Source organism: Archocentrus centrarchus, chromosome 17 (genome assembly GCF_007364275.1).
Source record: "Archocentrus centrarchus isolate MPI-CPG fArcCen1 chromosome 17, fArcCen1, whole genome shotgun sequence".
Lineage (NCBI taxonomy): Eukaryota > Metazoa > Chordata > Actinopteri > Cichliformes > Cichlidae > Archocentrus > Archocentrus centrarchus.
In genome coordinates this window covers 35,418,226-35,490,314 of record NC_044362.1, presented here as the reverse complement: position 1 = coordinate 35,490,314, position 72,089 = coordinate 35,418,226, and the positions used below count along the sequence as shown (strand labels likewise).

The 72,089-nt window shown below is 41.8% G+C and overlaps 2 protein-coding genes and 1 pseudogene across 2 annotated transcripts; all 3 read right to left on the bottom strand.

Annotated features, from left to right (window-relative positions):
- Nucleotides 1-11,477: 11,477 nt before the first annotated feature.
- Nucleotides 11,478-25,925, bottom strand: LOC115796440 (zinc finger protein 227-like). The gene is made up of 3 exons (XM_030752856.1): nucleotides 25,629-25,925; nucleotides 16,489-16,836; nucleotides 11,478-13,070 (listed from the first exon to the last, which is right to left on the bottom strand). The coding sequence occupies exons 1-3, from the start codon at nucleotides 25,798-25,800 to the stop codon at nucleotides 12,214-12,216; spliced, it is 1,377 nt and encodes a 458-aa protein (XP_030608716.1). The 5' UTR covers nucleotides 25,801-25,925; the 3' UTR covers nucleotides 11,478-12,213.
- Nucleotides 25,926-31,778: 5,853 nt separating this feature from the next.
- On the bottom strand, nucleotides 31,779-48,535 carry LOC115796441 (zinc finger and SCAN domain-containing protein 2-like). Its single transcript, XM_030752857.1, has 2 exons — nucleotides 48,308-48,535; nucleotides 31,779-34,444 (listed from the first exon to the last, which is right to left on the bottom strand). The coding sequence occupies exons 1-2, from the start codon at nucleotides 48,477-48,479 to the stop codon at nucleotides 33,459-33,461; spliced, it is 1,158 nt and encodes a 385-aa protein (XP_030608717.1). The 5' UTR covers nucleotides 48,480-48,535; the 3' UTR covers nucleotides 31,779-33,458.
- A 5,858-nt stretch (nucleotides 48,536-54,393) lies between these two features.
- Nucleotides 54,394-68,056, bottom strand: LOC115796442 (zinc finger protein 248-like; annotated as a pseudogene).
- Between the last annotated feature and the right edge of the window lie 4,033 nt (nucleotides 68,057-72,089).

The following is a 72,089-nucleotide window of genomic DNA, read 5'->3' as shown; positions in this document are numbered from 1 at the left end:
TAAACGTTCGCTCACTGCTCCCACCGATTGCCACAGGAAAAAGGGGGAAGGTGAGTGCAAAACTGCTCCTTATAAAGGAGTTGTCCCAGAAAAACAAACATAGGGGTACAGAAAACAATAACAAATGAAAGGTTCCGCACACCATCTAGAGTCATACAACCACATCAGGTAAGTGAAATAAACAAATAATTTTTGTGAAATTCTATATAAATAAACATGAACACTATTAACAAAGAATTGGCATTGTTACATAGAGAACAAATAAAAGTGGAGAAAGGACACATCCCTGAGAGGAACCAGTGGGGGATAAAAGCAAATCTGATAAAATACTGTTGACTCACACTCTCTGTGGTCTATCCGTTAAAAAATCCATGAGCCAAGATACCAGACCAGAATCAAGATTGCATGTCCTAATAAGACGTCTTGCAAAGATATGGGGCTGAATGCAATTTAAAGCAGATGAAAAATCTATAAAAAGAAAGCGGGAAAAATTACGTGCACCATGCAGATGCTCCTGAACCTTGTGAAGCAAAGTGCACACAGCATCCTCCACACCGCTTGTCATGGTCCTGGGCTGGTGGCCCACTGTTTTGTGTTCTTTTGGTTCTATTTCATTTATTTCTCTGATTATGTTTATTAGTTCTCTTTTGTATTCCTGTTTATTTTTAGTCCCTTGTGTTTCCCTGTGTCAAGTCTACGTGTACCTTGTCTAGTCACTTCCTGTTTTATTTTGACACTCTTGTGTTCCCCGTGCTTTGTGTTTAGTTTTGCTTCCTCTATTATTAGTTTCATTTGCTTCACCTGATGTGCCCTGGTGTTTCCTCTTCCCCTGATTACCTAATGTGTATTTAAGCCCCCAGTTTTCTTCTGTTCTTTGTCATGTCGTCGTCTATGTATCTGCTATGTGTGTTCTCCGTCCCTTGTATCCCGTAGTTTTAGTTCTGGCTTCAGCCCAGCCCAGCCCAGTTTATTTGTTATATGGTCATCTTTTCAATAAAACTACATTAAGTTCATTTTTCATTACTTCTGAGTCCTGCATTTTGGGGTCTTCCTGCTCCTGCCACACACCGACATGACAGAACAACACGACCATCACACGGACCTCGCGGACTCAGGCCAGTGGGGACGACAGCATGCTGTGTGTGTTTTCCTTCAGGAAATGGAGAAGTGGCACAATCCAGAGTCTGAATAACGCTTCCTGGGCTCTCGTCTCGCCCGAGGAGGACCCGGCTGGGGAAAGAGACCTCAGCTTCAGCACTCGCCACTCTTTCCACCTCTGCAACCGCAGCCTCGCTTGACGGCAGTCGCCCCGCCTCCGCCCGTGCCTCTGGGGATAAGGCCGGGTGGTTTCTCCGTGACACCAGGCTTGCCATCTCCTGCTGCGTCGCTTCCTAGCACCGCTCCGCTTACACATCCTGCAGTGGGGGCGGGGCTCTCAGCGTTGGAGTAAAAAGACGCAGTCAGCAAGCCATGACATGATTCCTGCGTCAGCTATGGACAATGTAATCTTGAAGTCAGTTACAGATGCTTCACATAACACGAACTCCTCTTCTGAATCTGTCCCTCCATACATCGGCTCTTCAAACACCTCTCTTATAGTGACTCACACTGTTTTACCCACCATGGAAACCAGGTCGGACATTTGTGATTTGGTGTCCAAGCTCTGTATCCTGTGGTTCCGGCTACCCTGTGTGGAGCTGGACAAGACCATCGCCCACAGGATTCATGATATGTTAACAGAACACCCCTGGCTTATGGACTCCTTGCCCACTCTAACCCAGTGTTATGCCGAGGAAATTCTTTGTTCAGCATCCCTCACTTTTCCTTCTGAGTCTCCCAAGGTGACTGTTTCTAACAAACCGGCCAAGTAAACGACTGTGTGTTTTGAGATTGTGAAAACCCCAGACTGTGTGTTTCGCACCTGGGCTCAACCCCAGTAGGTTTGCTGCTCCATCTTCTGTGCCTCATGCTCCTGCACCCGTTCCTTTTCTGCTGGTGGGGGCAGCCACAGATGAGCCTGCTCCGGCACCCGTTTCTGTTCCGCGGGTGGGAGCACCAAAGCCTCAGCAGTCCACGCTGCCTGCAGCAGCGCTGCAGTCGTCCACACCGCCTGCAGCAGCCCCCAGCCTCAGCCTCCACCTCCTGCAGCAGCCACCCCTCAGCTGTCAGAGCCCCAGCAGCCTAAGCCAGATCCCCCAGTGTCAGCATTACCTGTTTTTCATCAGTCAGTTAGCTCCTGTAGTTCTCTCCCAGTCACAGTCAGCTCCTGTAGCTGTCCCTCAGTCTGCTGTGTCAGCCCCCTCTCAGTCCCCAGTGTCACCACCCTTGCTTTAGCATCAGGTCCCCCAGTGTCAGTTTCACTTCCCTTGGTCCCCGTAGTCAGCGCTTCTGCTTTACCCCCCTCAGAAGGTTTTTTTTTATTGCCAAATGGGTGAACAGGTTCACAGCATTAGGAAATTGCTGCGGTACTTCGTGCTTACAGAAAAAACAAATAAGTATAAAAACTACAAGACAATATACAAGTATACAAATTGCAAATATACAGAGATATTAGAACTATAACTATAACACAATATTACAAAATTACAAAATATACAGTGCCGAGTAATATGTACATCAGTGCAATCAGACAGGTGCATAAACATTGGGTCATCAGCGTTTGTGGAGGGTGGTGGTAACAGTCTTAGGGTTATTGTTCATGAGTCCAACAGCAGAGGGGAAGAAACTGTTCTTATGGTGGGAGGTTCTGGTCCGTATGGACCGTAGCCTCCTGCCTGAGGGGAGAGGGTCAAAAAGTCTGTGCCCAGGGTGACAGTGGTCGGCTGTGATCCGACCTGCACGCCTCAGTGTCCTGGAGGTGTACAGGTCCTGGAGAGATGGGATGTTACAGCCAATCACCTTCTCAGCAGAGTGCACAACGCGCTGTAGTCTCTGTTTGTCCCTAGTGGTGGCTCCAGCGTACCACACAGTGATGGAGGAGGTGAGGATGGACTCAATGATGGCAGTATAGAACTGCACCATGGTCCTTGCTGGAAAGTTGAATTTCTTCAACTGCCGCAGGAAGTACATCCTCTGCTGGGCCTTTTTGACGACAGAGGTGATGGTGGGCTCCCACTTGAGGTCCTGGGTGATGGTAGTTCCCAGGAAGCGAAATTAGTCCACTGTGGTGATGGGGGTGTCAGTCAGGATGATGGAGGGTAGAGGGGCTGTGTGCTTCCTAAAGTCCACTATAATCTCCACTGTCTTCTGGGCGTTCAGTACCAGGTTATTGTGGCTGCACCAGGACACCAGACGTTTGACCTCCATCCTGTAGGCCGACTTGTCCCCGTCTGAGATGAGTCCGATGAGTGTCGTGTCATCTGCAAACTTAATAAGCTTGACAGACTGGTGGTCAGAGGTGCAGCAGTTGGTATACAGGGAGAAGAGCAGAGGAGAGAGGACACAGCCCTGAGGAGTGCCAGTGCTGATGGTCCGGGAGTCCGAGACATTCTTCCCCAGCCTCACGTGCTGCTTCCTGTTCGTCAGGAAGTCAATGATCCACCTGCAGATGGGATCAGGCACGTTCATCTGGGACAGCTTGTCTTGGAGGAGATCAGGGATGATGGTGTTGAAGGCAGAGTTGAAGTCCACAAACAGGATCCTGGCGTAGGTTCCCTGGGAGTCCAGATGCTGTAGGATGAAGTGCAGAGTCAGGTTGATGGCGTCGTCCACAGACCTGTTGGCTCTGTAGGCAAACTGCAGGGGGTCCAGAAGGGGGGCTGTGAGGGACTTGAGGTGGGACAGCACCAGACGCTCAAATGACTTCATGACCACAGAAGTCAGTGCCACAGGTCTGTAGTCATTTAGTCCAGTGATCCTTGGCTTCTTGGGGACAGGAACAATGGTAGCGGTTTTAAAGCAGACAGGCACGTGGCAAGCCTCCAGTGAGGAGTTGAAGATGTTCGTGAACAATGGGGCAAGCTCGTTAGCACAGTGTCTCAGTGTGGCAGGTGAGACACCATGTGGACCTGGAGCTTTGCGAGCTTTGACACTCCTGAACTGCTTTAGCACCTGGTCCTCCTGAATACAAAAGACTGTGGGGGTGGGGGAGGAGGGGGACTCTGGGGTGGGACTCCTTGATGATGTGGGCTTCTCTGAGGTGTGGGGAGTGGGGGAGGTTGGGGGGTGAATATTTGTGCTGGCTGTATTGTAGTTGGGACTGGTGGAGGTGTGAAGGCTGCTGAACTGACCATCAAAACGACAATAGAACTCGTTCAGTCTATTTGCAGTTTGTAGGTCGTCTGTGGAGTGGGGGGTTTTAGGCTTGTAGTTGGTAATCTGCCTAAAACCTTTCCATACAGAGGCCGCGTCGTTCTCTGAGATCTGCTGCTGTATATTCTCAGAGTGATGTGATCTAGCAGTGGCCACTTCCTTGCTAAACCTGTACTTGGCCTCTTTGTAGCAGTCTTTGTCCCCACTTTTAAAAGCCTCCCTCTTCTCTATCCACAGCTGCTTCGGTTTGGGAGTAAACCAGGGTTTGTCACTGTTATAACTCACCCTGGTGCGTGATGGCACAATGCTGTCCTCGCAGAAGTGGATATACGAGGTTACAGTGTCCGTGTAGTCATCCAGACTGTCACAGGCAGCCCTCATTGAGTCCCAGTCTGTAGTTTCGAAGCATGTGCGGAGCTCCTCCACAGCCTCACGGGTCCACTGCTTTGTTGTCCTCACCACAGGTTTTGAGAGCTTCAGCCTCTGTCTGTACGCGGGGATCAGGTGGATCATGTCGTGGTCAGAGAGGCCGAGTGCAGCGCGGGGCACTGCGTGATAAGCCCCGCTTATCGTGCTGTAGCAGTGGTCTAGTGTCTTCTCCTCTCTGGTCGGACATGTGATATATTTATATTTGGGAAGTTCCTGTCTCAGGCTGGCTTTATTAAAGTCCCCAAGTACGATGATAAGAGAGTCCGGGTGTGTCCGCTCCATGCACAGAATATGCTCTGTGAGTGCGCACTGGGCCTCGTGCACAACTACCCTCTGAAGCCTGACCCTGTCTGCCTCAGTGCAGCTGCCGTACCATACTGTGATACAGTACGTCAGCAGGCTCACAATGGATGAGCGGTAGAAGGTCAGCAGCAGGTTTGAGTCCAAGTTGTTCTTCCTGAGGACCCTCAGGAAGTGAAGTCGCTGCTGAGCCTTCTTGATAACAGCTGTGATGTTATCTGACCAAGAGAGATCAGCAGAGATGAGGACACCAAGAAACCTGAAGGTGTGGACCCTCTCCACATGCTCGCCGTTGATGTAGAGGGGAGCTGGGTCAGTCCTGTGCTTCCTGAAGTCGATGATGATCTCTTTGGTTTTCATGGTGTTCAGTACCGGTTGTTCTCTGAACACCAGGCTGTCAACTTCAGGACCTCCTCTCTGTAAGCTGCCTCATCTCCCTTCGAGATGAGTCCGACCAATGTGGTGTCGTCAGCAAATTTGACGATGAGGTTGTTATTGTGGGCCGGACTGCAGTCATGGGTGTAGAGGCAGTACAGGAGGGGGCTCAGCACAGCCCTGTGGGGAGCCAGTGCTCAGTGTGTGGTTGGAGGAGAGATGGGGGCCAAGTCTCACAGTCTGGGGCTGGTTGGTTAAGAAGTCCTTGATCCAGGAACATGTGAGAGGGGGGAGGCCCAGGGTGTGCAGTTTGGTGGTGAGAATGTCCGGGATGATTGTGTTGAACGCTGAGCTGTAATCCACAAAGAGCATGCGAGCGTAGCTCTGCTGCTGCTCCAAGTAGCTCAACACAGAGTGGAGAGCTACAGCGATGGCGTCCTCTGTGGATCTGTTTGCACGATATGCAAACTGATGGGTGTCAAAAGTGGGGGGCAGATGGTCTTTGATGTGCTGGAGAACCAGCCTCTCAAAGCACTTCATGATTACCGGTGTGAGGGCCACAGGGCGGTAATCATTTAGGCTGGTGACAGATGACCTTTTGGGGACGGGGATGATTGTGGCTGTTTTTAGGCAGGGGGGGATGACTGCTTGGGCCAGGGAGAGGTTGAAAATCCTGGTGAGAATCAGGGTGAGCTGGTGGGCACATGCTCTGATCACCTTGCCAGGTACTCCGTCTGGTCCGGCAGCCTTCCTGGGGTTCACTGCCAGGAGCACGCGCCGTACCTCATGCTCCTGGACAGTGAGTGGGGTGCAGCCTGGTGGGGGGGGGCAGGACCGGAGCAGATGGGTGGTCCTGAGGTGTCTCAAAGCGAGCAAAGAAACAGTTAAGTTCCTCTGCTAGTGACACACTCAGGTCTCCTGCAGTCACATCACAGCCTCTGAAGTTTGTGATGTTCTGATGCCCTGCCACACCTCCCGTGTGTTATTGCTGGACAGATGGGACTCTATTCTCCTCCTGTAGTCCGTTTTGGCTTTTTTAATTCCTCTTTTCAGGTCAGCTCGAGCAGCACTGTACAGAGCTCTGTCGCCTGACCTGAAGGCAGCATCACGGGTTTTGAGGAGTGAACGGACCTGGCTGTTCATCCAGGGTTTCTGGTTAGGGAAAACCCGGATGTTTTTGCTGACAGTCACATTTCCGATACAGAACTTAATGTAGTCCAGTACCGTCCCTGTGAATGTTTCTAGGTCCTCGTGTTCGAATAAGTCCCAGTCTGTGTATGCAAAGCAGTCCTGTAGGTCGGAGAGTGCGTTTTCAGGCCAGGTTGTAATGGTTTTTACAGTAGGCCTGGCTCTCCGTCTGAGGGGGGTGTATGCTGGGGTGAGCAGCAGGGAAAGATGGTCGGACTGGCCGAGGTGGGGGAGGGGTTTGGCTCTGTAAGCGTGCTTAATGTTGGAGTAAACATGGTCAAGAGTGTTCTCCCCTCTTGTGGAACATTTGACATGTTGGTGGAATTTCGGGAGTACAGTCTTTAAGTTGGCCTTGTTAAAGTCTCCCGCGATAATAAGAACACCGTCGGGGTGGAGCCGCTGCTGTTCGTTAATGGCGTTCAGCAGGAGAGAGAGCGCCATGCTAACGTTAGCATCGGGAGCTATATACACAGCTGTGACGATCACTACTGTTAGCTCTCTGGGTAGAAAAAAAGTAACTATAATATATATATATATATATATATATATATATATATATATATATATATATATATATATATATAGAGAGAGAGAGAGAGAGAGAGAGATATAGATATAGATATAGATATATATAGATATATATAGATATAGTCCATCTAAATTCATCCATTTAAAAAGAACTTCACACCTGACCATCAGTGGTTTGCTTGAAAAAATTCCAGGGGAAAGATCCCTTTACAGGCCTGGTCACTAACATCTGTCATTCCATGAGTCCATGTTCATGGAGCTATGGTGGCAGAAATTTACACTGAAACATCTGAAGGACTGAGCTCAATTGGCTTTATAATGACAGCATTCAGGTGGTAAGAGCCAGATGGGAGGACATGGATTGTGTAACATTTTTCAACAAAGTGCACCAAAATTAAAGTGTAGTATTTATTAGCACTCTAAATCAAACTCAAAAGGCTGCTGACACCACAGACAAGTAAAGTGGCAAAAAAACAATCCTTTTCTCAAACAAAAATTTGTGCAGTTTACTGTTTATTTCATTGTTGGAGAGTGTTACTCTGGCATCCCAGTAAAGCAGCCCAGTTCAGCCTTCACATTGAGGTGGTGTCACTAACTTGCCTCACCACACAACGGTGCAAGACTGTAATCAAGTTACAAAAAAGCTGAATCACAGGAGGTCCATCCAGCTGCTAACTGTCTTCTTTTCAAATCCTCTCCTGCTGCTCTCTCATGAGCACAACAACAGGCCAAAGCCAAAGTACCAGTGACGACACTGGTTCACAACAGCTAATGCTGACTTGTTCTTAAACCCCAATTAAATCCAATCCAATCCAATCCAACTTTATTTATAGAGCGATTTAAAAGACAACAAAGTTGAACAAAGCACTTCCCAGATAAAAGACAGCAATACAATACAGCACAAAAAATAAACACATAAAAAAAAAATAATAATTTAAAAGGATAAACCATAAAAGGAGTACTAAATAAAAATATATGTCCTGGAGTGGTGGCCTAGGGGAGAAGAAGAGGGTTCGTCACTGAGAGGACCCTGGTTCAAATCCTCGGGCTGGCATCACTGTGGGTCCCTGAGCAAGCCCACCCCCCCAGGTTGCTGCCCCCTGCTCCATGCTGTGCTGTGTGAACTACATACTCCATGTGTGTGATGGGTTAAATGCAGAGAATGAATTTCACTGCATGTAAATGTATGTGACAAATAAAGCTCTTTCTTCTTTCTTTCTATAAAAACAGTTCCCAAAATGACTCAAACTAACTAGAGACTGATATTTTGAAATGCCTTAGAGAAAAGTGGACTACCATCCACTTGTCATCAGTGGTGCTGAGGTGGAAAGAGTGGACACTTTCAAATACCTGGGAGTGACCATCTCACAGGACCTGTCCTGGACTCATCACATAAACATCACTGTGAAGAAGGCCAGACAGCGTCTCTACCTCCTCAGGCGGCTGAGAGACTTCAAGCTCCCACTCAAGGTGCTCAGGAACTTTTACACCTGCACCATCGAGAGCATCATGCGTGGGAGCATCACCACCTGGATGGGAAACTGCACCAAGCAGGACTTCATGGCCCTAAAAAGGGTGGTTCGTTCAGCTGAACGGACCATCAGAACCACCCTCCCCAACCTGCAGGACATTTACACCAAGCAGTGCAGGCTGAGGGCCATGAAGATCCTAAAACAGCCCAGCCACCCCGGACACTCTCTCTTCTCCCTGCTCCCATCAGGCCGGCGTTACCGCTGCCTGAGGGCTAAGACTGAAAGGTTGAAGAAGAGTTTTTACCCACAAGCCATCAGTCTGCTCAACTCTGAGCCCTAACTGGACCATTATTGCACAAAGTAAATATTATAATTTATAAAAGTGTGTATAGTGTATAGTATATAGAGTATAGTGTATAGTGTGAATTACTTTTTTTATTTTTATTCTTCTTATTTATATGTGTGTGTATATATGGTTGCAGGTACAAAATACATTTCACTGTGCATTGTACTGTGTATAACTGTGCATGTGACAAATAAACACTATCTTAATCTTAATCTTAATCTAAAAGGTGTGTTTTTAAACGAGATTTAAAGACCTCTAGTGTTGGGGCCAGCCTAACATAGAGAGGTAACCCATTCCATAGTTTAGGCGCCACCACAGAAAAAGCTCGGTCACCCTGGTGTTTCAGTCTCGACTTGGGGACAGCAAGAAGAAGCTGATCAGCCGACCTGAGGGACCTTTGTGGGGTGTATGTGTGTAAGAGATCTGTTAGGTATGTGGGGGCCATGCCACTTAAAACTTTAAAAGCAAACAATAAAATTTTAAAATTAATTCTAAAATAGACAGGCAGCCAGTGTAGAGAAGCAAGAACAGGGGTGATGTGCTCACATTTACGTGTTCCTGTCAATAGACAAGCAGCAGCATTTTGGACCATTTACAGTAAATATTTACTGCTAAAGATGTTAGTTAACAACCAATTAGAAGCTTTGACAAAGGACTTTGTTTTTAAAGTCTGTCCTGTCTGGCAGCTTTTGCAATCAGATTTATGATCTGGATGCACTGTTGGGCCAAACATTTTTGCTTTTCCAAGATAAGCTCTATTAACTTTCTATAGCTCCTCTTGTTAGTGCTTTAGAGTTAGTCTTTTCCTTTTTCTTTATTTATTAATTTGTGTTATTGTTCACATAAGTGTATACGTATTGTTAAGAGCCAGGAAAAAAGCAAGAAAGAAAAAAGAAAAAGGGTTGAAAAGGGAAAAAAGAACTCAAGGACAGAGCATAAGTCAGGGGTATTCAACTACATTTTTCTATGGGCCAAACTGTCATGAGGCTATTTGCCAGTGTGCCCCATATTTCTCGGGACACTTACTCATGTGCATACTTATTGGTCCAGTTGTCATTAAATTTTCTATTTTCGCTGTCCACCTTACGTCTCTTCTCTTTTGAATGCGACATGTTTTCATCAGAAACTGCTGTCTGGCCTCCCGCCAACTCCTCAGCAAGTAGCTATTGGATATCCTAAAAGTCGCTATATGACATCACCTAATTTGCATAATTGGTTATTTGCATGTAGTTGCAATCGAGGCTGTAGGAGAGAGGAATAACATCTTTGGAGAGACAAAAAGTGAAGAAAAAATATCTTTAGAACTACTAGGGCTGGGGAATATGGACCAAAATAATATCTCGATATTTTTTACCTGAATGGTGATATACGAAATATATCGATATTTTTTTCTTCCCAAAGGTATAAACAAAAATGCACCTCTGAGTCAAAGTTACATGTCCCAAATGTCACACAGACACTTTTATTAACATTCAGCTGTAGATGTACATGAGAAATTGCTCAAAAATAAACCACTGGCATATTTAAATAATAATGCTTCCCAAATAAATTAATGCTTTTTTTCTCCATAACAAAAGATTCGCAGCTGTGCTATTAAAATGTAAACATAAAAGATACAGAGCGAAAATAGCAAAAGGCTGACTTATTCTTATAAAAGCCAGTCTGCAGTGAAGTAGACTTCACCACAGTGTTTCCTCCTGTGTAAGATAACAAACATGTAAACAGACTGAATGAACAAACTTCCATCCTTCAGTCAGCAGGATTTGTAAATCCAGACATATATGCTGATGTAACACAGCAACGCTCTCACCCGTTCAATGCGGCGTCTATCCGCCGGCTGCATCACGAGGACACGAACAGACTCAGTTCCGCTATTAAGGTCACGTGACTTACGGCACATACCAACAGTTCGGTACTCTTGGGGGTCCAGGCGATGCCAAAGCGTCTGAATGGATGCAGTACAAAGGCTGTATGTATACAAAACACGGCGATAGCGGAGGATTTCAGGTTAACAAAAACTTCTCAAAAAGTCGCCAACCTTAGCGAGAAACCTCGCTAAATTTGTCACTAGTTGTTTTTAGGAAAAAACTCGCTAGGGGGGGTCTGAAAAGCCGCTAGCTCTAGTGACAAAGCCGCTAAGTTGGCAACACTGATAAAATTCCATTCTTCTTCTTCTTTTTCTTCTTGAGTTTAATGGCGGTTGGTAATCTATGGTGCGTTACTGCCACCACCTGTAAGGAGTGTGAACTACATGCTGTGCTTACAGTTTAGTCACAGCTTCTTTTAAAATTTTTATTTAATAGAAGTAAATGGGCAGTGGGCTGGTCCAAAATGACTGATGGGCAGGTTCTGGCCCTTGGGCCGCCAGATGAATACCCCTGGCATAAGTAGAAAAAAACAATTATTCACCAACTGCTGAAACATACAGAAAACAAACAGTACCTGAAACAATATACACATATATGAAAAGAATTGAATTTGACACACAATCTGTATTTTTACATCACTGAGGAGAGGCAACTGATATTTTAAAGAAACAAGAGTTCAAGAGAGTACAGGAGAGTTTACTTTAATTACAGATTCAGTCCTTTATTTAATGTATGCAGAAACTGACAACGATAAAACCTATTCAAAAATTATAAATGCAACCAGACAAAAATCAATTAAGAATTAATTTCCTCTAACCATTTTATCCCACACTTCTCATAACACCCTTTGATCTTGTGAAGTGTGACCGGGTGAGGGAACCTGAAGGATAAAAATCATCACCTCAAAGCTTTCCACTTTATAACTGTCAAAGCAATTATTATTGATTAGTAGACATTTATTGTCTTTAGCTCTTCAAAATCGCCATTAAATTTAACTTTCCACCACTCTTACTGGTGTAGTTCTGGTGAAGCTTCTCTGTTATCCTAAAACTACTGTTTCTGTTATTTCCTTCATCTGGCCGTTGTCCTTTTTAAACAAGGATTTTACAGAGTCTGTACAAACTTGGTAACTACCAATGTAAAAAAGCCTAAACAAATAAACATGTCAACAAAACTTCAACATTTTCTTTGAATTAAAAAACAAATAGCTTCTATAAATTGTTTAATATCACTAGACACTAATTCCAGTTCAACAGTAGCTGTCCGTTATTCACTTATGCTCAGCAAATACAAAACTTAATATTTAACTCCATGTATTTCAACAAGCCCCACCCCAATAAATAAATAAATAGAACCAAAACTAAAACACACTTCTTAAGAGTCATCATATTTTCACTGAAGAATTTGATAGCCTGAACACATGAATGGATGTTGTTCTCTCTAGAACAGTTCAAGACTACAACTTCTCACCCGTGTGAGTTTTCATGTGACGGCACAAATGGCTGTTATATGTGAACATTTTCCCACACATCTCACAATGATAGGGTTTCTCACCTGTATGAGTTCTTATGTGCCCAAACAACTGACTTCTGTATGTGAACATTTTACCACATGTTTTACAACAGTAGGGTTTCTCACCTGTGTGAGTTCTGACGTGCACTGACAAATGACTACTACATGTGAATATTTTCCTGCATGTTTTACAATGATACGGCCTCTCACCTGTATGTGTTCTCATGTGTATAGTCAAACTACCTCTCTGTGTAAAACCTTTTCCACATGTTTTGCAAGAATATGGTTTCTCACCAGTATGGGTGGCCTTATGACTTTTAAGTGATGATGAGACATAAAAACTTTTCCCACACGTTTCACAAGAAAATGGCTTCTCACCTGTGTGGATTCTGTGATGTTGATTCATGTTGTACTTATTCTTAAAAGCTTTTCCACAAAAATTGCATGTTAAAGACTTTTCACTTGTCTCTGATTTACACTGACTCTCTGAGTTACCATTTGATCCTGAATCTACATTCTTGCTTCCTTCATGATCTTGACTCTCAGCTACAACAGAGCTGTGAAAGAGGAGCTGCTCCCTGTTTGGTTCTGGTTCACTGAGGTCACTTTCCTTACAAGAAGCAGTCACCATAAACGTATCAGTCTTCTCCTTCAGTACAAGCTGCTCTCCCTCATGACCGGTGCAGAGTTCCTCCTCTTCCTCTTTAATCTGTGGACGGTCTGGTCCTTCCTGGTCCAGACCAGAGCTCCCCTCCTGGTTATAGAGCTGTTGCTCCTTACAGCCGTGTTGCTCTGGGATGTCTGGACAAAAGGTAATAAGCAAAAGTAATGTGATAATAGAAACATACACATGAGTAAACCGATTGTAAAAGCCTTATCTTGACAGATAGTTTTCAGGTGAAAAAGTCTAATTGAAATTACTATATGAAGAAAAGCTGTCACTGGGTGTTGGCTCTCACTGTGGCATCGTATCACTTCCTGTTCCTGTTTCTCAGCACAGTGGTGTTTTGCTGTATCTGTTAGCTATTTAATCTGTGTAGCTCGATTAATATAGATAATGACATATTTCAGTGTAATCTTCATGTGCTTTATCCAAAAGCACACTCTCTGCTGAATCACCTGTAAATTATATTCACATTACTCACTTAGTGTGTTTTTAGGAATTTGCTAGCTTAGCATAGCTATTGAGTTAGCTCTTAGCTGACTCACTAGCAGCATGGCTGCTTCTCCTGTCCCTCCTGCACTTTCCTGCTCTGTGTGTTAGATGTTTACAGGTGCTAGTCATTAAATTAAAATATCATGAAAAAGTTGATTTATTTCAGTAATTCCATTCAAAAAGGTAAAACTTGTATATTATATTCATTTATTACACACAGACTGATATATTTCAAATGTTTATTTCTTTTAATTTTGATGATTATAACTGACAACTAATGAAAACCCCAAATTCAGTATCTCAGAAAATTAGAATATTGTGAAAAGGTTCAATATTGAAGACACCTGGTACCACACTCTAGTTAGCTAAAGCCTTTAGTCTAGTTCTGTAGGCTACACAATCATGGGGAAGACTGCTGACTTGACGGTTGTCCAAAAGACAATCATTGACACCTTGCACAAGGCGGGCAAGACACAAAAGGTCATTGCTAAAGAGGCTGGCTGTTCACAGAGCTGTGTGTACAAGCACATTAATAGAGAGGCGAAGGGAAGGAAAAGATGTGGTAGACAAAAGTATACAAGCAATAGAGATAACCACACCCTGGAGAGGATCGTGAAACAAAAGCCATTCAAAAATGTGGTGGAGATTCACAAAGAGTGGACTGCAGCTTGAGTCAGTGCTTCAAGAACCACCACACACAGTATGCAAGACATGGGTTTCATCTGTCGCATTCCTTGTGTCAAGCCACTCTTGAACAAGAGACAGCGTCAGAGGCGTCTCGCCTTGGCTAAAGACAACAAGGACTGCTGCTGCTGAGTGCTCCAAAGTTATGTTCTCTGATCAAAGTCAATTTAGCATTTTCTTTGGAAATCAAGGTCCCAGAGTCTGGAGGAAGAGAGGAGAGGCACAGAATCCATGTTGCTTGAGGTCCAGTGTAAAGTTTCCACAGTCAGTGATGGTTTGGGGTGCCGTGTCATCTGCTGGTGTTGGTCCACTGTGTTTTCTGATGTCCAAGGTCAACGCAGCCGTCTACCAGGAAGTTTTAGAGCACTTCATGCTTCCTGCTGCTGACCAACTTTATGGAAGAAATCAGGTGCCAACTGGACTTGGCACCTGCACACAGTGCCAAAGCTACCAGTACCTGGCTAAGGACCATGGTATCCCTGTTCTTAATTGGCCAGCAAACTCGCCTGACCTTAACATATAAAATCTATGGGGTATTGTGAAGAGGAAGATGCAATACGCCAGACCCAGCAATTCAGAAGAGCTGAAGGCCACTATCAGCGCAACCTGGGCTCTCATAACACCTGAGCAGTACCACAGACTGATCGACTCCATGCCACGACGCATTGCTGGAGTAATCCAGGCAAAAGGAGCCCCAACTAAGTACTGAGTGCTGTACATGCTCATAATTTTCATGTTCATACTTTTCAGTTGACCAACATTTCTAAAAATCCTTTTTTTGTATTGGCTTTAAGTAATATTGTAATTTTCTGAAATACTGAATTTTGGGTTTTCATTAGTTGTCAGTTAAAATCATCAAAATTAAAAGAAAACATCTGAAATATATCAGTCTGTGTGTAATGAATGAATATACAAGTTTCACTTTTTGAATGCAATTACTGAAATAAATCAACTTTTTCATGATATTCTAATTTTATGACCAGCACCTGTAGTTACTCTGCCTTTTTTTTTTTTTTTTTAAAGCAGGAACGGTACTTGTAATAAATGTAGCCTGTTTGGCGCTTTGGAGGCTGTGCTCTATGAATTGGAGACTTGGCTCCGCACCCTGGAAAATCCGGTAGCTAGCCAGGCCCCTGTAGTTGATGCAGACCAAGGTAGCTTAGCTGCTGTTAGCTCTCCCCCAGCAGATCCAGAGCAGCAGGGAAAGCAAGCCGGCTGGGTGACTGTGAGGAGAAAGTGCATTCCTCAACAGAAGCCCCCAGTACACCACCAACCTATTTATGTTTCAAATTGTTTTTCCCCCACTCAGCAACACGCCAAGGAACAAACTCTGGTTATTGGTGACTCTGGTTTTAGAAATGTGAAGCTAGCAACACCAGCAACCCTAACCCTAGCTGAATGTCTTCCAGGGGCCAGAGCAGGCAACATTCAAGGAAATTTTAAACTCCTGGCTAAGGCTAAACATAAAATTGGTAAGATAATAATTCAGGTTGGCAGGTAAGCCAATCTGAGGTCACTAAAGTTAATATTGAATCAGTGTGTAACTTAGCAAAAACTCAGATTCTGTAGTTTTTTCTGGACCCCTCCCCAATTAAACAGGAGCGACATGTCAAGCCACCTGTTCTCCTTAAATTGCTGGCTGTCTGAATGGTGTCCAAAAAATGATTTGGACTTTATAGGTAATTGGGAAAGTTTCTGGGGAAAACCTGGTCTTGTTAGGAGAGATGGCATCTATAACTTTGGATAGAGCAGCTCTCATTGAGACCAGGAAGCAGAGTTGCAGTCTTACACGCCTTTCTGCAGCTTCTCTCCTCTTGCCATCCCCCCAAAACCCCATCCCTGTAGAGACAATGCCTGCTCGCAGACCACCAAAAAAACAAACCAAAAACCATCAAAAAACTGTTTAAGAATAAAAATTCCAGAACAAAAAAAACAATATAGCATCCTCAACTGCACCAAAGAGTAAAACAGTTAAATGTGGATTATTAAACATTAGGTCTCTCTCTTCCAAGTCCCTGTTAGTAAATGATTTAATAATTGATCAACATGTTGATTTATTCTGCCTTACAGAAACCTGGTTAATGCAGGATGAATATGTTAGTTTAAATGAATCAACATCCCCGAATCACACTGTCAGAATGCTCGAAGCACAGGTTGAGGAGGAGTAGTAGTAGTAGCAGCAATCTTCTGCTACAGCTTATTAATCAACCATATATGCAGACAGGTTAATTGCTGTGTGGATGGATGAATAGAGCCCAGCACAGCCCTGTCCTCCATCTGCTCTTTGTTTGCTCACAGCTTCCAAATAAACCTGCAGATCTCTGATCAGGATCCTCTGGGAGTCCCATTCATGTGTGAGTTCATTCAGATTTTCCATACCTGTGATGTGGAGCTGTATTTTGGGTTTCCCAGTGATATACATGAGTCTGTGCTGATGGTCGATCTCCTCTTCATATTGGATAGAATTATTAATAACTTCAAATATTTCTTTGGATTTGGACTGAATAAACATAAATGTATCAGAGCTGTGAGGGGGGAGCTGGTCAGTGTTTAGTTCTGGTTCACTGTGCTCACTTCCTTCAGTAGTAGTCACTATAAAAGTATCAGTCTCCTCCTTTAGTACAAGCTCCTCTTCCTCCTGACTGCTGCAGAGTTCCTCCTCTTCCTCTTTAATCTGTGGAGGCTTTCTGAGATTCTCCTCCTTACACACATGTTGCTGTGGGACATCTGAAGGAACAAAGGGACACACAAATAAAGAAAAGTGATGATGATAGATTCTGGACTCAGCTTGCTTTTCAGAATCCTAGAAGGCTATGATTAGAGCAGGTCCAGTTTTGAATAAAATTAATGGCAGATTTATTTTTGTATCACTGCATTTATAACTGTTGAAGCATTGTGGCTGAGCCAGGTCCTTAGTCGAAGTTCATGTTGGCTGCACTAGAACTAGTGCTGCAACAATTCGTCAACATAATCGATGACGTCAACTGCAAAAATTAGTCGAGGTGGAATTTGAATGTTGACATCTTATTCTAAACCCATGTACATGGTTTTGTAACTGCAATACACTACAGGAAGATATGGGGGCTGTATTGCCTCAATTGTCTGTCCTTAACAACAATACTAACGAAGAAGAAAGTAAAGTGAACAACATAACAATGGTGGAACAGAGAGGAGGGTGGATAAAATGAAAGAAAATGGAGACAGACTGTCAAAGGTGTGGGAGCATTTGACAAAAAATAAAGCTGAATACAGACTGTGCAAAGCAGAGCTTTCCCTCCACGGCAGTATCACTGCAATGCTCAGCATTTAAAACGCCGGCACGCTGGAGCTGTGACATCAGCTCCGGATGGGTATGTTAGTGCATCGTTGATACCTGTTAATGTTTGTACAGTAATGATTCTGTTAGTTTACCTGTCCGAAACGAGCTCTCATGGATTACGTTTGCTAAGCTCCACCATTTCAGATACTTTAGCTAATGGGTGAAGGACAATAGGAGCAGCTATGTTGGCTACTTTTTTTTTCTCGCATTAATATTAGCATTCATTCTGAATGGTAAACCTAGGGCTGTTTGATTATGGAACAAAAACATCACAATTATTTTGGTCAATTCTGAAATAATGATTATTTAACACGATTACTCATGTAAAAATGACAACTTTGTAAACACTGTATTTTTTGCTCTTAAAGAACAGTCAATACCTTGAACTCTAGTGCACTTCTACAATTTCTTGAATATAAACACTAACTTGAAAATGAAATACTGAATATATAAATAATATATTAAAAAATATCTAAATAAATTGATTGTAAATTAAACAAATAATTAATAAATAAATAAATAGATAGAATGGTAGTGCTAGTTATCATGCCTAATAATACCAGGAAGAAATAGTACCAAGTCATTTAGACCAAATAAATTTGCTCACATTTTAGTGACTGCCACAACATACTGACACATCTCGCACATGTATTCAAAAGGTTTTGTATTAACATTGGTAGCAACATGAGTCAAATTGGTCTCCGGGGTATTTGGTGACAAATCGAAGTCCGGTGCTGTGATAAGTACATCCCCAAAGCAAATACTGGTATGATCATCTCCCTGCTGTCCCTTGCCGTCATGTCCCGTGATTGGTAGGGACATAACGGACGTTATTTAATATTGGTAGGGAGGTGTCTCTACTGTCTCTAAAAAATTCTATGCCCTTAATTCCAGTCAGACTGGCCCAATACAGTCCAGAGCAAACAGAAAACATGTTCAGGTTCAGACTAAATCAGAATTATTCAAGCCAACAGAGCAGATACTGGTTATACTAGCAGCAAATACTGGTTATGCTAGCTATACTGGCAAGGCTGTGGTGTTTGTGTTGTGGATGGTGCAGATCCCACCACACGGAAAATCGCTGTTAATTATGGTTCAGACAGAAACACACAAAATACCTAGACTCTTTTCCCTTCTTCTTTGTTCATTCCCTCAGGGTAATTCAGATAGTTTCAGCAATCTCCCTTCAGGAATTTGCTGGCATATGCAAGTCCTTATATTGATGCTATTATTATTATTGCATATACTGAGATGATTAATGTTACTCTGTCACTGATCACTAGTCAGAAGTGTCAGGCTATGCCGTAGGTTACTGTGTCAAATTCAGGGGGGTTTCCGGTTACAGCGTGAGCCCCGCAAAGACCCAATGAAGAAGCATAATTCTTGCCTACTAAGAGTATACTTACAGAGTGTAATGTGATATCATTTTAATAATAGCTCAATAAAGATTTTTAAGTGTATGTAGGCACAATAACCCAGAGTCACAAAGAGACTTGTAAAATAGGTGATTTCTTTATTTTATATATAACTCCATGAATCCTGTTGAGTACAGTCTGTTTACCAATATAAGCAAATGTATTACACATAAAATAATACACAGAAACATCAAAAAGCACTTTTTAGCACAACACTGCCAACAGTGGAAGTATGCCAGGGCATAACGACCCCTTTTCGCTGACTCAGATTTAATCTGCAGTAACGATCATAAGTCCATATGGAGACGACTCAGAAGAAAATAATAATAATAATAATAATAATAATAATAATAATAATAATAATAATAATAATGAAATTTGCTGCAGATGTCCAGATGCACAACAAAATCCTCTTGGAGCCATGCCCTACACCGAACAGAAAGTCCACCATTTTCAATTAACTTTCTCTAATAACTCACAGGTTTTAATTATTATCAACTTCATATTTGTTTTGTCTAATCTACACACCAGGGGGAATCTAAATTTTAAAAAATGGTGAGTTTTTTGCAGGGGGCATGGCCGTGATGCCACACTGAATTCCGATCATTTGCCAGGAAATTTTGACTGGCTCTTATTCATCCTTTGTCACGGCTGGCCGCTGCGCAGGCAGGAAGGAGGACCCCAAAATGCAGACTCAGGACGGTGTGATTCTCTCACACGTTTATTTACACAATTGTACAAAAGATAACTATGAGCTCTCCCCGGAAATACACCAGATGGAGGAGAGACACGAAACTGACAAGACTTAACTCACTAGAACTAACACGACTGAACATGGAAGACGGACAGCGGACAACAACCAATGATGCGACAAGCATGGAAAACACAAGACGTAAATACACAGAAGGTAATGAACGAATGGAAAACAGCTGGGAGGGAAGTACAGGAAATAAACTAAACCAAAGCACACAGACCAAGAACCTACCAAAATAAAACAGGAAGTAACTTGACACCTGACATAGTACACCCAGACTAAACACCCAAGGACAGCACATCAGCACAGGAAGACAGAAACCATAATAAAACAGAACTATATAACAAGAACATAGAATACTGGGCCACCAGCCCAGGACCATGACATCCTTACATATTCCAATCTGGATCAAACTTCTTCAGTAGGGTGGGGATCCACCCCTGAATACATACTTTCAATAAATATTAAAATATGTAACAGTGCCACCTAGTGATGAGAGTGTGAAACTGAAGCTTCAATACGTGCTTCGAACCCTGGGCTTACAACTCCAGAGAACCACTGTTTTGAAGCTTGCTTCAGAGCGAAAAAAAACGTGACATATGACGTCTGAAGCAGCAACTGCTTCGTTCTCGGAATGAATTACCTGACTGGTTCAGGTGATTCGCTGGTTACAAGTGAAGGAGCGAGAGCGAGACAGTCAGCCAGGTTCATACTCGCACATTTTCAGTGTTGTTATGGCCAACAGTTACTGCTGAGTTATGAATTAAAGACAATCTTTGCTGGCAATCTCTTGCTCGTCTTTTCAACGTGATGACGGACGCTGTCGTCAGTGGCGGTTTCTGATATGGGCGACATGGGCAGCCGCCCAGGGCGGCATTTCATCTAGGGCGGCATGACCGCCCCCCTCCCCCCAACGCATTGCGATCGCCACAGCAACGCCTACCGCACTGCTCCACTTGTGGGATAATGGGCGCCCTCTGCTTGCTGTGTATTGCATGTAGCTTTCTGCCATGGTCAGACAGGTTGTAACAGAAGAAAAAGGGCAGGCGGGGGATTCTCTCTCTGTCTCGCTGTCACTGCTTCACTCGATCGTCACACACACAGCGCTGCCCCGCCCCCTTCTCCTCTCAGCCTGGGGTGCGAGTCGAGTGAAGCAGTGATGGCGTGAGAGTGAGACTGTCAGCCGGGTTCATCCATTCATGCCTGTACAGTTTGGGCCTGGTTACAGCCAACAGTAACCGCTGAATTATAAATAAAGGCGACTTTTGCTGGCAGTCTCTCGCCAAACCTTTCATCCTCACGGACACTGCCATATCAAGATTAACGCGAAGTGTATGTCCTAATATTGAAAAGTTTTGCGAGATCTCGCAAAAGTAACTCAGGATCTCGCAAAACTTTTGCGAGATATGCAAAACTGACTCTTTTTTTTTTTTTTTTCCTCCCATGTTCCACAGAATGAATCTGTGCGTCTAATAAAATTAGATGCACACAACTGATAGAACACAAAGCCAATTTCATTTATAATACTGTAAATATGGTCATTAAATCACAGTATTTGTGTGAACCCGAATCCTGATAAAAAAAATAACACAAATACGAATCTAGACAGTTTGGACAAATGTTGGTGGATGGCGCAGTGTTGCCAGATTGGGCAGCTTGTGAACACATTGGGGTGGAATATTATATAGATATTTCTATATAATTATAAAATTATATAGATATATAATTTTACAATAAAAACTTCCTAAAAACCTACCAAATATGGTGAAAAGCAGCCAAAATTTTAACAAGTTACCCAAAGCTTGTATATTTAAATATATATCACACCTGGTGCTATTAACATGAGTTTCAGTGGAGGTTTTGTTGTGTTGGGCTGGCAACTGTCAGTCAGATCTGACAACCCTGGGGATGGGCGGTGGTGGTGGCGAATTGTGGCAGATGGAAAGGAAAAGGTCAAAGCCATCAGGTGCACAGTTTAGGAAAAAGAGAAAAGAAGAAGAGGAGAAACAAGCAAAGATAAAGGTAAGCAGAAGCTGTGTAATATTTCAGTTTCTTCCATGTTTTTTCAAATAAAAATTTAAAAGAAATTCTGAGTGTGCCTGTGATGGTGGGGGGACCTTCTGTTAAAGCCTGTCTGTCAGACCATGGCAGAAAGCTACATACACCACACAGCAGGCGCTCATTACCCCCCCAAGTGTAGTAGTGCGGCGATCGCTATTGTGTGTGTGTGTGGGGGGGGGGGGGCGCCGGCGGGGATGCTCGCCCAGGGCGCCAAACAGGCTAGGACCGCCACTGGCTGTCGTATCAAGATTAACGCAAAAGCAGTAGTTACACAAGCACACCCAGTTAATGCCATATTTTCTAAGCACTCTGCTCAATAACACAACACACATTCATCCATAGTTCTTAAATTATACTGCACCTTACTTCCTTTTCTTAGATTTGTATTTGTATATAGTATAGCATTTGTGTTGAATTATATGCGACTGTATACTGCTAGAGAGACACCATCAACCGGAACCAAATTCCTTGTGTGTGTAAATATACTTGGCCAAAATAAATCTGCTTCTGATTCTGATCTTTATTTGTAAACAGAACCTGATATCATGATATTTGGTCATAACGTGTGCCTCAAACAATGCAAAGATGCTTCAGATCATTGAGGTATGTGAGCGTGTGCATGCATGTGTGTAACTGAAAACATCGCACTTTTCCAGGAGTGGGCACTATAATTGAAGCTTTGAGTTTTCGGCTGGAAAGCCTTAAGGAGTTGGTCTTACACGGTTTTCAAAACTGTGACTTTTCGCCAAAGGGCATGACCCTGGAGGAATGTCAAATTTCGATTTTTCACCATGAAGACAAAAAGGGCTGTAACTCAAAGCCACATTGCCCAATCTGCCTCAAACCTCAGTGGTTTGATAAGTCTCCTGCCCTGAACACATGGATATGCATAAAGTCCCTAAACATTACAGCACCACCTAGTGGGACCTGGAAATATCATGTAATCCCATGTTTTATGCATAGCCCCGGAGCTACATTTTATCTACATATCTGAAATTACGCAGGCTCATCTAACATCCTAAGACGTGCAAAAAAGTCTCTTGGATCCATACCCGAAACCCTACAGGAAGTCAGCCATCTTCAATTTAAGGTGTCAATTTTTGCCATTTTCATGCCTGCTATCTGAATCATCTCCTCCTAGGGCATTTGACCCAGTGAGACCAAAATGGCTCCAGATCATCACCCATCAAAAGTTATTCAAGGTTTTATAGAATCTCAAATGGTGTTGATGTAGCAACCCTCTGAATATGGGATTTCAATCATATACCACAAGACACCAAATTGTCACATCTCAAAAATACATTGGCCAATCTATCCCAAACTGCACATACTTCATGACAGGATGAATGAGTCTGGACACACCCATCTACCAGCTTTGTATCGCACTCATACCGCCACCTAGTGGGGACAGGAAATCAGTAGTACACTGATAATCATCATGCTATGATCATTACAATTTCATTGATGGTGCAGGGATTACATAAAGCATCTGTATCAGCTTTCCTATGCTGATACTCGGCATTAACTTGAGCTGATTCTGACGCATGCTCCACAGCGATGTACTCACACACTGATGATTTCACTATCTTTGTCTTCACTTTCTTTTATTATTTGTGACCAGCAACATGTAGTTCTCGTCGCTTTTGTTGAACAGTATATGCAGCCTAACTGAACATTGTAAATGCTGGCATACCTGACACAAATTGCACGTTAAAAAACTGTTTTGGCCCCACCATTAATGCCCCCCAAAATGAAAGAACCCCTTCCAATATAAATACAATAACTCATAAACTAAGTCCCCCCTAGTGTCCAAACACACAATACAAAGAAAGAAAAGAAAATGGCTCTTACAGCATCATAACACTTTAATTGGCTCAACACACGGGGAGCAACAAACGACAGCGACAAATGGCCCGCATCACCACTGGGGTGAAACCTAACACGAACACAGTGATGGCAGCTTTGTGACTCGCCCTCTCACGTCACTTGTCTCCAAGAAATTTGATTATTTATGAAATAGGACAGATTTTGACATTTTCAAAGCAGTCCGTGTCAGACAAGGCAATAAAGATGAGGAGTCAGGAGATTTTACTGGAACTGACAGAAATTTTGCTGTTAAGTCTTCTCTACAAAAGAAAAAGACAACCTTGGGTTCATCGTTATCGTATCACAAAAGTCCTCTCTATCCTTCTATTTAAGGTCAACAAGTTTCCATATGTCTGCCTTTTATGTGTAACTCATAATCACTGCTTGAAGTGTCATAATATAGGAAAGTCAAACACGGCTAAAATGATGCTTTCCTTCATGCTGAAAGTGGTTGCAGACTGCAGCATGTAACATACTCTCCGCTCATTGGTCTGTCAATGAAACCCTCGCTGATTGGTTAAGTGCCACGCACAGCAACAAAAGTAGAATGTTGGTCGCGTGTGCACGTCTACGTGTACGAGCTCGAAATTTCACATGCACGAATGTCGCCGGCCGCTTCGCTGGAGGAGGGCAAGCGATTGTCCCCTCATCGCACAAGCTCTATGGGAAATGAATGGAGAGCGAGCGACCTCACTCCCCGTGTATCGAGCCCCTAAATAGTGGGCGCTCGCCGTCGCCACCTAGTGGATACGGTGGCCCAGAGGTGTCAGGTCAAATACAAAAGCCGCAACACAAATACAAAAGCCGCAACACAAATACAAAAGCCACAACGGAAATAGAAAACCACAACGGAAGTGACGCAACCTGCAACATAAGTAACTGCCTGTTGAATGAAACAACATGAAGAGAAGCTCCCCCCCCCGCAAAAAAAAAAAGGCCAAATGAAAAGTGGAGAATGGATCTTTCAAAACAGGAGCAATGCAAAGGACCTGATTGCTAACATCGGAGGTAAACCGTGTGTTTCTTTTCCTCGCCTGCTATGTTCGATATGGGAGAAGAAGCAGAGGGAGACCTGCACAGGTGAGCTGACAGTGCATCACTGCGTCACACAGCAGACAGAACGTGTCATAAGCACCGCAACACAGACAGTGAACTTTATAAGTGGCAAAGATTTAAATCACCGGCAGTTTCGGATGAAATAGTTTATGAATTTGGTGACGTTCTTTATCACACAGGTGCCATGAGCTACTTGAGGACATCTGTCAAGTTCATGAAAAGTATAGATTGAAGTCCCAGCAGGGCTTCGGGATGAAAAGTGGCTGTGGGAGTCGGCTTCTCACTGCGACACAATGAAGCAATTTCAGATAACTTGCGCTGCTTAGCGACAGTACGGTCCAAAAAACGGAGACTTGATCGCTCAGAAACTCCCGAATTGGAAGCTATAACTTCAACTATATTCTATTAAATCGTCTCCACAGACTCCTTGAGTTGTTCATTACAATTACCGTCTTTATTGAAAGTTCTGAAAAAACAAAACAAAAAAGAACTTATGCTGCGTCACTTCCGTTGTGGTTTTCTATATCCCTTGCAGCATTTGTATTTGTGTTGCGGCTTTTGTATTTGACCTGTCACCTCTGGGCCACCGTAAGTGGACGCGGGAGATGTTCAGCGGCCGAACGACACAAAGAACGAGTAGCCTGCAAGGTTGACAGCATCCAGGTGAGCCCGCGACAACCTCCGAGCGCGGCACGGCCCGATCATCGCCGCTCGAGGCTTTAACTTTATTTATTTTTTTTTTGTGCACCCGGATGATACACCGATAGGCAGACGACAGCACCGGCTGAAAATGAAAAACTTGCGGATGCCGACACCTGCAACACGGAGAGTGGAAACAAACCACATGAAACCAGCCAGTTAACCTGGAACACCATAGCGCAGAGTGGGAACTGGGAGCTCGTTAAACCGGATTAGAGAGAGATACATTCAGATTATTGAGACCTGAAAAATCCCGGCAGCTTTAAAATAAACGCAGCAGAGCTCTGATCAGGATCCCCCAGGAGTCCCATTTCCATGTGAGTTTATGGAGCACCTCAGAGTGACTCACCTGTCCTGCGCAGCTTTATTTCGGGTTTCCAGGTGATATCCAGCAGTCTGCGCTGTCGGTCGATCTCTTCCTCGTACTGGACGATCGTTTTTTCAAACTCTGAAAATATTTCTTCAGCAACAGCAGTTAGTCGCTCGTTGATAAACTCTCTCAGATACTGAACCGAAGGCATTGCTACAATAGCTCAGATATTCAGCTCACACACCGCAACACAACCCACTTCCTGCTTACTCGCATACCTTCACAGCTAACGCTAATAGCACCTTTCCTTTGTTTACTTCCGCCTGGTGCCACACGGTGAAGTTCCGGTAGATGACATTAAACAGTTATTGGCGGCTGGAAAACTGGGAGGTGGTGCATTACCACCATCTACTGGTATGGATCCTTCTATCAAACAAATGAGTCTGTCTTAGTGGAAAATGACCTGATGACTTCCAATCCTTTGTATGTTATTATCAGAGGCAAATTGCTGTGCAACAAGGAATGGCTAGATAAAGGTATTTGGTCACCAGTTCACTTAACAGACAATTTTGGATGCACTTTATCCTATAATTATTTTTGCCTTAAATATTGTAATCTCTGTAATGCTAAGACATATAGAACTATAACCAAAGCAATTCTTGATTCTGTTTGGAGTTTGATTAGAGGATTGTTAACAGCCTCCACTCTCTCTCGCCTCAGTTTCCATTAATACTAATTGGAAAATGTGACTTTACTGAAATTTCAATCCCAAACAAAATACTTATTCTGCTACACCTTATATCCTACTCAGTCCTATAAGAACTCACTTTCTCAAATATTTCCCAAAAACTCAATTCATACTTTAAGAACTAAATATTTAAAATTCCCTGTGGCTCCAAAGGCAAAAGAAATTCATTTTAAGATTTTGAATGGATTCAATCCATCTAATGACTTTTTGCACCAGTGACTGGGCTTTGAAGTGAACTGTTGTATATTCTGTGACTGATTGAATCTATTGATCATTTGTTTTTTCATTGTATGTTTTCTGAAGCTTTGTAGCCTGACATTTACGATTGGCTGTTTCCTAAAGTACCTCAGCTACAAAAGTTCTGTCAAAAGGACATAATTTATGGTCTTATTATGGACAATGAAAAAGATGACTTTTTAGTAAGCAGCATTTTGGTTCTAGGAAAAGCATACTTACATAACTTCAAGTTTATGAAAATTTCCTCTAATTTCTATGCTTTTTTTCAATGGTTTTCTATCACATATAAAAGCTTTTAAAAAGATTTTTAAAAATACAAGAGTAAAAATGCTATTTGATATTGTTGAAGAATATAACTTCCACTCCTTTGGTTCTTTTATATCATTAAGATCCAGTTTATCTTTAATTTTAATGAGGTTTTAGATCAATTGCCGTCCCTGTAAAAAAGTGAGTAGTGGACTGAGAACGCAGCCTTGGGGGGTGCCGGTGTTGAAGAGAATGTTAGATGAGTAGAGGTCTCCAAGTCTCATGTGCTGTGGTCTGTTGGAGATGAAATCCTTAATCCAGCTACAGAGGTGGTAGTCCAGGCCCAGTGTCAGCAACTTGTCAACCAGCTTGCCCAAGTGGACAGCGTTAAAGGCCGAGCTGAAGTTGACAAACAGTATCCTCACTTAAGTGCTGGGGTTCTCCAAGTGTGTCACTGCAGTATGGAGCTGGATCTGTTGGTTTTATAGGCAAAGTGGTACTGGTCCAGGTCAGGAGGGACAGAGGACTTGATGCGATTCATTATCATGCATTTCATGACTATTGGTGTTAATGCAACTGGCCAATATTCATTTAAGCATGTGTTACGTCCCACGGGCCTAGAGGACAAGGGAGCAACACACGATCAGGAAAGGAACCAAAAAGAACAGAATTGTTTGTAAAAATAAATAATGTTTATTTGAAGGAAATGCCACAAAATGAGCCACAACACAAAACAATCCCCAAACAGGAGACAAAAAACCTCTAAAGGGGAAAAACACAAAACAATCTCCCAAACGGGAGACGCCACTCTTCCTGTTAGGGGACAAAAGAAAAAAAAACACGTCAAGCACACTGGCACTGGCAGCCAAAGCAACCACACCCAGAACTAGAACCCCAGAGCACATCAGTGGTCAACCCACAGACAAATGATTCTCCACACTACAGCTGCTCAAACCGCCAACACCACAGACTGCTTCACCACCACTATCTCCTCTCTCCGGTGCCACCTCCTATACCGCCTCCTTTTATCCTGCAGCCCTGATTGGGAGGAGATGCCCCTGTAAGAGAGAGAGAGAGACAAAATGGCACGCAACTGTAACACATGTGACTGCTGGGCGCTTTGGGACTGGGATGATGGTTGCTGTCTTCTAGCAGGTGGGAGCTGTGGCCTCCTTCAGTGACCTGTTGAATATGTCAGTGAAGACACAAGCCTTTAGTGCATGTCCTGGGACCCCGTCTGGATCAGTTGTCTTCCTGCTATTAATGTTAAGCAAAGCCTGCTTAACCTGGTACTGATGCAATACCATTGGATGCCCCTCTTCCTGAAGGGGGTTGAAGGTGTGTGAGGGGTGCTGTTATCAAAATTAGAGAAGAAAGTGTTCAATTGACCAGGGACGGAGGGGTTGACTGTGATCGGCAGGGGTTTTGTTTATAGTTGGTAATTATTCTTCCTGAGCTACTGCCACCTTGTGTGGCAGTAGCGTAGGAGGTAGTGCAAGTCACCCACTAATTGGAAGGCTGGTGGTTTGATTCCTCCAGTCTTCATGCCAAAGTATCCTTGGGCAAGATAAAAAACACCAAGTTGCTCTCCAATGCAGCTGTCGGAGTATAAATGTATGTGAATATTGGATAGAAAGCACATAACCCCCAGACATAAAAAGAAAAAAAGAGAAAGCACATAACCCTTTAAAGAACTGCTTGTATGAATATGGGTGAATGAATGTTGTATAAAGAACTTTGAGAGCTCAAACTAGAGTAGAAAAGTGCTATATAAAAAACAAAAATGCGGACACATTTTTAGTTGCTGACCCCCCCCCCCCCCCCCCCCCCCCCCCGCCCCAATTAAAAAAAAAATGTGCACACACACACACACACACACCCGTCACACATTACAGCTTTTCCTACACTTCTATTTAATATTAGACCAACCTGTTGCCTTCCCCTGTCTGTCCTGATCCTTCCTCTCTCTTCCTCTCCATCCTCACAGCTGAATGACATGAATTTTGTGTTCAGTATGTTTAAAAAATACAGCAGTCAAACCACATATAAAAACCATGAAATTTTACTTTTAAATGATATCCTTTTGGATAACCGTTACTTACAGGATGCTGCATCTGATCAGACTTATCAGATACATCACAACAGCACTGTAGTGTTATATTGAGTGAAGACATTTAAACTCAAGTGTATCATTGCCAAGTTATATAATTTATCTGTTTTATGATTCACCATCTAGTTAAACAAATTATTACAAGTTCCTTTATTTTTCTTGTTATGACCTGTTATTCAATTCAATTCAATTCAATTTTATTTATATAGCGCCAAATCACAACAAACTGTCGCCTCAAGGCGCTTTGTATTGTGGGTAAAGACCCTACAATAATACAGAGAAAACCCAACAGTCAAAACGACCCCCTATGAGCAAGCACTTGGCGACAGTGGAAAGGAAAAACTCCCTTTTAACAGGAAGAAACCTCCAGCAGAACCAGGCTCAGGGAGGGGCGGTCATCTGCCGCGACCGGTTGGGCTGAGGGGAGAGAAAGACATGCTGTGGAAGAGAGCCAGAGATTAATATCAATTAATGATTAAATGCAGAGTGGAGTATAAACAAAGTAAATAAGGTGGACGAGAAACAGTGCATTATGTGAACCCCCCAGCAGACTAGGCCTATAGCAGCATAACTAAGGGATGGTTCAGGGTCACCTGATCCAGCCCTAACTATAAGCTTTATCATAAAGGAAAGTTTTAAGCCTAATCTTAAAAATAGAGAGGGTGTCTGTCTCCCGAATCCAAGCTGGAAGCTGGTTCCACAGAAGAGGCGCCTGAAAGCTGAAGGCTCTGCCTCCCATTCTACTCTTAAGTATCCTAGGAACCACAAGTAAGCCAGCAGTCTGAGAGCGAAGTGCTCTGTTGGGGTGATATGGTACTATGAGGTCTTTGAGATAAGATGGTGCCTGATTATTCAAGACCTTGTATGTGAGGAGAAGAATTTTAAATTCTATTCTAGATTTAACAGGGAGCCAATGAAGAGAAGCCAATATGGGAGAAATCTGCTCTCTCTTTCTAGTCCCTGTCAGTACTCTAGCTGCAGCATTTTGGATCAGCTGAAGGCTTTTCAGAAAGCTTTTAGGACAGCCTGATAATAATGAATTACAATAATCCAGCCTAGAAGTAATAAATGCATGAATGAGCTTTTCAGCATCACTCTGAGAAAGGATGTTTCTAATTTTAGAAATATTGCGCAAATGCAAAAAAGCGGTCCTACATATTTGTTTAATATGTGCATTGAAGGACATATCCTGGTCAAAAATGACTCCAAGATTTCTCACAGTGTTACTGGAGGCCAAAGTAATGCCATCCAGAGTAAGTATCTGGTTAGACACCATGTTTCTAAGATTAAATAACAAAACACCATTTGGATTCAGATCAGGCAGGAAGTTCCTCCCAATCACGCCCCTCCAGGTCTCACTGTCATTGCCAAAGTGAGCATTTAAGTCTCCCAATAGGATGATGGAGTCACCAGAATGAGCACCCTTCAGCACCCCGCCCAGTGACTCCAAGAAGGGTGGGTACCCTGAACTGTCATTCAGTGCATAAGTGCAAACAGTCACGATCTGTTCCTTGGCCTGAAGGCGCAGGGAAGCAACTTTCTCATCCACCAGTGAAAACTCCAACGTACAGGCAGCAAGCCGAGGGGATACAAGAATACCCACCCCAACTCTTTGTCTCTCTCACCAAGGGCAACTCCAGACTGGAACAGAGTCCAGCCCTTCTCCAGGAGACTGGTTCCAGAGCCCAGGCCATGTGTTGAGGTGAGCCCGACTATATCCAGCTGGTATCTCTCAACCTCACGCACTAACTCAGGCTCCTTCCCCACCAGAGAGGTGATAGTCCATGTCCCAACAGCCGGGGATTGATCCGCCAGGGCCTCCGCCCTTGGCCACCGCCCAACACACATTGCACCCAACCCCTACAGTGCCTCCTATGGGTGCTGGGCCTACAGGAGGGCGGGCCCATGTCTTCTCTTTGGGCTGCGCCTGGCCAGGCACCAGACACTCTCCCTTGAGCTCCCTGCCTGCGCCTGGCTCCATGGTGGGGCCCCGGCAACCCTATCCTGGAAAGGGTAAACAGTTTCCTTGGTGACTATTCCATAGGGCTCTTTGGAATTGCTCTTTGTCTGGCCCCTCACCCAGGACCAATTTGCCACAGGACACTCTAACAGGGGGACAAGCCCCCAGACAACATGCTCCTGGGATCACTGGGACACATAAACCCCTCCGCCACAATAAGGTGGGGATTCAAGGAGACGTCCAATAATCATTCATTTTACTAAATGTATATAAACATTTAGAGGTTTTTGTTGTAGAGTATTCTAGTATTTTTCTTTCACATTTTATATACTATTTTTGTTTTTGTACTGAGTGTTCTACTGCTTGAAACACTGTAAATTTCCCATAATGTGTGACAAATAAAGTATTATCTTACCTTATCTGAACCCTCTTCAGCCAACCTCAACGGGGCAAACCCTCACATTCCAGCTGCATTGTTCTGCGTCAGTTGCATTTTTTTCAAATGAAGAATTTCACGTTTTTAATTTAAACTTCAACCTGAATCATCTGAGGACAATCACTGTTGGAATTATGGTATATTATGGTTTATTATGAATTATCATATCTTCTGTTTGTATATTTTCTATAAGTTGTTTTATGTACATATCATACTGTTGTTTTTATGTTTGAAATGGAAACACGTGGTGACATTTCTTACAAAGGAAGTTGTAGTTCTCTGCAGGCTGTTTTCAGCCTGCAGAGAACAAACATAGGACACGTGTCTCATACGCCATGTTACATGCACATTCCACAGGATACCTACTACCATATATGGTAAGGAAAAAGCCAAGAATGTTGTTTATTACATGCTGTAAACTGCGTTTGGTGTAACCCAAGTGATCTTATTGTGAGAGTCCGAATAAAAGCGCTGCGCAGGAAGCCGTCCTTTGGGACAGGTAACTTCCGCTCAGCCGCGAGCTGAGTTCAAGGAACGGATCTCTCCTTGCGCAAGTTTGAAAAGAGTTGTTTTGTTCTCTGAGTTATTAAAATGATCTGAACCTATCAATCACAATATACTCGGAGTACATGGAGTAAATGTACAGTTACTGTCCACCCTATAAATATGAAGGTAAATATGAAACATTTACAGTGATCAAACTACTAAAATCACATCAGACTTTAGCCTGCAGCAGGTGGGCTGCAACAGTAAAGCACCTCTTACATGTTAGAACTGAGCTCTTCTTCCCTTCACAGTTTTCACTTTTCTATCTGCAGCATCTGGAGTTATCTGCAGACTTCATTGTGAATCTGTCACTTTTGTATTATCACTTTACAAAACTTTACTGTTAGAATAAATACATGAAATAAGAAAATGAACAGGCACTAATCACTGGTTACTACCACTGATAATGCTCCGAGTTACAAAAACCACTTAATTCAACTGTTTGAAAAAACACCTAACTCTGACAACATTCAACATCAAAACGGGCTGTATTTATACAGAGCCTTTTACCAAAACATGCCGGACACCTTCTATATTTCATCTGTGTCACATGTAAAGGCTGGAGAGAAAAAAATTAAAAAACATACATGCTCATAATAAAAGGCTGGCAATACAATAATTTATCGCTTTCAACAGCAGAAAATAAAAAATTATTTTGACAATACATTCTGACATTAAATGTTTTGTACATTTGATTTTTAAATAAACTTTAAGTTCACACACAAGCCAAAACCTCACAGAGCTGCTTTTTAAAATTTAAGAGAGATGCAGATGAACAAACTGATGAACTGAAAGAAAACTTATTCTTTGGTCAGGCTTTCCAATCATCAAACTACAACCGAACAACAACAACAACAACAACAACAAACACACAAATGGCTAATATTCTGTGATAAATATTTTTGTCGGTTAATAAATAGCTAAAAAAAAAAAGTCTGACTAACTGTAGATTCTTTAAAAACTTAAAAAAAAACAAAAACAAAAACCGAAATAAACAATGAATTATAAAATATAACCCAATCAGACTAAACATACACATAAGTCATCTTAATTTTCCAAATGATAAACTAAGTCAACACTTCAGTTACTGAATCAAAAGACACTAATGGTAATTCAGTGAGTCAGTCAGTCATTCATTTCATCTAATAATACACAGCAAAAAACAAAATTTGAAGTTCAATTCCACAGTTTTCAATGTGACATTTTACCAAAAGAAAGTGTAAAGTGTAATATACTCCTAGATATTCATCATGTTTTCATATGGAGAATTTTGAAGCCTGTGTCGTCTGACACAGATGGGAAATATATGTTAGTAAACTGACCTTACAGGTTTTGATGTACAGTACTTCCAAGGCCACTCCTGGGAAACTGTTCCAAGTTTTCTCCATGTGTGGATAATAGCTCTCACTGTGGTTCACTGGAGTCCCGAAGCCTTAGAAATGGTGTGCAACCCTTTCCGGGCTGATGGATGCCAGTGACTTCTCAGCTTTTTCTTAAAACTCCAGCATGATGTGCTGCTTTTTTAAGATCTTTCAGACTGCTTCGCTGTGTAAGACAAGTTCTATTTACATGATTTCTTGATTCAGCTATAACTTCTCACCTGTGTGAGTTTTCATGTGGCGCAACAAAACACTATTACGTGTAAACATTTTCCCACACATTTTACAATGATATGGCTTCTCGCCTGTGTGAGTTCTTATGTGCACCAACAAATGACTACTAAATGTGAACTTTTTCCCGCATGTGTTACAAGGATATGGCTTCTCACCCGTGTGAGTTTTCATGTGCTCCAACAAATTACTACTTCGTGTGAACATTTTACCACATCTTTTACAATGAAATGGTTTCTCACCTGTGTGAGTTCTTATGTGCTCCAACAGATTACTACTTCGTGTGAACTTTTTACCACATGTTTTACAAGGATATGGTTTCTCACCTGTGTGGATTCTCATATGGACCAACAGATGACTAGTTTGACTGAATGATTTTCCACATGTTTGGCAAGAGTGTAACTTCTCTTTTGTGTGGATTCTCATGTGGCGCAACAAATTGCTCCTATGAGCAAAACATTTCTCACATATTTTACAAGAATGTGGCTTCTCACCAGTGTGGATTCTATAATGCTCTTTTATTTGGGACCTTTTCTTAAAGGTTTTTCCACAAATATCACATTTGAAAGATTTTTGACCTGTGTCAGTTTTGTAATGACCCTCTGACAGGAGATAGTCTTCTGCATCATTACTGTGATTTCTGTTTGTATTTCTAATTGACCCTGAATCTATATTCTTGCTTTCTTTTTGATTGTGGCTTTCAGTTTCAGGACAGCTGTGAGAGAGGAGCTGGTCACTGTTTGGTTCTGGTTCATTGTGCTCACTTTCCTTATAAGTAGGAAACAACAAATGGGTATAAATCTCCTGCTTCAGTACATGCTGCTCTTCCCCTTGACTGCTGCAGAGTTCCTCCTGTTCCTGTTTAATCTGTAGAGACTCTGATTCCTTCTGATGCAGACTAGGCTGGAGTGGTTGGTCAGTGAGATCTGCCTCGTCCTTAAAGACATGCTGCTGTTGGAAGTCTGGAAAGAAAAAAGGATACAAGAAAAAGATAACTGATATAAGAATAGAAGAACACAGCTCAAGAATTACATGAAAATATGCAAACATGGATAAAATTGCTGGCACCCTTCTGTTAAAGAAAGAAAAACCCACAATGCACAATGGCAAAAGTAATAATAAATAAAAAATTTACTGAAAATGCCCTAATGAAAATTAGACACTACTTTTGAATTATGGTTCAATTATGGTTCAAATAAAATAATGAAACTGGCCACGACAAAAATTATGGTGCCTTTAGAATTAAAAAAGGTTGACCATAAAGACATGTTAAACTAAGGTGTGTCCTGTAATTAGCATCACAGGTGCCTTCTAACTTGTAATCAGTGAGTCTGTCTATTTAAAGTCTGTCCAGTGAAAAGTAGTCACTGTGCTGTTTGGTATCATGGTGTGTACCACACTGAGCATGGACCACAGAAAGCTAAGGAGACAGCTGTCACAGGAGATGAAAAAGACAATTATTGACAAGCATGTTAAAGACTACAAGACAATCTACAAGCACCTTGATGTTCTTGTGACTACAACTGCGCATATTCAGAAGTTAGTGACTGCCACAACAGACAGATTAACATTGGTGCAGTGCTAATTACAGCTGCGGAGCAAATATTAGTAGGGACATCTTCTTACAATCCCTTGCTATTCATGCCCCATGATTGGTAGGGACATAATGATGTTATCTGATATTGGTAGGGACGTGTCTCTACTGTCCCTGCCTAATTCTATGCCCTTGAGTTTCAGTAATCTCCCCACAGGAATTTGCTGGTGTTTGTGAGTCCTTATATTGATGCTATGAATATTATTTCTTATATTGAGACAATTATTGTTATTCTCTCACTGATAAATTCAAAAACTGTGGGGAAAAGTAGTCGGAAGTGCACAAGAGGAATCTGTGGTACTGAACGGGTGAATCAGAATCGGTGTGGGCTGCGTTGACCTGACGTGCTGTTAGGTGCACGTCAGGTTACGCCCCCCAAAAAAACAAACAAAAAAACCCCATCAGGTTACTGCGCCAAATTCAGAGGGGTTTCTACTTATGGCATAAACCCCGCAAAGACCCAATGCAGAAGCATAATTCTGGGCTAGGGGTATACTTGCAGAATATAAAGTGACATCTTTTTAATGATAATCTTTTTTGTTGATTACAATGTTTTTGTGATTGTTTGGAGTCCATCCATCCATCCATTCTCTTCCACTTATCCAGGGCCAGGTCACGGGGGCAGGAGCCTAAGCAGAGAAGCCCAGGCTTCACTCTCCCCAGCCACCTTCTCCAGCTCATCCGGAGGGACCCCAAGGCCAGGCCAGCCGAGAGATATAATCTCTCCAGCGTGTCCTGGGTCTACCACATGCCCGGAACACCTCGCCCAAGAGGCGGCCAGGACGCATCCTAATCAGATGCCCGAGCCACCTCAACTGGCTCTTTTCGATGTGGAGTAGCAGCGGCTCTACTCTGAGCCCCTCCCGGATGGCCACACTCCTCACCTTATCTCTAAGGGAGAGGCCAGCCACCCTTCGAAGGAAACTCATTTCTGCCGCTTGTATTCGCGATCTTATTCTTTCGGTCACTACCAAAAGCTCGTGACCTTAGGTGAGAGTAGGAACGTAGATCGACTGGTAAATCAAGAGCTTCACTTTTACTCTAAGCTCCCTCTTCACCACGACAGACTGGTGCAGCGTCCGCATCACTGCAGAAGCAGCCCCGATCCGTCTGTCGATCTCTCGCTCCCTTCTCCCATCACTCGTGAACAAGACCCCGAGATACTTTAACTCCTCCACTTGGGGCAGGAACTTGTTCCTGAGCCGGAGAGGGCACTCCACCCTTGTCCGGCTGAGGACCATGGCCTCAGACTTAAGCCGCGTTTCCATACGGGACGACTCGGCACGGGTCGCCTCGACTCGCCGTGGTTTGATGGCATTTCCATTAGTAACTGGTACAAGTTTGCAGGTACTTTTTCGTACCCACTCACCCGAGGTTCTGTGCGATACGAGGCGATACAAAAATGTGACGCAGAGGACAGCATGCCACTGATTGGCCAGGGAGTGTCGTCACTATCGGAGGCATGAGAGTGACTCCTTCACCAGAATCAAGCCTGCCATTTTTAAAACCCGACAGCAAGAAACTGGAGGCACGCAAAGCACCGGTTGAATCCCCAGACCGACAGGTTGCAACAGTAGGTTTGCAACATGAGAGCCATCTGAAACGCTCAGACAGCATACATATTATAACCGTATACTGCCGGGCGATCGCCGCTGAAACACTGTTACCTGCCCCTACTAGCCGAACAGCTGGTTAGCACAGCTGATCAAAGGAACTTTGAATTAAGTAATAACGTGACCGTTATTAATTATTCCATCCATCCATCCATTTTCTTCCGCTTATCCGGGGCCGGGTCGCGGGGGCAGAAGCCTAAGCAGAGAAGCCCAAGCTTCCCTCTCCCCAGCCACCTCCTCCAGCCCATCCGGAGGGACCCCAAGGCGTTCCCAGGCCAGTCGAGATACACAATCTCTCCAGCGTGTCCTGGGTCTACCACGGGGCCTCCTCCGTGGGAAATATTATAATAATATTAATTATTATTTATTAAAATTCAAACTGCTGAGAAACTGCACTTCACAACCAATGTAGGGCATTACTGTGGCGTTATTACGGTAATTGTTGCCGTAAGTCCGCGAACGGCGGCTCTTTTGAAGTACACTGAGCCTTTAAGACAGCCTGATAATAATGAATTACAATAGTCCAGCCTAGAAATAATAAATGCATGAATTAGCTTTTCAGCATCACTCTGAGAAAGGATGTTTCTAATTTTAGAAATATTGTGCAAATGCAAAAAAGCGGTCCTACATATTTGTTTAATATGTGCATTGAAGGACATATCCTGGTCAAAAATGACTCCAAGATTTCTCACAGTGTTACTGGAGGCCAAAGTAATGCCATCCAGAGTAAGTATCTGGTTTGACACCATGTTTCTAAGATTTGTGGGGCCGAGAACAAGAATTTCAGTTTTATCTGAATTTAGAAGCAGGAAATTAGAGGTCATCCAGGCCTTAATATCTTTAAGACATTCCTGCAGCTTAACTCATTGATGTGCATCATCTGGCTTCATTGATAGGTAAAGCTGAGTATCATCTGCATAACAATTAAAATTGATGCAATGCTTTCTAATAATACTGCCTAAGGGAAGCATGTATAACGTAAATAGAATTGGTCCTAATACAGAACCCTGTGGAACGCCATAATTAACCTTAGTGTGTGAAGAAGACTCCCCATTTACATGAACAAATTGGAGTCTATTAGATAAATATGATTCAAACCACTGCAGTGCAGTACCTTTAATACCTATAGTATGCTCTAATCTCTGTAATAAAATGGTATGGTCAACAGTATCAAAAGCTGCACTGAGGTCCAACAGGACAAGCACAGAGATGAGTCCACTGTCAGAGGCTGTAAGAAGATCATTTGTAACCTTCACTAATGCTGTTTCTGTACTGTGATGAATTCTGAAACCTGACTGAAACTCTTCAAATAAACTGTTCCTCTGCAGATGATCAGTTAGCTGTTTTACAACTACTCTTTGAGAGAAGATTCTTGAAAGAGTAGGTCACTCTTTATGCTTTAGTCTCTGTGTGCACTCACATAAATTGGGCATTTTATGCATCATTTCTTCCTTATTCTGCACAAAATGAAACAATGGAGAACACCCTGCTTTAGTCAGAGGAATAAATGACAGAAATCCATAAAGGACACATATTATTTAACAGCAAAGGCAACACTGATGCTGCTAAGAAGAAACAGAGCAATGCTGGGAGAAAACGGTTAATCTTGTGAACTGACGAGTTCGTATATTTGTTACTGTTTGGTGCTGCTGTTTATTTCTAAGCTTCACATTAGAGCTCTGAAACTTTAAACTCACTGTGGTCATAAAATATACAGAAGATAAAATGTATAAAAATATATGCAGAAACTAAAATGTTTTAAAATACAGAAAATAAGAATGTATAAAAATATATACATTGTAAAAGATAAAATAATTGTATACATATAATAATGATGGTGAATATTGCACTTGGTTAATGAATATTGCACTAGTGAATGAATATTGGATGTTACACAATATAGGAGTGATAGATATTGTTCAGTATGAATAATATAATATTGAACAGAAATGTGGGTGTTGCACAGTTACAGTGTGTGAGTTCAGGGTGGTGATTGCTCTGGTGAAGAAACTGTTCTGGAGTCTGCTTGTTCTGGCTTTGATGCTCCTGTAGCTCCTGCCAGACGGCGGCAGGTCAAACAGTTCAAAGCCAGGGTGGAAGCTGTCCTTGATGATGTTTTTGGCTCTGCTGATGCAGTGGGAGGTGTAGATGTCCATCAGGGAGGGGAGAGGGCAGCCAACGATTCTTTGTGCCGTCTTGACTACCCTCTGAAGCCTCACCCTCTCTGCCTCAGTGCAGCTGCCATACCATACTGTGATACAGTACGTCAGCAGGCTCTCAATGGATGAGTGGTAGAAGGTCAGCAGCAGGTTTGAGTCCAAGTTGTTCTTCCTGAGGACCCTCAGGAAGTGAAGTCGCTGCTGAACCTTCTTGATAACAGCTGTGATGTTATCTGACCAAGAGAGATCAGCAGAGATGAGGACACCAAGAAACCTGAAGGTGTGGACCCTCTCCACATGCTCACATGTGCCATTTGGTACCTCCAAATGGCACATGTGAGACCACGCCTGGAGATCAACACACAAAAACCTTTACAAAATAGTAGGTTTTTGAGCTATCTTGATAAAATTTGAAATACATGTGACAAGACTTCATTCTGCAACTTCATTATATTTTCCAATCCATACCTTCTACACTCAGTGTGTAGTTACATAAAAACAAACAGGAAAAATCTAGGCAAGGCAAAAAATTGTCTAATTTATCTGTGTTCCAAACTTAATAGCTACATACTCATTACAGTTACAGCATTTTTGACTGCAAAAATGAAAAATATAGCTTGTCTTCTTCACAAAGAGACCAAGCTTTTGCATGTACTCCAAAGAGTTCAGGAACAGCAGCTGATTTAATTTGGGTATGCTTTTTCAGATGTTTTTGGTGATTTTGGAGCGGCTAGTTAACAGGTTAAGGCCTTCCTTAGAGGACATATAATTAGTTATAAGGGCAGTAAATCTAAAAAGACTTGAGAAAATAGGCTATAATTAGAGAATAAAATAAAAACACTCCAAGTAAAACAGGAAACTCCAAAGTAAACAAGGACAACAACCCACAACTAGAAAAGGAATTGTTGATTTCAAGAGCAGAATTTGATAAATATTCTGCATGTACAGCTGCGTCGAGTCTCCTGTAACTCAATCAAACATTCTACGAACAGGGTGATAAGGCTGGCAAATTGCTGGCATAGCAGATAAAACAACTAGAACAGGACTCTTCAACTCCAGGCCTCGAGAGCCCCTGTCCTGCAGGTTGTAGATGTGTCTCTGCTTCAACACACCTGGGTCAAATATAGAAGTCATTAGCAGGACTCTGGAGAACACTGCATAACGAGGAGGTAATTCAGCCATTTGATTCAGGTGCGTTGGGTCAGGGACACATCTAAAACCTGCAGGACAGGGGCTCTTGAGGCCTTGAGTTGAAGAGCCCTGAACTAGAATCTAAATTACCAATCACATCTATTATATCAAACGGGCAAACTTTGCTGGACCCAGAAGAAATTGTTTTTTTTAAGGATTACTATGAAGAACTGTATAAGGCATAGACAACCATAAAATTAGAAGATAATATATTTTTAAACAACTTAGACATGCCTAAAATCTCAAATAAAAATAAAGATGATTTTTTTTTAATTTAGAAATTACTAAACAAGTATTAGGACTAGCCATAGACAGTATGAAATCTGTCTATATATGTTGAAAGAAGTCTTTCACTCAAATTATCTTCCTCCTTCAATGAATGCAGCCATAATTACATTTCTGCCAAAGCCTGGGAGATCCCCAAACAAATGGGAGAATTTTAGGCCAATCAGTCTGTGAAATTCAGATCTGAAAATAATCTCTAAGGTGTTAGCATGGCGTTTACAAAAGATTTTACCAAGCATAATTGACCGAGATCAAAATGGATTCATTAAGGGGAGGCAAGGCTTTCATAATGTGAGGAGAGTATTGAATATAATTCATTATAACAAAGATGTAGCAGATTCAGCCCTTCTATCTTTGGATGCAGAAAAGGCTTTTGATGGGGTTGAATCGTTGTATCTTTTTCAGGTCCTGGAAAAATTTGAATGTGGAAATAATTTTGTGAAATGGATCAGAATACTGTACGAAAACCCCTCAGCTGAAATAATAACTAATAGGAATATATATAAACCAATAAAGATTAATGGGGGTTGCAGACAAGGCTGTCCACTTTCACCTTTGTTCACACTAGCAGTAGAGCCAATACACTCACACTATCAACTTAGTGTGTGCAAATGGCGGCGCCCTGTGCGGCTGCGGCTGCATGAGCTCGCGATAGGAACGAATTTTTTTTTTAATTAAAATATGCCACATAGGATTTTAGAATCAGTTAAAAAAAATAATAATAGGGTGTTAAGTGTATGATCGTCAACATCTGTTGAAATTACGTATTTTTAGCGACTTTGGCTCCGTTACCAGGACTACTAAGAAGTGGCTGCGCAGCTTCGGAGTGCTACGAAAAGACCCAGGGGCCTATGGAGCAGTGGACTCGACCAGCAGAACCAGCCGACAGAGGAGTAGGCGGAGGCGTTGTGACCGTAAGCGGAAGCGCGGTTGTCGAGCAGGGCTAACAGCTAAGCTAAAAGCAAACCCTTACAGAACGCCGCTTCCTTCCATCTTTCTCTCCAATGTTCGCTCTCTGGAGAACAAAATGGATCATCTGCAGCTGGAATTATCTACTAAGCGAGAGATGGGAAGCTGCTGCGTAATAATTTTGACAGAGACATGGCTTAACCCATCAATCCCGGATAATGCTGTAAACATCGAGGGGCTAACCATATTCCGTGCTGATAGGAGCTGCACTTCCAGTGGAAAATCCCGAGGCGGAGGTCTGTGTATATACATGAATAACAACTGGTGCAGGAACGCTAAGTTTGTCTCAAGCCATTGTTCACCGGACATTGAGTTGATGACTGTAATTTGCAGACCATTCTATCTGCCTAGGGAGATTACTCTAGTTTCCATCACTGCTGTTTATGTGCCTCCTAGTTCTAATACAAAGGAAGCTATGAGTGTTCTCTACCGTAACCATCAGTGAGTTGCAATCAGCCCACCCTGAAGGCTTTTTCATTGTTGCCGGGGATTTTAACCAGGCTAATATGAAGACAGTTCTTCCAAACTTCCATCAACATGTGGACTGTGCAACCAGAGGTATGAACACTTTAGACTTGGCCTACACCAACATGAAGGGTGCATTCAAGGCAGCCCCCCGCCCCCACCTTGGCTCTTCAGACCATTTATCTGTTATGCTAATTCCTGCATATAAGCCCCTGCTGATCAGAGAAAAACCTACAGTGAGGCAGGTGAGGGTGTGGCCTGAGGGGGCTATGGAGGCATTACAAGACTGTTTTGAATGCACTGAATGGGATATGTTCAAGAAAGCTGCCACTTACAGTGACCACATCAACATGGATGAGTATGCCATGACTGTGTCAGCATATATAAACAAATGCATGGAGGACGTCAGCGTCACAAAGACCATCACCACCCGTGCCAACCAAAAACCATGGATGACCAATGAAGTATGCAAAGTGCTCAAAGCCAGAAACTCAGCCTTCAAGTCTGGTGATGAGAATGCATTGAGAACAGCGAGAGCCAATTTAAATCGTGCTATTAGATTAGCAAAGCGGGCTCATGGGAAGAAAATTCATGATTTTTTTCTCAACTCCTCTAACACCAAGGACATGTGGCATGGCATACGGACCATTACAAATTATAAGGTGGCTCCCTTCTGTGTGTGATGATGATGTGGACTTTTTAAATGGACTAAACAACTTTTTTGGGAGATTTGAGGAACTAAATAACACCCCGGCAGTAAGAGCTGTCCCCCATCAGGAGGAGGAGGTACTTTGTCTTGACATCGCTGATGTGCGGAGGACTCTGAGGAGAGTCAACACACGGAAGGCCCCTGGCCCCGACAACATACCGGGTCGGGTCCTCAGGGAATGTGCAGACCAGTTGGCTTATGTTCTAACAGACATTTTTAACACCTCACTGGATCTAGCCAAAGTCCCGTCATGTTTTAAGTCCGCCATCATCATCCCAGTGCCAAAAAAACCTCATATCTCATCTCTAAACGACTACCGGCCTGTTGCACTAACTCCAATCATGATGAAGTGCTTTGAGAGGTTGGTTAGGGAGCACATCATCTCCAGACTGCCCACCACATTTGACCCCTTCCAGTTTGCCTACCGGCCAAACCGCTCCACTGAGGATGCCATCTCCTCTGCTCTTCACCTGAGCCTTGCACATCTGGAGGAGAAAAACACTCATGTGAGGATGCTGTTCCTGGATTTCAGTTCGGCGTTCAACACCATAATTCCACAGCATCTGGTGAACAAACTGGAATCCCTGGGCTTCAGCACCCCTCTGCGGAACTGGCTGCTGGACTTCCTCACTGAACGACCACAGTCAGTAAGAATTGGACAGAACATCTCCAATGTCATTACCCTCAGCACAGGATCCCCTCAAGGATGTGTACTGAGCCCCCTGCTGTTCACCTTGATGACTCACGACTGTGTCCCTAAGTCTGCCACCAACTACATCGTCAAGTACGCAGACGACACTACAGTGGTGGGCTTCATCAAGGATGACAATGATCTGGCATATAGAGAGGAAGTCGAGCTGTTGGCGGGTTGGTGTAGTGCCAACAACTTGATTCTGAATGTGGATAAAACAAAAGAGATTATTATCGACTTCAGAAAGAACCAACCCAGACATGCTCCACTTTGTATTAACACCAAGTCTGTGGAGGTGGTCAACAGCGTAAAGTTCCTGGGGGTGCATATCACAGACAACCTCACCTGGTCTGTAAACATCATGTCACTGGTCAAGAGGGCACAGCAGCGTCTGTACTTCCTGCGGAAAATGAGGAGAGTCCACCTGCCCCCACCCATCCTCATTACATTTTACAGGAGCACCATAGAGAGCATTTTGACGAGCTGCATCTCTGTGTGGTGTGGAGGCTGCAGTGCCTCTGACTGGAAGAATGTGAGGAGAGTGGTGAGGACAGCGGAGAAAATCATCGGGTCTTCTCTTTCCTCCATTCAAGACCTCGCAACAGTGCGCTGCTTATCCCGAGCACACAACATTATCAGTGACCCCTCGCATCCTCACTGTGGACTGTTTTCCCTGCTGGCTTCTGGTAAAAGATTCAGGAGTATTCGGTGCAGGACCACCAGGTTCTGTAACAGTTTGACTCCAGGGGACTGTGGCAGGGACTACGCACCATCACGGACTACAAAGCACCACACACACACCCGGTGAGTGCCGACGCTTCTCTGGCTGATGAACTCAACATCTTCTTTGCGCGCTTTGAGTCGGGAAGCCGACAGCCTGCTGCGCTCCCGGCCGGAGGGGCGGAGACACTCACTGTGACGGAGCGCGACGTGAGGAGGGCGTTTAGACGTGTAAACACCAGGAAAGCGGCTGGACCAGACGGTATTAGTGGACGTGTCCTTAAGACCTGCGCTGACCAGCTGGCACCTGTGTTTACACTGATATTCAACCTCTCACTGAAACTGTGTGTGATTCCCACCTGCTTTAAAAAGTCCATCATAGTCCCTGTCCCAAAGAAACCACACCCCAGCAGCCCCAATGACTTCAGGCCCATAGCACTCACCTCTGTGGTGATGAAGTGTTTTGAGAGACTCATCAAGACATTCATCACCTCCTCACTGCCCACCACCCTCGACCCACTACAGTTTGCATACCGGCCAGACAGATCCACAGATGACGCCATATCCTTCCTCCTCCACAAGACCCTTTCACACATAGACACTGGTAAGGGGAATATGTGAGAGTGCTGTTTGTAGATTACAGCTCAGCATTCAACACCATAGTTCCCTCCAGGCTGGTCTCTAAGCTGCTGGACCTGGGCCTGGGCCCATCCCTGTGCAGGTGGGTTCACAGCTTCCTGACCAGCAGACCACAGGTGGTACGAGTGGGTCACCTCACCTCATCCTCCCTCACCCTCAACACTGGATCCCCCCAAGGCTGTGTGCTCAGCCCTCTGCTGTACTCACTGTACACCCATGACTGCGAGGCCACGTCAGAGTCCAACGTCATCATCAAGTTTGCTGACGACACTGCTGTTGTGGGACTAATCTCTCACAATGAGGAGACAGCCTACAGGAGAGAGGTCTCCCGCCTGGAGAACTGGTGCCAGGAGAACCACCTCCTGCTCAACGTCAGCAAAACGAAGGAACTGATCGTGGACTTCAGCAGGAAGCAGCAGAGGGACTACCATCCACTTGTCATCAGTGGTGCTGAGGTGGAAAGAGTGGACACTTTCAAATACCTGGGAGTGACCATCTCACAGGACCTGTCCTGGACTCATCACATAAACATCACTGTGAAGAAGGCCAGACAGCGTCTCTACCTCCTCAGGCGGCTGAGAGACTTCAAGCTCCCACTCAAGGTGCTCAGGAACTTTTACACCTGCACCATCGAGAGCATCATGCGTGGGAGCATCACCACCTGGATGGGAAACTGCACCAAGCAGGACTTCATGGCCCTAAAAAGGGTGGTTCGTTCAGCTGAACGGACCATCAGAACCACCCTCCCCAACCTGCAGGACATTTACACCAAGCAGTGCAGGCTGAGGGCCATGAAGATCCTAAAACAGCCCAGCCACCCCGGACACTCTCTCTTCTCCCTGCTCCCATCAGGCCGGCGTTACCGCTGCCTGAGGGCTAAGACTGAAAGGTTGAAGAAGAGTTTTTACCCACAAGCCATCCGTCTGCTCAACTCTGAGCCCTAACTGGACCATTATTGCACAATGTAAATATTATAATTTACAATTTATAAAAGTGTGTATAGTGTATAGTATATAGAGTATAGTGTATAGTGTGAATTACTTTTTTTTTATTTTTATTCTTCTTCTTATTTATATGTGTGTGTATATATGGTTGCAGGTACAAAATAAATTTCACTGTGCATTGTACTGTGTATAACTGTGCATGTGACAAATAAACACTATCTTATCTTATCTAGTTTTTTCCCCCATGTCATTAGACTGCTGAACTCACAACATAAAGGACATTTTCAAGGATGATTGAGTCTTATGCCATCTGTGCATGTTTATCTACCTCTCCCATAAGAACAAGTTTTTTTTTTTTTTTTTTTTCACTAGCCACTTATTTATACTTATCCATGCTGTTATTTATATTGTGTATTTATGTATTTATCCTATAAACCTATATTTTATATTCCTGGTGCTACATCTTTACATTTTTAGATATTTACATACTTTGTGTTTATTTAGCGATGCTATCTATCATATTATGTAAAACTTTTAAAATTATGCTGGTATATATTTTATTGTTACGTTTTTTTTTTGTTTTTTTTTTAATCTCTGTACGAGCTAAATGCAACGAAATTTCGTTCTGCATACATTTGGGTGTATAATGAATGACAATAAAGGTTGTTGTCTATGTCTAGTGGAATCACCATTAGATCTACAGAGCATAGGATCTCTCTGTTTGCAGATGACATGATCATATTTTTATCCAAATTAGACAAATCAATACAAGTTATTTTGGAAATAATTAAGCTATTTAGTGAGGCCTCCGGCTACAAAATAAACAAAACCAAGTCTTCTATTTTACTACTAAATACAAATGAAAGAATTAACCGAATCCCACATGCAGTACAGTTTAATGTAGTGACAGAGTTTGAGTATCTGGGAATACATATTCTCCCAGATCTTGAACAAGTAGTTGGAACTAATTACAAACTCATAATGACTGAAATTAATAACTCAATTGAGAGATGGATGCCACTGCCAGTATCTATGATTGGGAGAATAAATATAATAAAAGTGAATGTTATGTTAAAAATGCCAGAGTTAATCTATGTATTCCAAAACTTTGCCCTTCCACCTCCTCCTGAATTTTTCCCACAAATTAATATGATAATATGCTTTATATGGAACAAAACAAAGTCAAGACTCCGTTTGTCCTTATTATACCTTCCTTACGGTCGTGGAGGCCTAAAACTCCCACATTTTTTGTTGTATTACTGGGCTACACAGTTGAGGTCTATGATGTGTTACTATTCTAATCATTCCCCACAATGGACTGACATGGAGACTATTATAGATGATAATATGATGAGAGTATGAAGGATCTATCAACACACATTTCAAAATGATGCAGTATAAATGATTAATGCGGGTTTATGTAACACCAGTAGATCTCAACAGGTACAAGAGACAGATACCTGATGTATGTTCAAAGTGTACAGAATACAGAGGGACACTGGTCCACTGTATGTGGTATTGCAGGAAAACAATACTGTTTTGGGAAGAGGTAAAGGATATAATTGAGAGAATTATTTCCAAACAATTAAAACTGGATCCAAAGCTGTTTTTACTTGGATTGTACTCAGAAAAACACAAATACACTAAAAATGAATGGACATTTATAGATTTAGGCCTGCTCAATGCAAAAAGATATATATTGTGGTTTTGGAAAAAACTCATAGAGCCACTGTCAGCCAATGGATCCAGCAGATGCTAACTGCCCTCCCATTAGAGAAGATTACATATGTGCTAAAGGGCAAACAAGACTTGTTTGAGAGTATTTAGAACCCTTTCATTATGTATATTAAAGACCTAAAAATGCCAGAGGACATTGCAAGTGACTAAAAGAAATGGGCACTGTAGTTCCTAAATATGAACAATCTTAACATATTTTTATTTATTTATTTATTTTTGTGGTACTAATGTTATTATGTGTAGATCTGTGGCAGGTTGCAATGTGTTCCAGGTTTTGTGAAAGGTACCTTATTGTATTATTTAGTTTTGCTTTTAAGTCAGTTTTAGTTCTGTTGTTAATTGTTATTACAATGTTTGTTTGTTTTCTGTTTGTTTTTTGTTTTTTTTTTTATCTTTGTTCTTTTTGCTTAAATCACTGAAAATTCAATAAAGATATTTTGGTAAAAAAAAAATTAATAGGGCAGATAAATGCACTGAAAGGGTTCATTTTCTGACAGATGTATGCAGTAAAACTGTTAAAAACTGCAATTTCTAAATTGTAAAATAGTTCGTTTTAAAAGACGTGTCATTTTTCTCTAGATTATTTATCACTGCTCATTAATAAGACAAAAGTATTTATTTTCTTATGACTCAATTAATCGATGGAATAATCAATAAAACACTCAATTACTACAACTATCAATAACAGCTGATTTCAAACTGAGAAACTCTGAGCATAGCTTGCTCCGGATCACCTTATGTACTCTGCCTATATTACCATGGTTATCGAGCAAAATAACAAAGACAGAGAGCCACCTTCGTGACACTGAAAAGCTCCACCACGCAGAGACTGTCTGCTCCCCGACCACTTCACACTGATCAGCAGGAGCTCTCTGAGGTGTGCAGTGATTTTGGTGACGCTGCACCTCCTGAGAGTGAAGTCATTAAACACTTACTGAGCCTCTCTGCTCGGTTTAGGGTCCCTGTACTCTCCCTCACAGCAGCTGTGCCTACAGCACCAACTCACCTGTTCAGCTGGGAGGAAGAGTCGTGTTCAAGCAGGTTTCAAAGGAGACGCATTCATCTTATCCCTTCCTGAAAAATAACGGCAGCGGCAGCATCTGACTCACCTGCTGTGTGCAACTTTATTTCGGGTTTCCGGGTGATATCCAGCAGTCTACGCTGACGGTCGATCTCTTCCTCGTACTGGACGATCGTTTTTTCAATCTCTGTGAAAATTTCTTCAGCAGCAGCAGTTAGTCGCTCGTTAATAAGCTCTCTCAGATACGGAATTGAAGACATTGTTACTCCAACAGCTCGGAGATTCAGCTCACACACCGCAACACAACCCACTTCCTATTCACTCACACGAGGAAAAGGCACTTCCGCTTTTACTTTGTTTACTTCCGCCTGGTGTTACACAGTGACGTTCCGGCAGATGAGGCCTTTTCTTTCCGCTGCGACATCTTATTGCACCTCTCTCTCTTTTTTTCTCAATAAAATTTATTGAAATTTCAGAAATATAAGTGTACAGTGAACAGTATACAAAAAAACAAATAAACCAATGAGCCAAGTGAGCCAGGGGTTATCTACATTAAACAAAAAGGTTATAATTGGAACATAAATTTAAAGTTTTGATAGATTTGTTGAATCAGAAAGTAATTTAAAATAATGATCCATATCCTTTATGAGTACTACAAAACAAGGCGTTCTATTACTAAATATAAGTATCATTTACCTTCTTTATTATCATATTCATGGAAACCAAAAATAACATTTTCCCAGCATAAAACAAAATCTTTAATGAGATGATCGATGAAAACTCTGTTAAGATCTCCCCAAAATTGTTTGGTCTGCCAACAATGTCAAAATAGATGAATAGCTGTTTCTGGGTGGAAGTTACAAAAAGAATAATTTGCATTGATGTCTTTTTTGAATTTTTTCATATAATGGTTGGCAGGGTAACATATATGTATGATTTTATATGAAACATCCTTACCTTGGTTTGTAATTAAAAATTTATGAGGGAGCATCAAAACATTTTTCCAATCAATGTTATTGTGAAGTGACTCCAATATATGTGCGCTTCGAGTCGGGAAGCCGACAGCCCACTGCGCTCCCAGCCGGAGGGGCGGAGACGTGAGGAGGGCATTTAGAAGTGTAAACACCAGGAAAGCGGCTGGACCAGACGGTATTAGTGGACGTGTCCTTAAGACCTGCGCTGACCAGCTGGCACCTGTGTTTACACTGATATTCAACCTCTCACTGAAGCTGTGTGTGATTCCCACCTGCTTTAAAAAGTCCATCATATTCCCAAAGAAACCACACCCCAGCAGCCCCAATGACTTCAGGCCCATAGCACTCACCTCTGTGGTGATGAAGTGTTTTGAGAGACTCATCAAGACATTCATCACCTCCTCACTGCCCACCACCCTCGACCCACTACAGTTTGCATACCGGCCAGACAGATCCGCAGACGACGCCATATCCTTCCTCCTCCACAAGACCCTTTTGCACATAGACACTGGTAAGGGGAACTATGTGAGAGTGCTGTTTGTAGATTACAGCTCAGCATTCAACACCATAGTTCCCTCCAGGCTGGTCTCTAAGCTGCTGGACCTGGGCCTGGGCCCATCCCTGTGCAGGTGGGTTCACAGCTTCCTGACCAGCAGACCACAGGTTGTACGAGTGGGTCACCTCACCTCATCCTCCCTCACCCTCAACACTGGATCCCCCCAAGGCTGTGTGCTCAGCCCTCTGCTGTACTCACTGTACACCCATGACTGCGAGGCCACGTCAGAGTCCAACGTCATCATCAAGTTTGCTGACGACACTGCTGTTGTGGGACTAATCTCTCACAATGAGGAGACAGCCTACAGGAGAGAGGTCTCCCGCCTGGAGAACTGGTGCCAGGAGAACCACCTCCTGCTCAACGTCAGCAAAATGAAGGAACTGATCGTGGACTTCAGCAGGAAGCAGCAGAGGGACTACCATCCACTTGTCATCAGTGGTGCTGAGGTGGAAAGAGTGGACACTTTCAAATACTTGGGAGTGACCATCTCACAGGACCTGTCCTGGACTCATCACATTAACATCACTGTGAAGAAGGCCAGACAGCGTCTCTACCTCCTCAGGCGGCTGGGAGACTTCAAGCTCCCACTCAAGGTGCTCAGGAACTTTTACACCTGCACCATCGAGAGCATCATGCGTGGGAGCATCACCACCTGGATGGGAAACTGCACCAAGCAGGACTTCATGGCTCTAAAAAGGGTGGTTCGTTCAGCTGAACGGACCATCAGAACCACCCTCCCCAACCTGCAGGACATTTACACCAAGCAGTGCAGGCTGAGGGCCATGAAGATCCTAAAACAGCCCAGCCACCCCGGATACTCTCTCTTCTCCCTGCTCCCATCAGGCCGGCGTTACCGCTGCCTGAGGACTAAGACTGAAAGGTTGAAGAAGAGTTTTTACCCACAAGCCATCCGTCTGCTCAACTCTGAGCCCTAACTGGACCATTATTGCACAGTGTAAATATTATAATTTAAAAAGTGTGTATAGTGTATAGTATATAGAGTATAGTGTATAGTGTGAATTACTTTTTTTATTTTTATTCTTCTTATTTATATGTGTGTGTATATATGGTTGCAGGTACAAAATACATTTCACTGTGCATTGTACTGTGTATAACTGTGCATGTGACGAATAAACACTATCTTAATCTTAATCTTAATAATATAAGGGATAGTGACTTTTTGGAACAAAGCACGTATTTCTTTATTCTTATTCTTTCAGGGATGTGATAAGAAACAGATTTTCCCTTCTGGGCAGTCAGTTATACAGGGGAGAGATCCCTGTCTAGTCAGGTACGTGCACAGACATTTTTGGGGGCAGGTGCTCAAGCCAAGAAAAGGGTACCCATCACCAAAATTATTCATAAAATTAAACACACACACACACGTACACACAGTAGGATAATATTTAATTTATTTAATTTTGTTAAGGCAATACACATCTAATCAAATAACTCAAATTATCAAATTGCATAAATTCTCTTGCAAAATGTTTGTAGTCAGGCTTTTTCCTTCAGGCTTTAAAATAAAAATAAGTAAGTGCAAATGAATTTGAAATTAATGTATTTCATGACCCATGAGTACAAAACATGTGTTATGAAAAATGATGACAGAGAGGGTAATTTTTATTTTTAAATATTGATGAATGAAGAAAAAAATTGGGAGACAGTCAACCATTCATACTCACATTTACACCTATGGGCAATCACCAATTAACCTAACCCCAGTAATTGCGTGTCTTTGGACTGTGGGAGGAAACCCACACAGAGAGGCCTGGGCTAAGGTGGATTCAAACCCAGACCTTCTAGCTGTGAGGCAACAGTGCTAACCACCGGACCACCATGCTACCCTATTAATTTTAAATGTATTATTGGTTTGTATTAATGGTAAAGTGGCTGTAGCTCAGTTGGTAGAGCAGGTCACCTACTGATCAGAAGGTCAGCGGTTCGAATCCTGGCTACTCTAGGCTACATGCCAATGTATCCTTGGGCAAGATACTTAACCCCAAGTTGCTCTCCAACCGTTCTGTCGGAGTATGTATGCGTGTGAATGTTAGTTAATTAAAAGCACTTAGCTTCGTAAAAATGGAAGTGCTTGTATGAATGGGAGTGCATGGGTGAATGCAAACAGGTTGTATAAGCGCTTTGAGTGCTCATACTGAGTAGAAAAGCGCTATATAAGAACTAGTCCATTTACCATTTAAAGTCCAAAAAATTAAGTCCTCCAGACTCATAGCCATTCATAACAGCACTTTTCCTTATATAATGTGTAAGATTCTTCCATATGAAATTGAAAAGCATCTGATCAGTAGCTTTTTTGATTTTACTGTCTCGTTGTAGTGAAATGGTGATCTGGCCCGCAAAGATAGATCTCTCTCTGTAACCACTGATTCTGTTTCTTTAGAGTTTTCTGAATAATTGGAGTAACTTTTAAGGAGAATCTTAATTTTTGATTCTTAGTGATCATAAGGCCCAAATATTTAACCTCATCATTTGCCATAATATTACAGATGGGTTGGGCGTCATACTTTTTGACTTCTAGCAGTTCACATTTTTTAATATTGAAACATAAATCAGAAGACTTAGAGAAGTCATTGATGATATTGAGAGTGATACATATTTGATTTACGTCTTTTAGAAAGACTGTAGTATCATCTGACAACTGACTAATGAAAATATCTCTACCAGCTATGACTATTACTGATTATTACTATTAATAATATAAGTTATGATAATTTGTGTATAAAGTAAATGTCGTTAGGACAAAAAATGACATCCTTGTTGGATGTCCATTTTTGTTTGAGGTCAAATCTAGGGGTCATGCCATGTTTCAGTTTGATAGACCTATTGCTGTTAGCACACAGGGTTGGAATGGCCTCACAGAATTAAGTACCAAAGACAAATTTTTCTAGAGAACAAATATGAATTGATGTTCTGTTGTATCAAAGGCCTTATAGAAATCCCAGAAGAGAATGAAGCTGTTCTCAGCTATCAGTTCAGAATAATCAAGTACATCCAATACAAGTCTGATGTTATTTGAGATGTGACGATTCCTCATAAAGCCTGATTGTGTTTCATCAATAATTGTGTCCAGGACTGCTTTAAGTCTCTTAGCAAGCATTATGGAAAAGATCTTATGATCATTATTGAGGATAGAGATAGGTCTCCTGTTATCAATAAAAAGCACATCCTTGTGCATGTGTAAAATTCTAAAGAGATCTGAGTCAGGAGATTTATTGTTCTTAAGAAAGTCAATATAATCAAGAGCCTCAGGGTGAAAGGGCATCACAGTAAGCTTTATCACTTGAGACAACTGTTTTCAGGTCTTTTATACAAATCAAACACACAGTTGTGGCTGCTTCATCATATTTAGAGCTATAAAGATTTCAATAAAAGTTACAGCAGAACTTAGTAATTAGTTTGGCATTTTCAGAAATTACACCATTAATGTTTAACTGTTGAATCGAATTGTTTTGTTAAGCGATGTTTTTCCAACCTAAAAAGTATGCAGTTTTGCTTTCCTTCCCCTAACCATCTCTTTCTGGATCTCACAAAGGCCCCTTCTGCCTTGTGTCAATCTATATAATCAAGTTTACTCTGAAGGTCTAGTAAGTTCAGTCTGTCCTGTGAAATGCCCTAAGGAGAACTTTGTAAAAACAAAGCAATTTTAGCCATTATGACTTCTTCCTCAGCTTTTCTGTATTTGGGTTCTTGCTTTTCCAAATGATATAACAGGAAGGAGTATTTCTTCACACTTTATGAAAAAATAAATTGTTAATTTAACATCACAATTGGAAGCAGATTTTTACTCCAGTTTGAACCAGCATCTAAAATCAGCTGGTTTGAATCCAGTCCTTCATTTTCTCACTGAGGTGTTTCCCCTGAGATTAAATTATTTTTCCATTTTAGTTAAAATTCTACTACATTAAATTCATTATCAAATTAAAATTCATAATTTCAGGTTGTTATCTAGTTTCTGGACAAGGAAATGGATAAGATTCAAACTTTGAGTAATGTTTGATACAAAAGTGAAGCAATAACTATACAAATGACTATAAACATAATATTTAGAATATATATGTAATCAACTACGGTGAGGGAACATTTAACGTTTCTTGTTTTCTGGGTGACAATAAACTCACAAAATTACAGGCAAAGTTGTCTAAAGGTGTTTACAGATCTACTTTGATGATCTTGTGGTTGTTAAGTCACAGATTAAACTGCTACTTAAACTTCGACATTTTAAAAGAGTTGTTTTGTGTCTTTTTTAGTTGTGATGTGCAGATAAATCTTCTCTCACATGTATTACAGACATAAGGTCTCCATCTGGGTGGATTCTATTGTGATCAGATGACTTTTCCCTCTTGAAATAATGTTTTCTGACCTCTGTGGATTACAGTGTCCTTTTAATTAAGATTATGTAAATAAATATGAAAGATACAGTCTTTCATATGAATGAGTGTGTCCAAACTTTTGACTGGTACTGTATTCCCCACGTGTTACATATTTAGTTTCTCGTGTTTTTAGTGTTTTATAATTTTTTTTTTTTTTTTACACGTGACGGTAAAGTTCAGAAGGCTTCAGCTCTGCATTCTTAGTGCTACTTTGATTTATTAAATGGACAAAAAAAACTTTATAAAGATCCTTTTATAACAGCATAGTGAACATCTACAACTTCTTAGTGTCACTTCTAAATCCTGAACAATAAAAACTAGCTGTGAATACAAAACACAGAAAAAAAAGAAACATGCTTTAAACAAATATGAAAAGACTACAGGGTTTCTCAGCTTCAGTATCTCACTTCACAATCCATATTCAGAATATGACCTGTAATGACAGAATACAATGGAGACATCTTACACATTTCATTTTTGAACCAAGTTCAAATACACACAGAAATTAAACTGATGGAGGTAAAAGGTGAAAAACAAAGTCAGTTTAACTTTATAGGAAAGTAGCTGCTTTAGAAAAAAATAAGAATGATGTAGATGGATGCAGCCTCTTCACGTGTACCTTTTTATATTTACATTGTAATAACAGCATACTACAAACAGGATACAGTATTATACTACTGTGATAATACAGAAGATGTTGTTGAAAACTGCAGCAAACTCACAGAACTTAGAAACAACAGGAATAATTTAGTTTCATATTACATAAGTTTTTCTTCCAGTCTCCAAAAAATCCTGCAAAACACAGTTTTTATAATAAGACAGGACAAATCAATTCTTTCAATGTGTTAGATTTTACAATATTTTAAGACACTAACTTTAATTCAGTGATAGTTATCAGCACATCCAATGGTATACAGCAAAAACAATGTTCAATTCAAAGACTTTTAACGTGACATTGTCGGAAAGAAAACTCAAACTCAAGATTTGTTTTCTTTGGAGGATTGAAAAGCCTGAACATGACTGTGCAGTCTGACACAGATGGAAACCAATATTACCGAGAATGATCCTCCATGAATTCACAAGATTGTGGTTGGCACATAAGAAAAAATTTAAAATAAACAAAATTTTGATGAGTACTTTGCAGGGCTGCACAATTAATCAAATTTTAGTCTTGATCATGAATTGAACAATACTGAAAATGTGTGCTCCACCAATACAAGCAAAAGCAAATCAAGCACTCCCTAAATCCTACATGCCTGCCTATGCCAATCACAGCTGTTCTCTGTCCCATGCAACTTGAAGTTTCCTGATCTAGTCTGGATGAGTGACATTATGTCAAAAGACAGACATACAGCAAAATTTAAATGTCTGGTAGAGCAGAAGGGGAGGAGTTTGCTCTCCCAGCATGATCTGCTGTTTGGAAATATTTATTACAAGTGATGTTAACTATGAAGAAATCCTGTGTAAAGAGTGCTTCAACTGCCTAAAACACATCACAAAATCCAGTATAATGAATACATGAAGGCCAAGACAAAGTTACTGACATGAATTGCCTAACATCAATTCAGACATTCACAAAAGTGAGTCTGTACTGCGCATCTGTGTTTCAATACAGTTCACAAAGACACACTGAAATCATCAATGTAACTGCTGAAGATACATGTCCAAAAACATGGTGAATTTCGAAGGCTTCGGGAAAAAGAGAGTCTACAGGATAAAAGATATTATCACCTCACGCAATTATTTTTCTAAAGTGGAGAGCCATGTGCTGTATGCTGTATGCAAAAGCATGTGGGGGAAATATAGAGGGATGTTCCAGCTGTCGCGCATTTTACACCAAGAGTTTTACTGACATCCATCATACAAATATGATGAATGCAGTGAAAGACTTTTTTTGCTCTTATGAGATGTACTCAGATCAGGTGAATAAGCACCTTATTGGTCTGCAAAGGGGTTTTAATTCATTACTTTAATAAAAATGCACTGAATTTGTGTGACTAAGGAAGACCAATTTCATTTTGATGCAAAAACTTGTACATTAGCAGGATTACTGCATTACATGGAAGTGAAAGCATTGTTATGCTTATATGCAATTTAATGAAATAAATTGTAAAAAAATTAATGAATAATCATGACAAATAACTGTGATAATAATTTTTGCACAATTGTGCAGTCTAGATAGATATCTACAAACTACTAGTTTGTAGATATCTATCAAATAGTGTAATAATCCCTACAACACTTTTTGTCACGTTATATTGGTGTATTTACAGCACTTTGGCCTCTCCTAAAATGAACCTCCTCATTGGAAAATTTAATGTACTTTTTTTTTAAATAACAGATTTTAAATTGGCTGTGTCTTGGTTACATACAATAGGAGCAAAATGGGGGTTTTTTTTATTGCCGACAGTGATTTTTATATTCAGTCATTCTGTAGCTGTGTTATATTTGGTCCAGATCTACTAAAAACTGTAAAGATTAATTTTCTTTTTTTTTTTTTTTTTGGATCCATGTAGAGTTACATGTTTGTTCCATCAGGGCTACAACTGGGAAATAATGAGGATTAACGAGCACTTAATTGCAGTCTGTAGCTGTAAAGGTAGAGTTGTAGACAACATTATACTTTGTGGACTGACCAGAGATAGACTGAATAATAAACTGGATATTTGTTTTCTTTAAGAGGAGTTGGTTGGGGTTTTGTAGGTTAAAGTGAGGAACAACTTGAATCTTATGATCTGCACTGACTTCAAATTCTTCACCTACTATTAACTATCTTTATTCCAAATATATTTTAAAAAATTATGAAAAATTCTATACAACTATAAAGTAAAGAATCAGGACAAAACTCTTTTAACTTCACATGTTCACAGGCTAGATCATTCATTGTAATATCCGAACCAAACATGTTATGTGCTTGTATGTATACAGTACTCTATTTTCTCTTCATGTTTAAATAAGAAAAACTCCCACCTACTCCCTTTCATATTTCACAATTTCTGAAACAAGAAACAGACGTCAGCATCTACAGTGTATGTACTAAGTGCTATGAATGTTCTAACATAATAGCAGAAGAATACAGTTATGCCCCCTAGAGTGCAGGCTGGCATCATCACATCTGTGTGGTCAACTGAAAAAGAAATGCTGAAATACTTACATTAAACCCTGATTTAATTAATAAAATATTTTTTTCTTGTACAAATATTAATAATACCATCTGCAGATTTAATAAGTTAATCACATTTATGGAACATATGACCTTTTTAAGACAAGCATATGACCTTTTGATCTTTCAGACTTTTAAAGACCAGGAAACATGTAAAGGGGGCTTTGAATCTAAAAGCTTTACTCCTTTAACCCTTTCTCAAGTTTGGCTTAATGGATATTGTTTTTCCTACAAAATATTGAGCATTAAAACTTCTTACCTGCATGAGTTTTCATGTGGACCACCAAACCACCTCTCTGAGTAAAACTTTTCCCACATACTTTGCAAGTGTACGGCTTCTCACCTGTGTGAATTCTCACATGTACCAATAAAGTACATTTTTTAGTGAAACTTTTCCCACATGTTTTGCAAGAATATGGCTTCTCTCCTGAGTGGATTCTCATGTGGACCAACAAACTACCTCTTTGAGTAAAAGTTTTCCCACACGTTGTGCAAGAAACCGGATTTTCCCCTGTGTGGACTGCCTTATGCTTTTTAAGTGCTAATAAGTAACAAAATCTTTCACCACAGGTGTTACAAATATACGGCTTCTCACCTGAGTGGGTTCTCATGTGGACCAACAGACTACCACCTTGAGTAAAACTTTTCCCACATGTTTCACAAAGATAGGGCTTCTCGCCTGTGTGGATTCTGTGATGTTCATGTATTTTGTATTTATTCTTAAACATTTTCCCACAAACATTGCATTTCACAGACTTTTTCCCTGCATCAGCGTTACATTGACTTTCTGACGTGATAGAGTCTTCTGCATTATTATTGTGACTTCTGTTTGTACTAATCGTTGATCCTAAATCTACATAGTTGCTTCCTCCCTGACCTTGGCTCTCAGCTACTAAAAAGCTGTGAGAGAGGAGCTGCTCCCTGTTTGCTTCTGGTTCACTGTGGTCTCTTTCCTGATAAGCAGCAGTCACCATGAAGGTATCAATATCTTCCTTCAGTACAAGCTGCTCTCCCTCCTGACTGCTGTAGAATTCCTCCTGTTCATCTTTAATCTGTAGAGGCTCTGGTTCCTCCTGATCAAGATTGGAATTCTCCTGGTTACAGAGCTGCTGGTTAAGGAGAAATTCTTCCTCCTTATAGACTTGTTGCTGCTGGAGGCCTAGAGCAAATAAAAAAACAAGTGATATGATGACAGAAAAAATATTCTGAGCAAATATATTATTAAAATAAGGCTCTACAGTGTGAACATGTTACTCAGAAATACACACATGGGATGGCTATAGCTCAGGAGGTAGAGCAGGTCCCCTACTAATTGGAAGGTTGGTGGTTCTGGCTGCTCCAGTCTGCATGCCAAAGTATCCTTGGGCAAGCTACTGACCCCAGGTTGCTCTCCAGTGTGTTAATTGGCATGTGAATATTAGATAGAAAGCACTTAGGCATACAAAAGAGTGCTTGCATGAATGGGTGAATGAGTCATCTTGTATAAAATACTTTGAGTGGAAAGTAGAGCAGAAAAGCACTATATAAGAACTAATCCATTTACCATTTACACAATATTTCCACTTCTTCTGAAAACTGGAACTGATAAACGTCTTGAAAAAAATTTTTTTTTAAAGAATAGGGACAATCTGGTTATTTTTCAGCACACCACAATAAAGCTCCATTGTTTAACAGGTCTCAGAAAGTTAAAAACATTAAAAAAATGCTTCATAGAAAGAAATTTATAATATATTAAATAAAATTTAAAACTTGGAATAACCACCAAAGTCCCAGTCACTCTGGTGGTCCAGATCAATATAAAATATAAGCCCAGGCACATAAGGGTTTAATGAGCACTCTGCAGCAAGGCATTTTGTTGCTTTAAAGTTCACTAAAAATATTAAAAATTAAGACAAAATCTAACAGGCAGCCAGCATAAATTTTCTAATACTGGAGTAATATGACCTTATTTCTTGGTGTCTGTTAAAATCTGGGCAGCAGCATTCTGAATTAGTTGGAGTAGGTGAAGTGAGCTCTGAGTGATGCAGGTATAAAGAGCATTGCAATGGTTCAGATGGGAAAAAATAAAAGCACGCATGAGCTTGTGAGAGTCACCAGCAGATAAGAATGATACAATTCTGGATGTTCTTTAGCATAATTGGACAATTAAAAAAGAAAAAAAACTGGAGCTTTGAAACAGAGCTCAGCATTTACACACACACACACACACACACACAACACACACACACACAACACACACTATTAATGATCAAATTCTCATCACGAGGAGATTGGGAGAAGGGGAACCCTCTTTCCTCTGGTCCAGCTACATACCCGGCTGGCTACATTATGGATTCCCGTGGGGATGGAAGATAACGTTCCTGGCTGCACTGTGTGGGCATGGCATATATATTAATACCATGATTTTTCCTGAATTGGACCTGGGGATACCTAGTATCTGGGCAGCTGTTCGGGCCCTAGTAAGGCTGCCTATGAGGGATGCAGAAACAGTACGAACTCAATCAGACTCAGTAGAATCGAAATGGATTACATCTGGAGGGGTGTTGGAATGTCTGTTTCTGCATGGTGGAGTAGAACCAAAAATTCAGATGATTGGATTTCTGAGAGGTAACCAGAAAACTTTAAGGTCTGTCATCAATAAGTTATGACAGCCTGAACCAAAACAATTGTAGTATTTGGAATTTGGCTCCCAGACGGCCTTGGATGGCCGTCTATCTAAATCGCCTCTTGGAGATGTCTGTAAACAGATGCTCAACGCCCCTGCCCCATGTTGTGACCTGTATGAACTGGTATCCTGGCAACCAAGGCTGATTATACCATCTTATCATGAACATTATCATGAACTGCTTGTCGAGCAAGTAGGCTGGCCATCACAGTATCCTGGCTACTCGTCTCCGCTGGCAGCTCCTCCCCTCGCCTCCCTAGTGCTCTCCAGGCTATAAATGTGCTAATTCTTTGCTGAGGTGTTTTTTTGGAACCTCATAAGGTGTTCATAATGAGCACAGTATGAGATGACTTTTTTTAACCTAACTATCCTAATGTATCTCTTTCTGTTTTCCTGCTACAGGTAGCACCTGTTTAACGGCTGCATGGCCTCAGACACTTGTCTCCCCATGTTTGTTTTGTTGTTTGTATTTCTTGGATGAGTGTTCTGGAACACAATTTCATTGTATGTCTGAGGTATAATGACAATAATTCTTCTTCTTCTTCTTCATTGAATGTTTATGGAGGTACGTGTTTTTGTCTTTTCTAGCTGTTAATTAATATGCTAGGACAGCATTAGTCAATGTGTTTGCTAGCTAACATTATGTGACCTTTCTGTTTTGCAAATAGAACGTCTTTAGACTCTAATCTTGATTAGGTCCTTATTGTACAGACTAGGGTTGCAACCCGTCACGAAAAATACGCAATCGTTTGTGGTTTCCCGGTGCTGCCTGAGTGTCCTGCAGTTTTGGTTGCCTACAGACAGACACCACACACCTGTGCCTTTATTACTGTCCACCCGCTACTGCACCACGTCCTAAGAAATTAAACTCTTGCAAAGATGCAGACGTGAGTAGGAAGACACTCATCCCAGGCTGAACAGCTTCAGCGAGGATGAAAGGTGCACGGTGAGCCGTCTGATGTCAGGAGATAAAACTGCAGACAAATAAGAATCTAGAAGACCCAGGCAGCAGTCACATTTCTTATTTAAAGAACAAGTTATGCAAATAGATTAACAGTAAATAAATAAATACTGTGAAAAAAAACACACAACACACATATATATATAATAAAATTATAATATAATAAAATTTTACTATTAATATTTGCGGCCAGCTTAAATTAACTATTAAAGGAGTTGTTTGCATTACAAACATGTACAGGGAGGTGATTAGTGTGACTGTCATAGTTTGAATGGTTTGCATGACATAATGAAATCTATGTTAAAATTGACATATCTCACTTTGAAGGTCCTCTTCCATATCCTCACATCATGGCCAGCAGGGAGAAACTGAAAGACACACGTCCACAACCAGGGATATAGAAGCTGCTGAATGGACTTGAGGGGGATGACGAGCATATCGTCTCAATGAGACAGAGGTTTGATCATTTCTATCATAACATCTACATGGATGTCTTCTTAAGTTGTAAACCCTGAGGAATTTAGTTTAATGTTGAAATGAAATTGATATGCCTTTCGTAAACATATTTTCTCTGCCAATGCAAAATGGAGTTAAATTGTGTATGTACTTCACACACACACACACACACACCCACACACACACACACACATATCTATATATTTTTTTTCCAACAATCATTGCTCCATGTACAGTGTTTAATAGAATTATTAACTGTTTGCAAAGTAACTGCCACAGACCTTGTTTCTGCTCACAGTTGTTTTTGAGCCTGATTGGTTGTATTTATGTTTCTCTGCACTGTAAACCCAGATTTTGATTCCACTTAAACTATTGAGTTCATATTACTTAAATATGAATGTGAACATTACTTGTTAATGCTGAGTAGACTATACTTTTTGATGGTCTATCTTATTGTAATCATGTGTTTGAGTTCAAACAACTTAATATCATCAAGTTTTTCACCTGCTAAAAATCAAGTTCATACCAGCTTTAACAGACTGGATTAATGCGCAGCTGCATGGTGTTCTCCCTGTGTCTGTAAGGGTTTCCTCCCACAATCTGAAGACATGCAGTTACTAAATTGCCCACAGGTGGGAATGGTTGCCTGTGTCAGGCTGATGACCTGTATGGGGTGTACCCTGTATCTTACTGCCTTGTCAGCTGGGATAGGCTCCAGCCCCCACACAACCATGAAAATGATAGGGGGATTGATCAAAAGTCATTTTATTTTTTCATGAACTATAAAAGATAAGTTTTGGTCAATTAGAACATACAATTTAGTTCAGCTGGAAATGGAGTAGTAGTGCTTACTTAACAGGCTGAGTTAAATGAACTGTTTCATTACTTAAAAAATTTAAGGCAACGAGTACCTTGGTTTTTTAAGTAGATTCAACTTATCCGGGTTTACAGTGTGTTCTACCCGTGGATTGCCACTTTAATCTCAGTGCTTTTATTTAGCTTGTATTTTGTATAATAGCTTGAGCTAGCTATTTGATTCATGGAACTCATGTTGAAGACAGGGAGCCAGAACTGAACACAGAGTCAACAGTTCTTTACTCTGTTGCCTGTTTTACTTGTCAAATGTTTCTGGAAGATTCAAATGATTCATTCTCTTTGATAGGAGAAAGTTTGTGAAAACAGCTTTTTTTTTTTTATAGTGCTGTTTTGATTAGGTAACCCCCGTACATGCCCCTACAAGACACAGCTGATTAACGCTGAGGTTGAGGCGGCTGATCAAAGGAACTTTGAATTACCGTAATAACCCCGACCGTTTGTCCTATCGGGAAAAAAAAAACGGTTTTTGAAAGCTGAGAAACTGCACTTCACAACCAACATAGGGTATTAATATAGTATTATTACAATAATTGTTGCTGGAAGTCCGCGAACGGCAGCACTTTTGAAGTACACTTGAGTTGACTATGACATGTTCGGTGGTTATAGCGTTATACTTAAACCATGATAACCTTCATCTATTAAACATTGTACGGGGGGCCTTATGCATGATGATGATATTAAACTGGCATTAGCTATGTTTAGCTTATGTCTATCTCATCCATTGTTGTGTTGTGTTTGCGTCACATACAAATTACATCAGACACTACTACCTGCACTGCTATATTTACTCCACCCACACTGAGGTGGTCATGAATTGCAGTGGAAACACGATTCAGTCCATCCATCCATCCATCCATTCGCTTCCGCACATCCTGTTAAGGGTCGCGGGGGGGGCTGGAGCCTATCCCAGCTGTCATAGGGCGAGAGGCAGGGTACACCCTGAACAGGTCGCCAGCCTGTTGCAGGGCCAACACAGAGGGACAAACGACCTTTCACACTCACATTCATGCTCTCAGTCACACCTATGGGCAATTTAGATTAGCCAATTAACCTAACCCCAGTAAGTGCATGTCTTTGGAATGTGGGAGGAAACCGGAGTATCCGGAGGAAACCCACGCAAGCACGGGGAGAACATGCAAACTCCACACAGAGAGAGGGAGAGGCCTGGGCCAAGGTGGAATCGAACCCAGGCCTTCCAGATGGTATTCTAACTGTGAGGCAGCAGTGCTAACCACTGCGCCACCGTGCTGCCCACGATTCAGTTCAATTCAATTTTATTTATATAGCGCCAAATCACAACAAACAGTCACCTCAAGGCACTTTGTATTGTGGGTAAAGACCCTACACAGCCGTGGCAAGTCACACTGTGTCAAGTGCTGAGTAGATACTTATGAAAACGCAGCTTATATTAACAAACGATGTCCCACCCTACACTTTTTCCATGTTTAGAGGCTGCAGTGGCTGGAAGGCTGTTGCTGCACCCTGTGACAACTTTTAATCGCTGGCCACTTCAGCTGCAAATCAACACTTGATAAGGTTTTTGTGACACATGACAGGGCAAGACTGCCTTCAGCTGGTTCATCAACAACAATTGATAAGGTTTTTGTGACACACTGACAGGGGCAAGACTTGACTCTCCAAACAAGATGCAGAACGGAGATGAGAATTCTGCAGCTGAGCAGTCTCTCACTGATCTGCCCCTCGAACCTCTGAGCACCCTCTTTATCAGTAATACCACCTGCCTGGCTAAGATTGTCATCGTGCTCCAGTACGCTCCATTCAAGATGCTGACTTTTAGACAGTTGAAAGACAAGCTTTCAGCAATTTTTAAGGATTGAAGACAGCATCAGATGGTACCTATCAGGTTACAAATGTCTTGCGAGGATTCCTGGTATACTGAATCATAAGGTTTGGTAATGGATGCTGGACTCCAGTCACATAACAACAGAGATGGTGTCTCAACACTTCTTAGAAATTATGCACCTCTTCTCCGGTCTAGCCTCCAGACTGGAGAAGGACAACCCAACCAGACCATCTGCTCCTCTCCACTTGCCAGCACCTGCAACCTGCTGTGCTTTTCACTTCAAACCTGAGGTGAAGTTCAGTGGTCCTTTCTCCATTGACTCCATCCTGAAGAGAGACGGCACCTCTGCTCAGGCCTACAGAGCTTCTCCCCACATCCAGTCTGCCAGTCAGGGTGGGGAACCCATTTCAGCTTATGCAGCAACAACCTGGGACTAAAAGGTGCTTCAGCTGGGACTCGGATGAACATTTCATCCTTAAAGCTTCAGCTGGAAGTTCCCCTGCCTGCACAGCAGGGGGTAGGACACACCATGGGGCCACTGCTAATGGAGCCGCTAAACCCATCAAGAGGATACCAATATATTCTCTTCCCTCACTCCCAGTTCACTCAAGAGCAAGTCCTGCCCCTTCATTCACCAGCCCGCAGAATAACTTACACTGTTCCAGCATTTACCGACAGTGTTTTCCATTTTTGATAGTAAAAATATTCTTCCCATTTACAGAATGTACTTCCATGAATTATTTTTGAGGGGGATAGGCAAGTTTTCTTTAAAAAAAACAAAAAAAACTTTTCACATCACAGTGTCTGTGTATGGTTTAATATGGTGACTAGTGTGTAATAATGTTTTTGTTAGTGGATAATTGATGGTTTAAGGAAAATACTGATGTCTCCCAGAGTGTTTCTCAGTGACATGCAGGACTTTGTATGATTATGGACACTAAGTTTTAAACATTTTATGCAAATATTATGGGTTTGAGGTCAGACACTGACCGCAAAGAGGCACCAGGCTTATCCCTTGTATTAAATTCAACACAACTAAAGGTGTGGGCAGCACAGTAGAGCGGTGGTTAGCACTGCTGCCTCACAGTTAGAATACCATCTGGAAGGCTTGGGTTCGATTCCACCTTGGCCTGGGCCTCTCTCTTTCTCGGTGTGGAGTTTGCATGCTCTCCTCCTGTCTGTGTGGGTTTTCTCCAGGTACTCTGGTTTCCTCCCACAGTCCAAAGATGTGCACTTATTGGGGTTAGGTTAATTGGAAGCTCTAAATTGCCCATAGGTGTGAATGAGAGTGTGTGTGTGTTGTCTGTCTCTCTGTGTTGGCCCTGCAACAGTCTGGTGACCTGTACAGGGTGTACCCTGCCTCTTGCCCTGTGTCAGCTGGGATAGGCTCCAGCACCCCCACGACCCTGAATAGGATAAGTGAAAGGATGGATGAATGGACAATTAAAGGGGTTAGGTTTTTTGTTTTGTTTTTTTTTTTTTTTGGGGGGGGGGGGGGTATCCTTGGGAAGATACTGAACCCCAAGTTGCTCTCTGACACAAGCGTTGGAGTATGAATGTGTGTGAGTGTTAAACAATAAAAGCACTTAGCTTAGTTACTCATGGAAGTGCTTGTATGAATGGGTGTGAATGGGTAAATGTAAACGTGTTGTATAAACACTTTGAGTGCTCAGACAGAGTAGAACAGCGCTATATAAGAACTAGTCCATTTACCATTTATTTGTCCTAAATAACTCTGTCCTATTTCTTTGTAGTATTATTAGTCAGGATAACTGGTATTACCTTTATTTATTTTTTTATTTGGTTAATTTATAATGTATTTATTTATATTGCAATTAATTTATATATTTTTAAATGTTACTTATATTTTTATATTTTATTTATATATTCTGTATTTTATTTTCAATTTAATATTTATTTTCAAGAGACTGTAGAAGTGCACTAGATTTCAAGGTAATGTCTGTTCGTTACATCCAAAAAATGGAGTGGGTTTACAAAGCCAGCAAGTAATCATGTTAAATAATCGTAATTTAAATATTGACCAAAATAATCATGAATATAATTTTTTCCATAATCGAGCAATAAAGCACACCTGTCAGTCACATGTTTCAATAATTTTGTTTAGAGGAAAAATGGTTGGCTTCACATAAAAGGAGCTATCTTCGGAACTGCATTAGCTGTTTCAATACTTTGGAGCAGAGTGTAGCTGTATGGCTTTGTTGATTATCAAATGTTATGTGACCTGCTATGGGACTACTGATGTAAATGAGCAGTTCTGATATGATCTGGCATGGTTACATTTTATGTTTGTTATATTGATAAGTTGTCTCTGCTAAACACAGAAAAAAAGAAACTGAAAAAACCCAACAGAAAAAAAAGGAAAAGTCACAGAATCCATTAATAAATAGCAACAGAATGCTGTCTGATGTACATCTGAAGCTGCATTAAATATTGGCCTTTAGCCAGTAGTGACCTTTGATGACAGTTTAGCTTTCTTGGCATGAAATAGTGTGTTAATATTTTGCTTTTATGCAGCATGACATTTGCTGGTGCATTTAAATAACTGGTTGAGTAGGGGTGTGCGATATATATCATCTACAATAATATCGTAATTGCCATGTTAACGTTGTGCAAGCTGACGTTATTGAGTATGCTATTGACTGGGAAAAAACAACCCTTGGCTCCATGCGCTCAGTACTTTATGCTTTAGTATAGGTTGCTGCACGTGCGCATTGAGAGTGCCCATACTGTATGCTAGCACAGCTGCCTAAACAACACACCTGAAGCTGGAAATGAGTGAACACACTGCGCCAGGGGAAGAAATTCAGACACCGCCAGCCTCGCAGTCTAATTCCTAGGCAAGGAGGTGGTTTGGATTTGAAAAGGCTGACATTGCTCAAAAGACAGCAATTTGCATGTAAGCAAGTGGGTAGCTTGACAACTAACCTGTTCCATCATCAACGGGTATGAGGAAAAAAGAGATTTAATCTCAATGTGTTTTTCCTGGTTAAATAATGGTTAATAAAATAAATAAAGTTAACATGTCAAAAAACAATAATTAAGTATTATTTTACTATCGTGCACATCTTTTAGGAACACATTTTAAATAATGCAAAATATTATTTAATCAATTATTTTAAATATTATTATTGAGAAAATATTGAGATATTATTTTTTTGTCAATATCGCACACCCCTATGGTTGAGTAAAGTATAAAATAAATTGATGAATAACACACATTAAATATCTAGAAATCACATCTATTATTAGAGACTGGATAGAGTTTGATTGACACATGCTGACTTTCAGTAGGGACAGGATAGAGAGCAGGAAGAGAGCAGGAGGTGATAAAGTGTAGCAGACTGATGAACAGGAGCGGTGAAGAAGAGGTCGACATCAGAAGTGAAAAGAAGCAGATGAGCTGGCTGAACATGGTCAGCATGTCAAAGTGCACTGATTATTACTGATTATTGATGTTGAGATCATGCTGTAAACATCGCATACAAACCCTAACTGCAGCATACATTGTCTGCCATTGGTGTTAATTTTGCCTAAAATACAGCAAATAATTTTTAAATGTGCCGTTAACAAGTGGAAATCGGCAAGATGAGCCCCCCAGATGTTTCACGCTCCTGCAGCTTAAGCCTCCAATAAACGCAGCAGAGCTCTGATCAGGATCCTCCAGGAGTCACTAATGTGTGCGCTCATTCAGACCATCAGAGTGAGCCTCACCTGCTGTGTGCAGCTTTATTTCGGGTTTCCAAGTGATATCCAGCAGTCTGCGCTGACGGGTCGATGCTTCCTCGTACTGGACGATCGTTTTTTCAAACTCTGAGAATATCTCTTGTCAGCAGCAGTTAGTCGCTCGTTGATTAAACTCTCTCAGATACTGAACCGAAGACATTGTGCTCAAACAGCTCAGAGATTCAGCTGAGATACGACAATACAACCGTCTTCCTGCTCGGTCCACCCAGGAGAAGCTAACGGTACTTCCGCCTTTTCCTGTTTACTTCCGCCTGGTTCACACGGTGACGTTCCGGTGTTTGTGTTAAAAGTGAATTCCCATTTCTGTGTGTTTTTCTGTGGAATATATTTGCTTATATTGGCAAATAGACCGTAGCCAACAGAATTTATCAATGGTTTCTGTATAACAAGAAATGATCTGTTTTCAAGTATATTTATTACTATGTTATTGTACCTACATTATAAATATAATTCAGTGGTTTTTCTGCGGCCATCTTGGCCAGATCGCTCTTGAAAAATACATTTTAATGCCAATGACATTGTTTTAGCCTGATAAATAAAAGGATAGATGTCACACTTCCAAAAACATTGCAGCATCCCTTTCGGATAGGAATGTAGAAGACGAAGAATAGACGAAGAACAGCCTTTATTGTCCCACAGAGGGGAAATTTGGGTGTAACACAGCCGCAGTTATTATAAATATAAATAAAGATATAATAATTTACACTATTAAGAAAGAATATATATAAAATCAACAAACAAGATTAACCTTAATACTACTAATAATAACACTATATACAATGTACACGATGTGCCTGTGTGTTGAACCTAACAGGCCGGACTATTTACAGTATATATATTTATCCTACATTGTGTGGCTATGTGGTTTTTGTTGGGGGCAGTGATGGTTATAAAGTCTTACAGCTGCTGGGAGGAAGGATCTGCGGTAACGCTCCTTGTGCATTTAGGATGCAGCAGTCTGTCACTGAAGGAGCTCTCCAGCTCAGCAACAGTTTCATGCATGGGATGGGAGACTTGTCCATCAGTGATGTTATTTGGTCCGAGTCCTTCTGTCTCCCACCACCTGCACTGAGTCGAGAGGACATCCTAGGACAGAGCTGGCTTTCCTGATGAGCTTGTCTATCCTCTTCCTCTCAGCTGTAGACAAGCTGCTGCTCCAACATACTGCTGCATAGAAGATGGCTGATGCCACACAGAGTCATAGAAGGTCTTCAGGAGTGTCCCCTGCACTCCAAAAGACCTCAGCCTTCTCAGCAGGTAGAGTCTGCTCTGACCCTTCCTGTAGAGCGCATCAGTGTTATGAGTCCAGTCCAGTTTATTGTTTAGGTGAACACCCAGGTACTATAAGAGTCCACTATCTCATGTCCACTCCCTGGATGTTCACCGGTGTCCGTGTGGTGGGTCTGCGCCTGCGGAAATCCACCACCAGCTCCTTGGTTTTAGCGGCGTTGATCAGGAGGTGGTTCCGCTCCTGGCACAGTCCACAAAGTCCTGAGTCCACTGTCTGTACTCTGAGTCATCCTCACCTGTGATAAGGGCCAACTATGGCAGAGTCGTCAGAAGAACTTCTGCAGATGGCAGCGTGGGGAGTTGATGGAGAAGGTCTGCAGTGTAGAGGGTGAAGAGGAACGGTTGCCAGCACCGTTCCCTGTGGGGCCCCCGTCCTGCAGACCAGCCTGTCAGAGACACAGCCCTGTGTCCTCACGTACTGTGGGCGGTCAGTGAGGTAGTCCAGTATCCACTCGAAGATTGTGGTGGTCCACTCCTGACAGTTCCAGCTTGTCTCTCAGAAGTCCTGGCTGGATGGTGTTAAAAGCACTGGAGAAATCAAAGAACATGATCCTCAAGTGCTTCCAGTGATAAATAAAGGATAGATGTCACACTTCCAAAACAGATTGCCAGCATCCACTTTCGGATAGGAATGTAGAAGATGTATCATAAGAGATATGTTTGAAATATGTTGAGAAATTATATGCCAACAAGTCATTTACAACAGTTAATTATGAACAATCATTTCTTGGGAAATACCGGAAATCACCATTTGGCAAACAAACAGTTTTTGGCACAACACCAGTGGACAAGTACAGTTTTCTTCCACTTTGTCCATCTTTAATGTCTCAACTACTCTGTATGCCAAATCAGTTTCTAGTATGAAGGAATATCTTTCTCTGCATTCCAAAACAAACAAACAACAAAAAACATTATCAAATCATCATTTAATTTTCTCAGGTTAAACTCACTAATGAAAACTGATAGTTAGAATTTTTCTCATTTTCTAACACACAAGTGCTGTGAGTCAGGCTATAGTGTATTGTGTTTACCACAGAGTTCATCATACAGTCCTTTTTCTCCATTGAAATCTACTACATGTGGGCAGCTGGTTTAATATGCTGAAGTTTTTCTGCTCCATACAAATAACTGCCAATACAAATAAACTGATTTTACCTTCTATTGTTTTTTTCCTGGGGGAAGGGGGGGGGTGTTTTGTTTTGTTTTGTTTTGTTTTTTTTTGGGGGGGGGGGGTTCAGTTATTGTATTGTAATGTTGTGTTCTTTCCTTTAAATTTGATTTACTGTGTGCTGACTTTGAAAGGGAGTGCCTGCTCACCCTCCTACAGCACATCTTTCCAGCTCAAGGGATTGGCAATTAATCTGGACCTCTGACTCCTCTCAGACCACTCATCTGAGATCCAAGTAAGGGCTCTGTCACATCTTCTCCCTCAAGGACGGACAGCCCTTCTCATTTAGACATTCTTGAGACTAAAACTTTTCTCCCTTCTCAGAATATTCCACCTGGACCCCCCGGCTCATTTGTTATGAAATATAGAATTGTGATTACTATTACTTCTTTTATGGTTTCTTGATTGGGATCTGCATTTGAGTTCACCACCTTTGATTCAGTCAGTTCATGACAGACAGATTTTACCTTCACTGGTACAGACATCAATCTGACCTTCAGGCTTCTTAGCAAGAAAAGAGCAAAATTATAAAGAGATAGTGAATATATTCCTGATAATCAATATGCATCCCAAACATCACATACATCAACTACTCTGACCATAACAGCTCTAACCCTGGCAGACATAGCTCTCTATTACTGTACTCTGGAAACAGTGATACAAAGTATAGAAGAGGCTATACAAAAACCTGAGCACAGATAATGATGATGATACTTTATTGATCCCACAATGGGGAAATTACAGTTAACAGAACACCCATCCAAGAAGACAAACAGAACAAACATAGCATAGAATAGAATAGCATTTTTTATTGTCTCTGTTAAAAAAGAAACAATGCTAAGAACAATGTTAAAACAGTGAAATGCAGTTTAGCATCCTCTCTGCGGCAAGTAATTAAAAAACATATGCAAGACAACAATAAATAAGTAATGTAGTAGATTAAGGTAAATATATCAATGCTAGGGAAAAGTATGTACAAGCTTAGATTGTTTAAAGTGACGAGTGCAGTCAGTGGTGGGCTGGCAGATGGGGATGGGGATGGGGGGGAGGGGGAAGGGGAAGGGGAGGGGGGTAGGGTGGGGATCGGGGATTGGGGTGGATTTCACTGTAATTGTCCATTTGAGTCAATTGTCCATTAGTTCCACTGTTTGCCCATCAGGGTGAATAGTTTGGCTGAAGGTGGGGGATTGATGGCTTTCACAGCCTGAGGGAAGAAGCTGTGTTTCAGCCCAAACATGGGGAGATAGGTGAACTGTGGCCATGCTGCCCCCTTTCTGGAGGCACTGCCATTAAAAGACATAAACAATAGTGAAGAGATGAGTGAGGAAAAAAAAAAAATTTTATACTTTGTATACATACGCACATACACAGTACACAGTATAAGGTTACAAAAACCTCTGCAATAGAGCAGAAACATATAGCATGGGAGCACTAGGGTGCGGAGGGATGGACAGGGGAGCCAGCGGAGGCGAGGGGGGGGGGGGGGGGGGTCAGGCTACTGTGGGGCTGACTCAAACTCCCTCCTCAGCTAACAGTTCTGATAAGCTGTAGAGTTCATCAGTGACTAGGTCAGGGATATCAATCCAACACAGATCAGAAGAAGACAGGACAGCGGGGGCGTAGAGCATCTGTTTACAAACATCCCGGAGACAATTTGATAAGCAGCAGCCCAAGGCCACCAGGGAGCCAAATTCCTGATTCTACGACTTGTTTTGGTACAGACTGTACTGATTAATTTGGTGACAGCCTTAAGTCTTTCTGGCACCTCTCTGTGGCGAAAAAAATCCAATTCATCCGAATC

What these genes read in the sequence shown, in the direction of transcription:
- LOC115796440 (XM_030752856.1), bottom strand. Translation starts at nt 25,800, where the DNA reads ATGCCTTCGGTTCAGTATCTGAGAGAGTTTATCAACGAGCGACTAACT. An exon ending in AATAAAGCTGCGCAGGACAG is followed by an intron (nt 16,837 to 25,628) that starts GTGAGTCACTCT and finishes TTGTTCCTTCAG; the next exon opens with ATGTCCCACAGCAACATGTG. An exon ending in AATACAGCTCCACATCACAG is followed by an intron (nt 13,071 to 16,488) that starts GTATGGAAAATC and finishes CCTTTTGTCCAG; the next exon opens with ACATCCCAGAGCAACACGGC.
- LOC115796441 (XM_030752857.1), bottom strand. Translation starts at nt 48,479, where the DNA reads ATGTCTTCAATTCCGTATCTGAGAGAGCTTATTAACGAGCGACTAACT. An exon ending in AATAAAGTTGCACACAGCAG is followed by an intron (nt 34,445 to 48,307) that starts GTGAGTCAGATG and finishes TTTTCTTTCCAG; the next exon opens with ACTTCCAACAGCAGCATGTC.